At 38.4% G+C, this 72089-nt stretch overlaps 1 protein-coding gene and 1 pseudogene across 1 annotated transcript; one reads left to right on the top strand and one right to left on the bottom strand.

Annotated features, from left to right (window-relative positions):
• Nucleotides 1–6725, bottom strand: part of LOC119877574 — a 7820-nt pseudogene extending 1095 nt beyond the window's left edge.
• Nucleotides 6726–57519: 50794 nt separating this feature from the next.
• On the top strand, nt 57520–71227 carry LOC477518 (oligoadenylate synthetase-like 2). The gene is given in 6 exon segments (NM_001048093.1): nt 57520–57766; nt 65359–65647; nt 66541–66716; nt 67433–67674; nt 68329–68470; nt 70612–71227. Coding segments are annotated over 6 exon segments (1560 nt in total). The 5' UTR covers nt 57520–57568; the 3' UTR covers nt 71125–71227.
• Nucleotides 71228–72089: the final 862 nt, after the last annotated feature.

Raw genomic sequence — 72089 nt, 5'->3', positions numbered from 1 at the left:
AATAAAACACCCTTGCCCAGCATAGACTTAAGTTCTACAGCAACTGGCCCCAAAGAATACTTGTCTGGCATGGAGACACCATCAGGCCGGCCCAGATGGCTCATAAGAACTGACTTGGCTCCATTGTCCAAGCAGAATTTGATACTTGGGGTGGCAGCCTTGATTCTCTGGTTGGTTGTTATCTGGTTGTTCTTCATAGGAACGTTGAAGTCCACTCACATGACGACCCGCTTGCCCTTCACGTCGAGCTTGTCCAGAGTCAGCCTGTTAGAAAGTGATATCTTGGCAATAGAAGGGCTGCGAGGCTGAGAGCTTAAACAGCAGAGAAGAAAGCAAGCTGCGTGTGCTCCAACCTTGTGCAGAATGCCGAGAGCTCCTCTGTTCTTTAAACTTTTTTTTTTTTAATTTTCATTTATTTCTGATAGTCACAGAGAGAGAGAGAGAGAGAGAGGCAGAGACATAGGCAGGGAGAGAAGCAGGCTCCATGCACCAGGAGCCCGACGTGGGATTCGATCCCGGGTCTCCAGGATGATGCCCCGGGCCAAAGGCGGCGCTAAACCGCTGCGCCACCCACGGATCCCCTCCTCTGTTCTTTAAATGGCAGTGTTTTCCCAGGTCTTCTCCAAGCCTGTTAACTTTTTGTTTTTCTTTTTTTTTCTCCATTCTCCTTGGGTGATTCTATTTATATTCATGGCTTCAAGCATAACCTGGAAAGCTATGATATCCAAATATGTATTTTACGTTCTATCTGGATAATAAACCCATAAGATACTATGTTATCAATCATTCAGAAAAAAAGTAAGATATTCGTGGACATTTTAGTTGACTTTTATGGTGTTTAGGAGTTAAGATAGTAGTGATAAGCACAATGATAGTATTGAGAGAGGACTCGTTTTAAGTCTTTTTTTTTTTTTTTTCGTTTTAAGTCTTGAGTCAGTCATGACCTTGAGTAAACTGCTTTAATTATAAGCCTTGTATATACTTCATTTGTTTTTTTTTTTAATTTTTTTTATTTATTTATGATAGTCACAGAGAGAGAGAGAGAGAGGCAGAGACATAGGCAGAGGGAGAAGCAGGCTCCATGCACCAGGAGCCTGATGTGGGATTCGATCTCTAGGGTCTCCAGGATCGTGCCCTGGGCCAAAGGCAGGCGCCAAACCGCTGCGCCACCCAGGGATCCCTATATACTTCATTTGTAGAATGAAGTACGCACTTCATAAGATTTCCATGAGGATGAAGTGAGATCATAATTGTGAAGAGCCTGGCACATAGATAGTTCACAATAAGTAGTAGCCCTTATTGTAATAAAATGATCTATTGAACAAGTTTCACTTCTAATTGTAGAAAGCCAAAGTAGCACTCTGAGCCCAATCAGGAGACAAAAACAAAACAACAACAACAAAAAAAACATGTAGTAGGTTAAAGCAGAACAGTTTAATACAAAGAATTATTGACTCTGACAAACATTATAAGATATAAAGAAATTCTGTGTGGTAAGGCAGAGAGAGAGTACCTAAGAAAGGGTAAACTTGAAAAGGGTATTAACAGATACAGAGATAATCCAGAAATCACAACACTGTGAAAATGTGTTCAAATACTGGAGAAAATGTAGTTTGGCTCCTGGAGAGCAGAGCTGACCACTGGTATGGCCAGGCCAGAACTGCTGTGCAAACAACAGCCACCTCCTGAGGTATAGACAAAGATAAGAAAATGACATGTGACAAGAAAATGGTTGCTGGATCTGCAGTGGGAATCCAGGTGCCAGGAGGGGTGAAAGGTTGTTAGAACTTACTCTTTGAAGAAGGACTGACTTGGTGTGTGACCTTCTGGACACAAGTAGCTTTATGCAGGCTGTGCTAGGCTTGTCAGAGGAGTCCAGGCTGTCTGTAGAAATATCATTGCCAGGATGAGGCTGAAGGGTCAAAGGACCACATCCTAGGCTTGTGACTGCTAAGTAGTAGTTCCTGACCAGATGTCCTTATACCCACACTGCCTATCCTCCTGGATAGTGCTGTGAATTGAAGGAAGTCTCTACCTCCTGCAAAATCTCCCCTGCTGCCCTCTACTGAGAAAGTTAACAATGTGCATTTATTTATTTATTTATTTATTTATTTATTTTTTTTTTTTTTAACAATGTGCATTTAAAAAGAGAAATGCTTAAGCCAATTCTGTTGTTTACCATATTGGAGGTACATTTGGAAATGAAAGGCAATGAATTGATAACTGACACAACAGACAGGCTTAACAAATACAGAGATAATCTAGAAATCACAACACCATAAAAATGTGTTCAAATACTGTGTTTTGCTCTATAGTTCTTTCAGTTGCAAGCTTTTTGATATGAAAAATTGGCGTATATATGTATAAGATAACTTTAGTTCATGATTTAAATATGAATACCCATTAGCATCATGATAGCTATGCATGTGCTAGAAGATAATTTAATGAATTACAATATAGCACATCGAAGAGTTGCTATGGTCTATTGAATCAAAAATCCAGTTCTTGAAAACTGCCTAAACATAATTTACCTATCCAATGTCAGTTTAAAATTTGCACAATAAGCCACAGTGAGTTTTAAAAATCTCATACAAATAATGATCCATTTAATATGTTCCACAAAGAAATATATTTTAAACAGTCTTTTATACATCTTTTATATATTCTAAGAGAGGGCTCATTTTTCCCCCCATTACCTAAAAATGTTTCTCAGAAAAAATAATATAAAAAATTACTATGTTGATCATAATTCCAGGAGAAAACTAAGAATCCTTGAAAATATAAGCTTAGTTGAACTGGTAAGAATTGCTGTTATAGCAAAGTAGCATGGCATTAGAATAACTCCCATCAGTTATCAGGTTATCTTTAATTCACAATTTACAACTAACCATTTTGTAACCTCAAGAGCTGTTCCTTTTCTCTAATTTCTTTATCTCTAATCATAATTTTTACTCACAATTGACCATTTATTATACCTCAGTGATGAGTACTTTTTATTTTTTTATCACACTTCATATTTATATTTAAATTATGTTAGCTAACGTATAGTACATTATTAGTTTCAGCTGTAGTTTTCAATAATTCATCAGTTGCATATAACATTTCTTAATACAGCAACAAGGTCTTATTTTCATCATTGCATCGATTGGAGAAAGTGAGGAGAAATGTTGCATTACCTGTTCAAGAGAATCACTTCAGAAGCAGAAGGGCTGGGATTTGAAGATTTTTTTGTTTGTCTCAAAAGCTCCTACTGATTTTAGGCATGTTTCTAACTCTAGGTCAAAGTGGAGACTTCTATTTTATAATCAGAGGTGTTAGAATTGATGGCACTGCTTCTCAGACTTTCATGTACACATCGATTGCCTGAGGACTTTCATCAAATACAAGCTCTAATTTAGTAGGCCTGGAGTGAGACTTGAGATTCCAAAAAGCTCGTATTTGGTGCCTATGTTACTAGTTCATAAACCATACTTGGCATAGAAAATGTAAGCGGCAATGGGATTGGAACAGACCAAGATATTAGGGACATCTGGATAATCTGAAGATTTCAGCTCCTTGGCATTTATCTGAAGGACCTGAAAACTTATGCTCACACAAAACCCTGCACATAGATGTTTATAGCAGCTTTTGTTCATAGTTGCCAAGACTTGGAAGGAACCAAGAAGTTTTGCAATACGTGTATGTGATAAATACAAACAAATATTATCCAGCACTAAAATAAAAATGAGCCATCAAGCCATAGAAATACATGGAGGAAACTTCAATGCAAAGTACTAAGTGAAAGAAGCCAATGTGAGAAGGTCACATACTATATATAACTTTAACTATATGATGTTCCAGAAAAGAAAAAAAAAACTGTGTTAACGATAAAAAGATGAATAGTTGAAGGGAATATAGGGAGAAGATGAATCATTTTCCTTTGTTTATGTTAGGGCACTGAAAATATGCTATGATATTATAATAGTGAATAGATGTTATTGTAAATTTGTCCAAACCCATAGAATGTAAATATCGAGTGGACCATAATATAATCTATGGACATTGGGTGATTACGATGTGTCACTGTAGGTTTATCCTTGGCAAAAACTGATAAAAATAATCTATATTTATAGTGTAAGTATATAAATAAAAATAAATATATATTTTATATCCATATTAATTTAATAGCAATTATTATTATTTTTATAAATACCTCTTGGTGAATGACTTTGATGATGGGAGAGAAGCTATGCCTGTGTAGAGCATGATGTACATGGAAATCTCAATACTTACCTCTTAATTCTGTTGTGAGCCTAAGACTACTCTAAAACAAAGTCTAAAAGTCAAATAAGAAAAAATGTTGACATGGGCAGCCCAGGTGGCTCAGCGGTTTAGCACCGCCTTCGGCCCAGGGTGTGATCCTGGAGACCCAGGATCGAGTCCCACGTCAGGCTCCCTGCATGGAGCCTGCTTCTCCCTCAGCCTGTGTCTCTGCCTCTCTCTCTGTCAATCGTGAATAAATAAATAAAATCTTTTAAAAACATTTTTTTAAAATTCAGCATCAGTCAATAAATATGCACATGGTATCACATAAGGAATATTTGAATGTGTCAGTGAATGTACAGTTAATACACATGTATGTGCATATGTGCATGTATTTTGAAATGTTGATTAAGATACAATGAATAAAGTAACTATAGCAAAGTCTATAATGTGTCTATGTTTCTATATATGCTGATTAGAAGAGATCAAATATTTTATACATTGGATTTCTGTTAAATTTTTAAACAATAATATTTCCATTTAAAGGTAATTTTATTGACATACACAAAAATATATAGTGTTAACAGTTGTCAAGTAACTACAAATCAAAACAATTAGATACCATTTATTTTTCCTATAAAATTTTCAAAAATTATAATGATCAATATAAAGACTCAGTTCATGAGTCTGGTATACCAGATACTTATACTAACCAGTTTTATGTGGAAAAAATGCTTGCAGAAGCATTTTGGTGTTAGTGACAATTTGGAAACAACCTAAATATTCAACAATAGAAATTATGGCACATCTAGCCATTTAAAAAACTACATTGTTAGAACACTTAAAGACACGAAAATGCTTACAATATGAACTCAAATGAAAAGACACAAAATAAAAAGTACAGGGCAGCCTGGGTGGCTCAGCGGTTTAGCTCCTCCTTCAGCCCGGGGTGTGATCCTCAAGACCTGGGATCAAGTCCCACGTCGGACTCCCTGCATGGAGCCTGCTTCTCCCTCTGCCTGTGTCTCTGCCTCTGTGTGTGTGTGTGTGTGTGTGTGTGTGATGAATAAATAAAAATCTTTTTTAAAAAATAAAAATAAAGCAATAGAACTCTAATTCTGAACACACATGTTCGGTCAATATCCACCAAGTGCCTACCTTTTTTTTGTTTTAGTAAGCACTGTGTAGGTATTTGGATATATTAGCAGAATAGAGGCTCCTGATTCATATACATCTTATGGTTTAGCAGCAAAAAGACAAGAAACAAAAGGATTGAAACTTTTATTTTTTCTTTCTTTTTTTTTTTTTTAATTTTTATTTATTTATGATAGTCACACACAGAGAGAGAGAGAGAGGCAGAGACACAGGCAGAGGGAGAAGCAGGCTCCATGCACCGGGAGCCCGACGTGGGATTCGATCCCGGGTCTCCAGGATCGCGCCCTGGGCCAAAGGCAGGCGCCAAACCTCTGCGCCACCCAGGGGTCCCGAAACTTTTATTTTTTTTAAGGATTTTATTTATTCACGATAGACATAGAGAGAGAGAGAGGCAGAGACACAGGCAGAGGGAGAAGCAGGCTCCATGCCAGGAGCCTGACGTGGGACTTGATCCCGGGACCCCAGGATCACGCCCTGGGCCAAAGGCAGGCGCCAAACCGCTGAGCCACCCAGGGATCCCCAGGATTGAAACTTTTAATAGTAAAATATTGATAGTAAGATTATAGGTGAGCTATATTTTATTTCTTCCATTTCCCCCTTTTCTACTCACCTACATGGAGAATGAGTTACTTTTACTGGAACAAAAATGCAAATATTTAAAAATGCAAAGAATCTATCAGAAAAATTATTATACTACTTAAAATGTTGCTTAACTAGTACTTTAGTACTAGTTAGTACTTGTGCTAACTAATCCTTAGTCTTTTTCGACTATTCGACCATTCCCTCAGGACTCTAACTTTAGACAATACTCATATCATTTTTTAAAACTTTTTCTTCTCTATTCCAAAGAAGCATACTGGTCTCTCTAATTTGTTCTTAAAAAAATCAATGAAAATGTAATTAGTTGCAATTAATATATAAGTATGAATCTTTGGTACTGGAATTGGTTTGCCTGACCCAATTTAGCTCTGTAATTCTATGTGATTATCCATCCATTTAGAGTAGTGCCTTGATAGTGCACATCTTGTTTGAATTCTCTTTGTAACATAACTCAATACTAATTTACCTACGACTATATGACCTGTGATTTTGTCATTTAACCAAATCACTTTTACATTTACATCTGATATTTTTGAAAATATCATGGTTAATGGCTGCATAATGTTATAGTTGTTCAAGTACTAAGTAGGTAATTATTCTCATTTGCACCATGACTACTATTATATTGAAATAAGCTACATTATAAAGCCTATTGATGGATTCCTAACCTACCTTTACCAGGCTATACACTGCTGATTGTCAGATTTTAGCATATCATCCCTTGACATCTCTACGTCAGTGGTCCCAAGCACAAATGTATATACAAAGACTAGCCCACCAACATGAATGAATGGAGAGGGTTGGGAACAAGGGGAACAAGGTCTTTGGAGAACATGGGCCTTGAGTACAAGGGACAGCCAGTATTCAGCTTCAGCTAATTTTGCCAATCAAGAGTATTAGTCTAAATTTTCTGATTTTTGTAAATAAATTAGAAAACTACTTTTATTATTTTATTTATTTTATTTTTTATTTTTATTTTTTATGGGAGTTCAGTTTGCCAACATATAGCATAACACCCAGTGCTCATCCCGCCAAGTGCCCCCCTCAGTGCCCATCACCCAGTCACCCCAACCCCCCGGCCAACTCCCCTTTCATTACCCTTTGTTCGTTTCTCAGAGTTAGGTGTCTCTCGTGTTTTGTCACCACCACTGATATTTTCACTCATTTTCTCTCCTTTCCCTTTATTCCCTTTCACTAATTTTTATATTCCCCAAATGAATGAGACCGTATAAGGATTGTCCTTTTCCGATTGACTTATTTCACTCAGCATAATACCAGAAAACTACTTTTAAATATAAAATTTCCCAATTACATAAAACACCAACCAAACACAACAGTCTAGCCAACTGGATTTGGTTTTCAAATTAGAAGAGTTCAAATTTATGAAACTTGTACATTGTCACTTGTTATAACCATCCTGAGATAGACTTTTTTGTTTCTGTTTCTGATTTTTGTTTTTTAAATATAGCATAGGGAAAAACTTTAAAGAAAGACTTACAATTTCCTTACAATTTAAGTATATAGAAACACCCTCACCCTGAATTGTCAGATTGTCAGATTTATTGATGTTCAATTAGATGATTCTATTTAAAGTTTATTAATTTAGGTGCATCTTGCTTTTTTAAATTGTTAGGCTTTTTAAACTTTCATTTGATAATAAATCAACATAGGTTCATAAATGCCATGTATAATCATGACAAGAATATACGGAAATTAAGTGTATGTGTACAAATCACACATCCAGTCTCTTGCTCCTTAAGCATTGTTTACTCTTAGATCTATAATCTAATTTTTTAAAGAAAATGCAATGTATAATAAATCTTGAGTTTCGAATACTATGTGCAATCACGATGCTCTAGTATCTCAAAAGTAGACAGGGAAAATAAAGAATCAGAACAAAGAGAAACTATTTGTTTCCAAATCAAGAACAAACAATAAACCATGTCTTAGTGGCTATAAACTCATGACGTCAAGCCATAGAAGAGGGTAATTTTTACAAAATAAAGTATAGAATAATCTACCATGCATCAAGCAAACTGTATTGAATCTAATAAATCTAAAACTCTTAATAAAGTGCTTGGCAGGAAATCATCAAGCAGATCCAGTGTTATGAGCTCATGTGCCACAGCTGTCACCAGAGGACCAGGGGTGAAATTCTGAGTAGCTACAAAGGCAAAAACACAGAAAGTAGAGGAAATTTTCATGTCACTAACACTGTGAAGCAGTGTTTGCTCAGCTCAACAGCCTCAATGATTACATTTTGTTTTTCTGCATATCTACATTCTATTCACGTAATACCCATATGGTTCAAGTGGTGTCCCTATTATTAGTCTTCTGACAGGAGTGTCCCTTGCAAAAGACCATTGTTTGCTTTATGGGGAAAGGAGATATTTAGAGAGACGTTTGTCTTGAGGATCCACCCAGCTTTAAGAAAGGGTGATTGATGCCCATGACTGGACAACTTTAATTCAAAAACATTAGTACTATATTTTAGGTAAATGTTTAAGGAAGAGGAAGTATTACTAAGCTCAGATTCCATTCTCCAGATGCTATAAAATGGTGTGTGTTACCAATTTTTGAAAATTCATATAAATTATTATTTTAATAGAACAACAATAGTAGTAACTAATGGTTGGTAAGCAATATGCCAAGAAATATACTGTGTATCTCACATGACTTGATTAATTTATCCTCTGTCACTCTGTGAGGTAGCTACTATTGTTAGATCTATTTTCAGATATGGAAATAGAGTAAGTGGCAGAGCTGGGATTTCAATCTGATCAGTTTGATTCAGGAGGTAGTTTAACCTCTTTGAGTGTCATTATGGTGAGATATTTGCCTGGTAGGCAGTCAAGTATGATTCTAACCCATACTTAGTCCAAGTCTTCAAAATGGAAAGTCTATTCATTTTGCCAACCTGCCTTTGATTCAAATGAGGAATCTGCAGGATGCAGCTGATCACTACAAACCCCGAGAACTCCCTCATTCACTTCAAGACTGGCAGGGTTTATTTACCCTTATTTAATCAAATTGTAACTGAACCAAGTGAGAGTTTGTCCCCTCAATGCACAGAGAGCCAATAAAAACTGACACTGAGCTTTTGCAGTGAAGAAAAATAAGCTGTTAATGGTGTGGTCTCACCCATGAGAACAGGACCTAATGCTCAAAAGTCCTGTACCCCCTCATGGTTTGCAAGTGAGGATTTTTAAGGTCAAAATTTGGAGCAGTGGGCTCCTGAGAAGGTGGACGCTATTGATTGGAGGCCCATGATATCATGCTAGCAGATGCTCCGGTGCCATTTCATTAAGTCCCACAGCAGTCTTCTCCGTCTCAAGAGATTTGGAATCTGAAAAACATCTTGATTCCTTATGTTAAAAATTTCACTAAGTACATCTGGTGATCATATCTATTTGTAAGCTAGTGGGGTTGCATTCTTACAGGTTTCTTGGCTAGTTCAGTTATGCCTGGGGATGATATGACCTCTATTGCTCATTCTTTCATCTGAACTGATAAGATGGAGGCCAGCTTCAAATATGATTGGATTACTTGTGATTTGTTTAATTTATGCTGTAAATCTAAAATCATATTGCTAATTCTTCTTTTTAAAAAAATATTGATTTGTTTGAAAGAGGGAGAGAAAGAGAGAAAGTGGAAGAGAAGGGAAGAGGGGGAGGGAGAGAGAGCCTGACAAGAGGCTTGGTCTCATGACCTGGAGACCATGACCCTGAGATCATGACCTGAGCCAAAAACCAAGAGTCGAGTGCTTAACCAACTGCAGCACCCAGGTGCCCCATATTGCTACTCTTCTAATGTTTGCTTTAGTAGGGAGGGATTTTTTTTTTTTTCTTAACTTACTGGATTCTTTTGGCTGGTCTACTAATTAAATTGGTTAACATCTAATTTTGTACTTATGAGAGACCCACAAAGACATGAAAAGCTTCAAGACAGGCAATAGAGGCTTATATGCCATTCTGAGTTAGGGAGTTAGGGGTAGGGATCTGGGGCTTCAAAAGGAAGGAACACACAGAAAGATGGTAAGAGCAAATAATTGGAAAACAAATGTTTGTCATGACCTGCAGGGACAGTGGGACACAGAGGAAACTGAACAAACGTATCTTGCTGAGTTCCCCTTAGCTTGGCACACCTAGCCTGTACTTTTTGTAGATATTTCTGGTGGTACCTCTCTTCCAGGACCAGACCTCCTCTGAATTATCAGAGACAAATAAGGGGGAGGGGAAAGTTATTGAATCGTTGGATCTTGATTGCCTTCAGCTCAAAACAGTCCACACGACAAAGTGACACATTTTGTGGCAGCCTATTCTGATTCCCTTTAATTTCAAAGGGATTTAATATGCATAAGTGAATAAACCATTACGTTCAGTCTGTATAAAGGGTGTTATCAGTCATCTGCTTTGCATTGGGGAGTTTTCCTCTGAGGGTAAATTCCTCTGAATTATGCTGCCCTATGAAAGGCAGCTATGCTTATCACAACATCACTAGTGCTGCACTCTGCTGCACTATGATATGGCAGAAACACATCCTTTATAGCAGTGCCGAGGAATCAGATCTCCCCACCAAAATGAGCTTTCCAGATAGTTCTGTGTGCCTTAAACATTGAAGAACAGCATTCAAAAGATTTTATTTTATTTTATTTTTAATTTTTTTTGAAGATTTTATTTACTTATTTGAGAGAGAGAGCAAGAATGTGTGCATGAGTGGGGGAGGGGTAGAGAGAGAGGAAAAGAGTGAATCTTAAGCAGACTCAGAGCTGAGAGCAGAGCCTGATTTGGGGCTAATCTCAAGACTCTGAGATTAAAACTAAACTGAAACCAAAAGTTGGATGCTAAACTTACTGAGCCACCCTGATCAGAAACTCTTTCGCTTAACATACAAGTTCATAGCTTTTTTTTTTTCTAAAATTGCCAGATATTATCAGGAGCATAGCCTCCCAAATAATGGAGGAACTTCATCCTAGCCTCATGATGTACCAATTTAGTAATGGAGAATATAGAAGCAGGCAGGGATAGAGGGAGGAAATAATTGAAAGCTATTTGGGCAGCCCTGGTGGCACAGTGGTTTCGCACCGCCTGCAGCCCAGGGTGTGATCCTGGAAACCCCAGATCGAGTCCCGAGTCAGGCTTCCTGCATGGAGCCCGCTTCTCCCTCTGCCTGTGTCTCTGCCTCTCTCTCTCTCTCTCTCTCTCTCTGAATGAATAAATAAATCTTAAAAAAAAAAAGTTTTAAAAATTGAAAGCTATTTGTAGTTTTAAAAAATTCCCAGATTTCACTCTATCATACAATAAGCTTTAAAGAAATTGCTGTTGTATTGAGACCAAACTAATTATAATGAGACAGGTCCAGATAATGATAATGTGCTGTGATTTTAAAAATGAAATTCAGAAAAAAATAAATTAAAAAAAAATTAAAAAAAATAAAATGAAATTCAGGACATAGCTCCAGGGTCTGTTTTTAATGACACCTCCATTGATAAAGGATGTAAAATTTTCCAAGTCTGTTAGCTAGTCATTCAATAGTAAATTTGACCAAGTGTAATGACACCCACATTTTCTTATTAGAGTGCTTATGGTTATCTACATAGCAAATGGCAAATTGGAGATTTATATGCCATTTAAACTAGGTTACATCTAGGAAAATTCATTCTGGGTCATTATGGGAAGACTGCTCTTAAAACAGTCTAGTGGAACAGTTTTAGATGGTTTTCTGTAGTACCAAGAGTCATTAATATAACAAGAGATTCCTTTTTAGCAGAAGAGTTATTTGAATAGACAGCTGGGCATTGTAGTGCAAAACAGGCATCAGCTTAGTTTTGCACTTTGGCCTTATAACATAAAGCCGTCTCATTACGACAAGCCCTATTATGGCAGGAAATCTGTCTAATGTAGCTCATTCTTGCTCTTAGTCCAGGGAGGTTTAATTACCAGAAGAATTAATCTCACCAATAATGGGGGATCCCTGGGTGGCGCAGCGGTTTGGCGCCTGCCTTTGGCCCAGAGCACGATCCTGGGGACCCAGGATCAAGTCCCACGTCGGGCCCCCTGCATGGAGCCTGCTTCTCCCTCTGCCTATGTCTCTGCCTCTCTCTCTCTCTGTGTGACTATCATGAATGAATAAATAAAATCTTTAAAAAAAATCTCACCAATAATAATAAGTAATATTTGTAAGGACTTTGAAGTTTACAAGGATTTTCACATATAGTTCCTGCCCTTGTATCATTGCCCATACTTCCTAACTGTTCTTCCTGATACCAGTTTCAACTCCTTCCAGTACATTCTCTGTATTTATGATCAAAACACAAATTTCATCACATTATTTTCCTGGTTATACATTTGCAGCGTTTCCTTATTGCCTACATGGTAAAGTCTAGGTCATTAGCAAATCATACAGTGTAGTAATATTGCTTGTGTGGAATCAGATTTTCCGTAACACACGCACACACACAAACACACACAAATATACCAAAATGTATTTAAAAAGTAGTGACAACATAGAGAGGAGTAGATGCTGCAAATCTTTGCTAGTCTTGTTTCCTAACATTTTCCATTGTAAAGAGTTCACAGCTTCCAGTGGCATAGATAATACAGGTCAGGGACCAGATAGATCTCAGACAAAATTTTAATAGCTCATATATATTAAACATTTTAGACAACATGGCATAGTACTTAATACATAATAACTGCTCAACAATAATTTTCTAAACTTTATTTCAATGTGGCAAGTACTGCAGTATAATACATCCTCTACTATGGAATTTCCACAGACTGAGGATATTGTAATGGTAAGGTTCCAGTGTATAAATTATGTGAAAATACTGGGCAAAAGGGAAGGAAATATTTTGCCAGCTGATAATATAATGTTGCAAAACTTCTATTCAAGGAGATTTTTAAAAATCTGAGTTTACTATTGTATATTTCACAGTTGAAAATAAGCTCTGGCCCATGAGATTTTTACCTACACATTGGGGACAACATCTTGTTAAAACAAGATTGTGAAGTTTATATAAGAAAGTCTGCCTTTCGATATAGACTTACATTTTTGTTCTTCCTGTTTCTTTTGGAATCTGCATTTTTCGGTGAATGATGAGTATTTCTTGGTCACCAAATCCTCTCTTAGTCTACATTCATTTGGTAGTACACTGGAAAGCTGAAGAAAAGTGAGTAAAGACCAGGAATGTCAATGTTTTTGGCATGAAAATGGATCATATTTGACTTTTTCAAATATATGCTCTTGAAAATTGGCCATTCGTATGTACAGACATTTAAATTTCTAAATATAATAAGCTGTGTAAAAGGAGATATGATTTGAGGAAATGACTATAGTAATGATCATTACGGGAAGGACCAGTGCAAAATTACCAGTTCAAGAACACTTTATGGAACATAATGAATTGTCATAGTTGTTTTTAGAGTTAGAAAGATTCTTTGACTAAATGTTAGAACATCTTTGTTTAACAGCATTCATTCTAAGAAAGACATACAAATACACTGATATAGTGTCACTGATCTCTCTTATATACAAATCATTTAAATTACAAAGAACAAACATTCCCTTCACAAAATCTGAATATACCCTTCCTTAGCTTGAACTTTAATTGAACTTGATAAATGTAATTTGATTTTCAAGGTTGTTCCTATCATATCTTAATGAATTAAAGAAATATAGCAAAGATTCCTTGTGTGTATGTTTTTTGTAATAATGAAAAAAATCACAGTTACACATTACCTATAAAGAAAAAGAAGGAAAAAAAAAGAAAAAGAAGGAATATGATGTAGGTTGAATTGACTTATATACTACATCATTTAATTCCTGCAAGTCTTTTGTTTTGTTTTGTTTTATTTAAAAATTTTTTTTAAATTCCTACAACAGTCTATTGAAAGAGGAATTGCAATCTTCACTTTAGATGTAAAGTACCAGTGCAATACTATCTTATATAGAATAAAATTACAATTGTTTATAATGAATTGAAGATTATTGTTTCACTGTTTAACATTTTCTGGATGATGCTGTTTTAAAAAAAAGTAGTGTAAATGTAAAAATTCAATATATTGGTGGGATCAATAATTGTGATCACATTCAATATTTGTAAATTCATTTTCTCTCTAAATTGAAAAGGACTGCAATTTTTTTTTTAAAGAGTTACTTATTGGGCAGCCCGGGTGGCTCAGCGGTTTAGCGCCGCCTTCAGCCCAGGGCGTGATCCTGGAGACCCGGGCCTGCTTCTCCCTCTGCCTGTGTCTCTACCTCTTTCTCTCAATCCTCTCTGTGTGTTCTCATGAATAAATAAATAAAATCTTAAAAAAAAAAGAGTTACTTATTGATTTATTTATTCATGATAGACAGAGAGAGAGAGAGAGGCAGAGACACAGGCAGAGGGAGAAGCAGGCTCCATGCACCGGGAGCCCGACATGGGACTCGATCCTGGGTCTCCAGGATCGCACCCTGGGCCAAAGGCAGGCGCTAAACCGCTGAGCCACCCAGGGATCCCCAAAAGGACTGCAATTAAAGAAGATACCAGAATTATTTATATCATTAACTTTATTATTTTCAGTGTTCAGAATAAAAGTCAATACCAACTTGTGTAATAACAAGTCTTTTCCAAAAAGTCTATCTCTCACAACTATTTTTAATAAAAGCAAAGATAATAGGAAAGAAGTGTTATCTAGTTATCTAATTATCTATAGATATCTATGTTATCTAGTTTTGTGAAAACACATAATACTGAGAATGTCAGAATTTTTTGTTTAGGAACATGATCTCTTTAAGAGTGTGATGAAAATAATAGATCATCTTCTCAGAAGAAGAACTACATATGCATACACACTAATCCTCCAATCCTCAATCAATTAAAATCCCTTTTATGTATGCAGTAGTATGAAATATAGAACCCACAGATTTATGATGACCCAAGATCCTACAATTATTTACTCCCTGCAATCTTCATGCTTACCCCCAAGGATTTCAAACCCCTATTACCCTCCACTGTTTGTTTTCCCTAGCATTTTCACCATCCGACACATGATGTAATTTACTCATGCATTGAGTGTCCATTGCCTGTTCCACTTTCCAGAATGCAGCTTCCACCAGGGCAATGATCTTTGTCTATTATAGTCAACAGTTCACCTAGAACAGTTTCTGACACAAAACAGTCCCTCATTATTTCCTGAACCAATAAATAGATTTATAGTGACTGTATATGTCGTATTAAGAATATAAGCCTCAAATTTGAATTCAAGAACCTTTTATTGAATTGTTGATCTGCATATCCCTAACTTCATCCTTTTAAAGGTAATAGACCATGCATGTTGTTGTAGTGTTTTTAGGATGAAATAACAAATATATAATCTTATAATAACCATCTATCACTTATATGACTGCACAGATTGTTCCCTGAATTAGCCATAGAATGTGGAGGCCAAAGCCACCACTTCTTATAGGATTATCAAATGTCCATATTAAGTGTCAGTTTTGATTGAAAGTTTCTTTAAGGGTAAACTGATTGTTTACAATGTCTTAATGACCAGAAAATTTTTATCAAAAATAATGGTAATTCAAATATTATCATAGCGAGTAAATTATTAAATTCGGAATTACACCCATACCGACACCCCCCCCACACACACACACAATTAGACATTTTTCCCCAGTGTATTTACCTCAGATGATATTTCTTTGATTCGCTGAATTGGTTTTCATTATTTTTTTTTTCAGCATTGTGTCCTTACTCTCATATTTTTGGGCCATTCTTCAAATAGAATATCCAGGTTTCATTACCAATGGTAAGATGAAACCATGAACTTAAAAAGTCACCTTAATAACCAAATGTATCATGAAATGCACAAGTAGAAAAAAAGTCTATGGCATCGCTAGCCAATATATCTTTATCACAGCTACTATTGAGAAGACAGACTGATAAAATGTGGGAAGATAATTCAGATTTTGTGAGGAAGGAAAACATGTTCTTACACTTAGGGACTATTCATTACATTTTAGTACAAAGGAAATTTTTTATATAGCTGAGTTATCAGCCAGTGAATGAAAACTGAAGGATGAACAGTTCTATATAATTGTTGTAGAATACTCGCCAAGTCTTGTGAGATTCAGCCTGAGGATAAGTGGGGAAGAAAGAATAAAGGGAGCTCATCAAACAGTTGATATTCTTTGTAGGGAGAGCCTCTTGGTTGTTGGATAGGAGGAAGCAGGCAGATGTCAAAACTATGTTCATAGCTCCTTCCTCTACAATGACACAGGTTCTGTTAGATACTTCTCACACTGAAATAAACGACTCTGTTCACACACCTGTGTGCAAGATTAGAATATTTATTCTCCATGATATGACTACTCCTTAAAACCCAGGTCATCTGGCAAACTATGCGTGAATGAATGAATGAATGAATGAATGAGATCTATGAGTCACCTGCCACAGAGAATGAGAGTTTATTGTGTTTGTCTAGATAAGGAACATACTGGGGTGTAAGTTTTGTTGTTGTTGTTGTTCTTTTACCTAAACTTATCAATTATACTCCTTCTTACCATTATTCAGTTTTATCCTAAATTTCATTATTATCTTCTTAAATAATTTGTGCTATAAACAGCCAGCAAGTCCCCTTGTTCCTGTGTTTTCTCATACTGCTGTGATACCATTTTTTTGTTGGATTAGTCTGTATGTCACACACGTAAGAACACAGCAATTGAGATATTAACAATGTAGGGGATCCCTGAGTGGCTCAGTGGTTTCACGCCTGCCTTTGGCCCAGGGTGCGATCCTCGATCCTGGAGTCCCGGGATCGAGTCCCGCATCGGCTCCCGGCATGGAGCCTGCTTCTCCCTCTGCCTGTGTCTCTGCCTCTCTCTCACTCTCTCTATGTCTATCATAAATAAATAAAAAAATAAATCTAAAAAAAAGAGATATTAACAATGTTAAACAATTTTATTAATAGAATATATCTCTCCATTTCTTCAGGTCTTCTTTAATATCCCTTCATTGGGTTTCACAATTTGCTACATAAAATCTGTAAATATTCTGCACTTAACAACTATATATTTTGTAGCATTTTCTTTCTTGTGAATGGTAGCATATATTTGGCTATATTTTCTAACTTGTTATTGCTATGTAGAGAAATGTGCTGATTTTAGTTTACAGAAGTTCTAGAAATGCTGATAATAATAACTGGAACTTCAGAAATCTGGATTAAAACATAGAGAAAAAGAGAAAAATAGTAAACTAGATAATGAATTTGATGAAATCACTCAGAATGAAGTGCAGAGAAATAAAGATAAGAATAGAAGAAGAAGAAGAAGAAGAAGAAGAAGAAGAAGAAGAAGAAGAAGAAGAAGAAGAAGAAGAAGAAGAAGAGAGGTGCCTGGGTGGCTCAGTCGGTTAAGTGTCTGCCTTCAGCTCAGGTCATGATCCCAGGGTCCTGGCATGGAGCCCTTCATTGGGCTCCATGCTCAGAGGAGAGCCTGCTTCTCCCTCTTCTCCCCATTTATGCTCTCTGTTGCTATCTCTCTCTCAAATGAATAAATAAAATCTAAAAAAAGAGAGAGAGAGAATATAAGAAGAAGAGATTGGGATAACTGAAGGAGAAAGTGAGGAGACCCAGTCTATAGTAACAAGTTCTAGAAGGGGATACCGTAGATATTGGAGGGAGAACTGTATCAAAACTTGGCCCAGGAAAGCTCAGGACTGTTCTGGTGGCCTTGGAGAAGCCCACTAGGGCATGATGCATCATGGTTAATGACATGGACTTTAGGTTTAAATTAGTATCGGTTAAAGTCACAGCTCCAACATTTACGAAAAGTGTGAGTGGCCTTGTATAAAACATGTGGTTTTTTTTTGTTTTCTAAAGCTCAATTTCCTCATCATCCTAATGGGCATCACGTGAGCTCCTACTTTATCATATTGTCAGTGAGACAATACAAGGGCACTGTTCAGTATTGTACCTGACACATAACACCCAGAGAGTGTTACCTCTTATAGGATTCTAAAAGTGTAATGCTACTCATATTAATAGAATAAACTGATGAATGATAAATCAATGTATTAATATATTGTATAGAATTATTTAATTATTAATGTATTAATAATAAAGTAATGATTGATATATTGCTATATTATATTAATATTAATTATATGGAGGTGTAGAGGTGCTAAATAATATCTTTAAGACCTAGCTATCATGGGATTAAATACATTGTTCCTTAGAGATGAAAACACTTGTCATGCATATCTAGCGCTGCAATCATTCCAATAGTAGTATAATTTTATTCTCATTTGTCAGCTCAAAATATTCCAGTTTGGCGGGATTAGGAACTAAGAATTGTGGGGAGCTAAATTTTGGGCTAGGGGGCACTTTAGATAAAACAAAATACTAAAGCTTGGATCATTTGTCAAAATGACACACCTGAGTAGTGATGAAGCCAGGATTCAAATCCATGTGCACCCCTGTGCAAATTTCTTTCTAATAAGCCACTATGAGAGGAACCGAGTCATTGAAATGCAGAGTAAGTGATAGGGGAAGCATTCACATTATGTTTACCAATAATGTAGCGAAGGAAGGAAGGAAGGAAGGAAGGAAGGAAGGAAGGAAGGAAGGAAGGAAAGAAGGAAGGAAAGGAGGGAGGGAGGGAGGGAGGGAGGGAGGATATACTATGAATACATTTTAAATAGGATACAAATTTGTACAGAGCTTGTAACAAAAAAAAGACTTTTTTTAATAGAAGTTTAAAAAGGTCTGGGAAGGAATTAAACAAAAGATTTGTATTTGTTACCTCTTAAAAAAACTCCTTATTGCTTTCCATACTTTTCTACCTTGAAAACTTTATTACTTTTTAATAATTTTATTTAAAAATGACTTTTTAAAACAAAATATAGTCTCAAGAAAGGCAAGAAACCACATTTGGCGTTACGAGTTTGAAGGGAAGCAGTAGTTTCTATTTATAATGAATTCAGAATATAAAAAAGTAGTAAAGGACAGGCTTCCACCTCCTCTCCTTCCTCTCCTCCCTCTCATATTGCCCTCACTCATTTTCCCTTTGATTTTTCCAACATTTATGGTAGTTCAGGGTGCATATTGCATGAGAGATCCAGTCTAACAGGATGAAGGAGGGCTTTAGTCCAGTGCTAAGATACCACTGCATCCACCAGAAGAAGAGAGATTTCTTCTTTCTTACTTGATAACCTTTCCACTCCTATTTTTGCATGTCTGTGCTGTGATCAAAGCACAGGCCTTAGTTGTGAGGCTCTTGATATTGAGGGCAGAGTGGGGGACTTTGGGGGCATACACCTGAACAGTCAGCTGTTCACCTAAGCCAAGTGGAGCTGAAATCCTGCATATGTGCCAGAATGCCATTTTTTTCTTTCTCCTTTTCTCTGTTGCTTATCATACCCTGGACTATTCAGGACAATTAGCAATCGGACAGAATACTCAAGGAGGGGGATATTAAGCTCTACTTTTTTTTTTTAAGATTTTATTTATTTCTTTGAGAGAGAGAGAGATCACCAGCATGAGCAGGGGCAGGGGGAGGTCAGAGGAAGAGAGAAGCAGAGTCTCCCCGCTGAACAGGACCCCAACTCAGGGCTGCATCCCAGGACCCCAGGATCATGATCTGAACCGAAGGCAGACACATAAACAACTGAGCCACCAGGTGCCCCTGAGCTCCACTTTTGAAGGGAAGAGTAACAAATAATTTTTAGACACATTTTAAAATGAAAACTGTTTTTATATTGTTTGCATAAAAATGCCAAGAAGAATTACAGTGTTACGTATACAGAGATAATTTAACAAAGAATCTCACACTCTAGTTTTTGAATACAAGAGAACAACACTATAATTTGTACTGGTTATTTCAGAAAAATGTATATATGCTAATTTTAAGACAACTTCTCAAATTTAGAATATCTTAACCAACTCTTCCAATTTATAATTTGGGTTAAATATTGCTATGCTACATTCAGTATTTAACTCAAAAATATTTCTGTACTCAGAACTCTGTAGAATACCAGATTGTTATAGATTGTGAACAAATCTATATGAAAAAATACATCCCAGGGTTCCTTGGGTGGCTCAGTGTTTAGCGCCTGCCTTCGGCCCAGGGCATGAACCTGGAGTCCCAGGATCGAGTCCCATATTGGGCTTCCTGCATACAGCCTGCTTCTCCCTCTGCCTGTGTCTCCGCCTCTGTGTGTGTGTGTGTGTGTGTGTGTGTGTGTCTCATGAATAAATAAAATCTTTAAAAAGAAAGAAAAAGAAAAAGTACATCCCAGACTGAGTTCAGGTATCATTACTATTGTAGCAAACCATATTCTATATTTAAATAGTTTCTAATTTGGTAAGCAAATATAGAAAATTTGGAGTGGATTTAATTCAAAAATGAATTATATTATAAAGCAACAAAATACGCTTCTGTAAAATCTGATTTCTAAGGAAGTTAATTGAGATTTTCTTAGAACAGTAAAATCCTGAAGTTCTGAGTATATAATCATTTTCAGGAAAAATATCTTTAATCTTGATACATGGCTTTTGTGCACAAACTTTATATGAATAGGAGGGATGATGTAAAATATAAGATGATGGGATACCTGGGTGGCTCAGCAGTTTAGTGCCTGCCCTTGGCCCAGGGCATGTTCCTGGAGTCCCAGGATCGAGTCCCACATGGGACTCCGGCGTGGAGCCTGCTTCTCCCTCTGCCTGTGTCTTTGCCTCTCTCCCTCCCTCCCTCTCTCTCTCTCTCTCTCTCTCTCTCTGTCTCTCATGAATGAATAAATAAAATCTTTAATAAAAAATATATATATATAAGATGCTGACAGGGGTTCCTGAGTGGCTCAATCGGTTAAGTGACCAGCTCTTGATTTCAGCTTGGGTCAGGGTCTCTGTCTCAGATCTTAACCAAGCCCTGCCTCTCTTCTCAGAGTCCGCTGGAAATTCTCTCTCTCTCTCTCTCTCTCTCTCTCCCCCCTCCCCCGCTCTGCCTGTCCTCCTGCTCATATGCACTCTCTCTGTCAAATAAATAAATCTTTCTTAAAAAAGATATAACAATCAATAGATTAAAAATATTAGTTATGCTAACAAGGAAAATTAGAACAATCTTTTATCAACACTGCAAATTTAGTATTTGGCATATTTTTTTAAAGATTTATTTATTTGGGAACCCTGGGTGGCGCAGCGGTTTAGCGCCTGCCTTTGGCCCAGGGCGCGATCCTGGAGACCAGGGATCGAATCCCACATCGGGCTCCCGGTGCATGGAGCCTGCTTCTCCCTCTGCCTGTGTCTCTGCCTCTCTCTCTCTCTCTCTATGTGTGACTATCATAAATAAATAAAAATTTTAAAAAAGATTTATTTATTTATTTATTTATTTATTCATGATAAATAGGCAGGCACTAAACTGTTGAGCCACCCATGATAGACATAGAGAGAAAGAGAGAGAGAGAGGCAGAGACACAGGAAGAGGGAGAAGCAGGCTCCATGCCGGGAGCCCCACGCGGGACTCGATCCCGGGACCCCAGGATCGTGCCCTGGGCCAAAGGCAGGCACTAAACCACCGAGCCACCCAGGGATCCCCAGTATTTGGCACATTATTTTCTATTTAACATTCTGATATTTCCCTGTTTTGCTGCCAATTTTTTCACATATCTCTTTATCTTCCGATCTATTCCTGTCCACTTTTACTACTGAACTGAAACTACTTTCTCCATTATCATCTATGACACATCATTCTATTTTCTATTTTTCACAGATCATTGATCTTTTCATTTTTCCTATTTCTTGACTTTCTGTACTGTTGAATTTCTCTAGTTTTATAAGATTCTTTCACACGCTAATTTTTGCACCTCTACAGTATTTTTGTTTTCCAATAATTCTTTAAGGATGCACATTTCTGTAATTATCAGGTCAAACAATATAAAATATTGTTAAATCAGTACAATTAATATGCCATTATCAACTAGTGATAGCATTTATAGTTTTCTTTAAAGGTATGGTTTTTTTTTCCTTTCTTACTCTAATAGGCTGGAAACCTGCAATGGGGGTGGTTACATGTGTTTGCCTTTGTCCACTTCTTTGCTTTTAACTATGATTTTGATTCTCCTCCTTGTTTTCCTCCCCTCTCCATGTTAGAGTTACAGAGATGTTTAAGGGCCTATTCCCTCTCTCTTATTATTTCCCTTAGTTTCTCAGACACTGGGAGTTTCCCACCTACAGTTTCTTTGACACAAGCCAATGTATCTTCATTCCTGCTCATTACATCTTTCTCAGTCTCAAAGCCTTCTTTCTCTGACCCATCCAGTTTCTTCATCGTGGAATAGTCTTGCCAAAACAATAGACCCCAATTTTATTAATGATAAAGTTTATATACTTACTTGTGTGATTTGTAAATAAAATCATACATATAATTTGTACTTCTAAAGACATTTTAAATTGAGGGCAGATTGTCTTTTATATTTCTTTTTTTTAATAAATTTATTTTTTGCTGGTGTTCAATTTACCAACATACAGAATAACACTCAGTGCTCATCCCGTCAAGTGCCCTCCTCAATGCCTGTCACCCATTCACCCCCACCCCCTGCCCTCCTCCCCTTCCACCACCCCTAGTTCGTTTCCCAGAGTTAGGAGTCTTTATGTTCTGTCTCCCTTTCTGATATTTCCCACACATTTCTTCTCCCTTCCCTTATATTCCCTTTCACTATTATTTATATTCCCCAAATGAATGAGAACATACACTGTTTGTCCTTCTCCGATTGACTTACTTCACTCAGCATAATACCCTCCAGTTCCATCCACGTTGAAGCAAATGGTGGATATTTGTCGTTTCTAATGGCTGAGGAATATTCCATTGTATACATAGACCACAGCTTCTTTATCCATTCATCTTTCGATGGACACGAAGGCTCCTTCCACAGTTTGGCTATTGTGGACATTGCTGCTAGAAACATCAGGGTGCAGGTGTCCCGGCGTTTCATTGCATCTGAATCTTTGGGGTAAATCCCCAACAGTGCAATTGCTGGGTCGTAGGGCAGGTCTATTTTTAACTCTTTGAGGAACCTCCACACAGTTTTCCAGAGTGGCTGCACCAGTTCACATTCCCACCAACAGTGTAAGAGGGTTCCCTTTCTCCACATTCTCTCCAACATTTGTGGTTTCCTGCCTTGTTAATTTTCCCCATTCTCACTGGTGTGAGGTGGTATCTCATTGTGGTTTTGATTTGTATTTCCCTGATGGCAAGTGATGCAGAGCATTTTCTCATGTGCATGTTGGCCATGTCTATGTCTTCCTCTGTGAGATTTCTCTTCATGTCTTTTGCCCATTCATGATTGGATTGTTTGTTTCTTTGGTGTTGAGTTTAATAATTTCTTTATAGATCTTGGAAACTAGCCCTTTATCTGATACGTCATTTGCAAATATCTTCTCCCATTCTGTAGGTTGTCTTTTAGTTTTGTTGACTGTATCCTTTGCTGTGCAAATGCTTCTTATCTTGATGAAGTCCCAATAGTTCATTTTTGCTTTTGTTTCTTTTGCCTTCGTGGATGTATCTTGCAAGAAGTTACTGTGGCCAAGTTCAAAAAGGGTGTTGCCTGTGTTCTCCTCTAGTATTTTGATGGAATCTTGTCTCACATTTAGATCTTTCATCCATTTTGAGTTTATCTTTGTGTATGGTGAAAAAGAGTGGTCTAGTTTCATTCTTCTGCATGTGGATGTCCAATTTTCCCAGCACCATTTATTGAAGAGACTGTCTTTCTTCCAATGGATAGTCTTTCCTCCTTTATCGAATATTAGTTGACCATAAAGTTCATGGTCCACTTCTGGGTTCTCTATTCTGTTCCATTGATCTATGTGTCTGTTTTTGTGCCAGTACCACACTGTCTTGATGACCACAGCTTTGTAGTACAACCTGAAATCAGGCATTGTGATGCCCTCAGATATGGTTTTCTTTTTTAAAATTCCCCTAGCTATTCGGGGTCTTTTCTGATTCCACACAAATCTTAAAATAATTTGTTCCAACTCTCTGAAGAAAGTCCATGGTATTTTGATAGGGATTGCATTAAACGTGTATATTGCTCTGGGTAGCACGGACATTTTCACAATATTAATTCTGCCAATCCATGAGCATGGAATATTTTTCCATCTCTTTGTGTCTTCCTCAATTTCTTTCAGAAGTGTTCTGTAGTTTTTAGGGTATAGATCCTTTACCTCTTTGGTTAGGTTTATTCCTAGGTATCTTATGCTTTTGGGTGCAATTGTAAATGGGATTGACTCCTTAATTTCACTTTCTTCAGTCTCATTGTTAGTGTATAGAAATGCCATTGATTTCTGGGCATTGATTTTTTATCCTGCCATGCTACCAAATTGCTGTATGAGTTCTAGCAATCTTGGGGTGGAGACTTTTGGGTTTTCTATGTAGAGTATCATGTCATCGGTGAAGAGGGAGAGTTTGACTTCTTCTTTGCCAATTTGAATGCCTTTAATGTCTTTTTGTTGTCTGATTGCTGAGGCTAGGACTTCCAGTACTATGTTGAATAGCAGTGGTGAGAGTGGACATCCCTGTCTTGTTCCTGATCTTAGGGGAAAGGCTCCCAGTGCTTCCCCATTGAGAATGATATTTGCTGTGGGCTTTTCGTAGATGGCTTTTAAGATGTTGAGGAATACTCCCTCTATCCCTACACTCTGAAGAGTTTTGATCAGGAATGGATGCTGGGGATCCCTGGGTGGCGCAGCGGTTTGGCGCCTGCCTTTGGCCCAGGGCGCGATCCTGGAGACCTGGGATCGAATCCCACGTCGGGCTCCCGGTGCATGGAGCCTGCTTCTCCCTCTGCCTGTGTCTCTGCCTCTCTCTCTCTATCTGTGTGTGACTATCATAAATAAATAAAAATTAAAAAAAAAAAAAAGGAATGGATGCTGTATTTTGTCAAATGCTTTCTCTGCATCTAATGAGAGGATCATATGGTTCTTGGTTTTTCTCTTGCTGATATGATGAATCACACTGATTGTTTTACGAGTGTTGAACCAGCCTTGTGTCCCAGGGTTAAATCCTACTTGGTCATGGTGAATAATTTTCTTAATGTACTCTTGGATGGTATTGGCTAGTATCTTGTTGAGAATTTTTGCATCCATGTTCATCAGGGATATTAATCTGTAATTCTCCTTTTTGGTGGGGTCTTTGTCTGGTTTTGGAATTAAGGTGATGCTGGCCTCATAGAACAAATTCGGAAGTACTCCATCTCTTTCTATCTTTCCGAACAGCTTTAGTAGAATAGGTATGGTTTCTTCTTTAAACATTTGATAGAGGGATCCCTGGGTGGCGCAGCGGTTTGGCGCCTGCCTTTGGCCCAGGGCGCGATCCTGGAGACCTAGGATCGAATCCCACATCGGGCTCCCAGTGCATGGAGCCTGCTTCTCCCTCTGCCTATGTCTCTGCCTCTCTCTCTCTCTCTCTCTCTCTCTCTCTATGTGACTATCATAAATAAATAAAAAATTTTTTAAAAAAGTAAACGTTTGATAGAATTCCCCTGGAAAGCCATCTGGCCCTGGACTTTTGTGTCTTGGGAGGTTTTTGATGACTGCTTCAGTTTCCTCCCTGGTTATTGGCCTGTTCAGGTTTTCTATTTCTTCCTGTTCCAGTTTTGGTAGTTTGTGGCTTTCCAGGAATGCGTCCATTTCTTCTAGATTGCCTAATTTATTGGCGTATAGCTGTTCATAATATGTTTTTAAAATCCTTTGTATTTCCTTGGTGTTGGTAGTGATCTCTCCTTTCTCATTCATGATTTTATTTTATTTTTTATTTTTTTTAAAGATTTTATTTGTTTATTCATGATAGTCACAGAGAGAGAGAGAGAGAGGCAGAGACACAGGCAGAGGGAGAAGCAGGCTCCATGCACCGGGAGCCCGATGTGGGATTCGATCCCGGGTCTCCAGGATCGCACCCTGGGCCAAAGGCAGGCGCCAAACCGCTGCGCCACCCAGGGATCCCTGATTTTATTAATTTGAGTCTTCTCTCTCTTCTTTTTAATAAGGCTGGCTAATGGTTTATCTATCTTATTAATTCTTTCAAAGAACCAACTCCTGGTTTTGTTGATCTGTTCCACAGTTCTTCTGGTCTCGATTTCGTTGAGTTCTGCTCGAGTCTTTATTAACTCTCTTCTTCTGCTGTGTGTAGGATCTATTTGCTGTTTTTTCTCTAGCTCCTTTATGTGTAAGGTTAGCTTTTGTATTTGAGTTCTTTCCAGTTTTTGAATGGATGCTTGTATTGCGATGTATTTCCCCCTTAGGACTGCTTTTGCTGCATCCCAAAGATTTTGAACGGTTGTATCTTCATTCTCATTAGTTTCCATGAATCTTTTTAATTCTTCCTTAATTTCCTGGTTGACCCTTTCATCTTTTATCAGGATGGTCCTTAACCTCCACGTGTTTGAGGTCCTTCCAAACTTCTTGTTGTGATTTAGTTCTAATTTCAAGGCATTATGGTCTGAGAATATGCAGGGGACGAATCCCAGTCTTTTGGTATCGGTTCAGACCCGATTTGTGACCCAGTATGTGGTCTATTCTGGAGAAAGTTCCATGTGCACTTGAGAAGAATGTGTATTCAGTTGAGTTTGGATGTAAAGTTCTGTAGATATCTGTGAAATCCATCTGGTCCAGTGTATCATTTAAAGCTCTCGTTTCTTTGGAGATGTGCTTAGAAGACCTATCGAGGGTAGAAAGAGCTAGATTGAAGTCACCAAGTATAAGTGTATTATTATCTAAGTATTTCTTCACTTTGGTTAATTGATTTAAATATTTGGCAGCTCCCACATTCGGGGCATATATATTGAGGATTGTTAAGTCCTCTTGTTGGATAGATCCTTTAAGTATGATATAGTGTCCCTCTTCATCTCTCACTACAGTTTTCGGGGTAAATTTTAGTTTATCTGATATAAGGATGGCTACCCCTGCTTTCTTTTGAGGACCATTTGAATGGTAAATGGTTCTCCAACCTTTTATTTTCAGGTTGTAGGTGTCCTTCTGTCTAAAATGAGACTCTTGTAGACAGCAAATAGATGGGTCCTGCTTTTTTATCTAGTCTGAAACCCTGCGCCTTTTGATGGGGTCATTAAGCCCGTTCACGTTCAGAGTTACTATTGAAAGATATGAGTTTAGTGTCATGATGATATCTATTCAGTCCTTGTTTTTGTGGATTGTTCCACTGAACTTCTTCTTAAAGGGGAATTTTAAGAGTCCCCCTTAAAATTTCTTGCAGAGCTGGTTTGGAGGTCACATATTCTTTCAGTTCCTGCCTGTCTTGGAAGCTCTTTATCTCTCCTATTCTGAATGAGAGCCTTGCTGGATAAAGTATTCTTGGTTGCATGTTTTTCTCATTTAGGACCCTGAATATATCCTGCCAGCCCTTTCTGGCCTGCCAGGTCTCTGTGGCGAGGTCTGCTGTTACCCTAATACTCCTCCCCATAAAAGTCAGGGATTTCTTGTCTCTTGCTGCTTTAAGGATCTTCTCTTTATCTTTGGAATTTGCAAGCTTAACTATTAAATGTCGAGGTGTTGAACGGTTTTTATTGATTTTAGGGGGGGGGAATCTCTCTATTTCCTGGATCTGAATGCCTGTTTCCCTTCCCAGATTAGGAAAGTTTTCAGCTATGATTTGTTCAAATACATATTCTGGCCCTCTGGCCCTTTCGGCGCCCTCGGGAACCCCAATTAAACGTAGGTTTTTCTTCCTCAGGCTGTCGTTTATTTCCCTTAATCTATCTTCATGGTCTTTTAATTGTTTGTCTCTTTTTTCCTTCAGTTTCCCTCTTTGCCATCAACTTGTCTTCTATGTCACTCACTCGTTCTTCTACCTCGTTAACCCTCATCGTTAGGACTTCTAGTTTGGATTGCATCTCATTCAATTGATTTTTAATTTCTGCCTGATTGGATCTAAATTTTGCAGTCATAAAGTCTCTTGAGTCCTTTATGCTTTTTTCTAGAGCCACCAGTAGCTGTATAATAGTGCTTCTGAATTGGCTTTCTGACATTGAATTGTAATCCAGATTTTGTAACTCTTGATAGAAGCGCGAACTCTTCTCACTGTAGCGTTCCAGCTGTTCTCTCTTTAAATCTCAGGCCGAATTCGTAGATTTTCAGGATGATTTGAAGGTTATCTAGGTAATTTGGTGGGGACAGGTGATTTGGGGACCCTACACTTCAGCCATCTTGCCCCTCCTCCTCTTTTATATTTCTTTGTACTCAAATATTTAGAATGAATTTGAGCTAATAATAATTCAATGTATTATCTAATTCATATAGGTAATTCTAGTAGGCTATTTAGATACTGGTTTAAAGAATATGAACTGGTACATACATTTTGCTAGTCTTAGAAAAATGAGCCTACTATCACAAATGATTTATGAGGTGATGTTTTAAAAATATTTCTGTGTATTAACAATTACAGCTAACCCTTCTAAAATAAAAAAAACAATGAGGTTCTTTATAAAGTGAACAATGGAAAAATATAGTATCATCCTTCCAAGGACCAGTAAGGAAATACAAAAGGTACTTCTGAATACTCTATTGAATATATAAAGATATTTACATATAATGCATATGTAACATGCAGAACACTCAGATAATTATTCTATTGGCATACTGTTTATTTTATATAATGTCTCTGCTCAAAAAATATTCACTAAAGAAATCTTTAATATTTCCTATTTTTTAACTCATCATTATGACTCAAACATTAGAATAAACACCATCTAACTTAATACCTATTTAACTTAAGTGTAATGATAAAGAATGTTCACATACATGTTCCTTTGCCCATGAACAAGTACAAGTACTATGGTTATTCTTAATTTTATATATATATATATATATATATATATATTTTTTTTTTTTTTTACTAAAACACAAACTTTTCCAAAGGATGTGTATGCTCATGGGATAATGAACACTCCAAAGAGAAAAATTATTTGCCCTGGGTGGGAATAGGAATAGTGTTTTGCATTAATTCCATTATATAGCGCATCTGAGAACTGACAAAACACTTTAACACTGGTATCTAAGGAATTGTATCTAATTCATTTATCTTTAAATGCTTGTCTTTTATCATTTTGTTCTATTTTATTAAGTTCCTCCTTTGTGTTCTAAAATAATCTGTACTAAACTGACAGTTCTAATGCAACAGAGATACTATAGAATTGTAATAACTGCATTATTAACTACTATCCATTGCTCATATACAGATACTACAGTGCTATCCTGCACTACTATGCCAATAGATAGCCAAGACTTCAAACACCTTTACTAAGGCTGCAGGAGTCTTAAGCAGGAGATACCTTCCTTGGGTAATGAAAAGGGTATGGTAGTCATGAAGGATGTCACTTGTCCTGCATAGTTAGATGGGGTGGGAAGGTTGCTGTGCTATGTTGAGGAAGGGATAAATTGTCTTGGTGATAATTGCATGCCTTCAAAAAAGGCTAATGATCAGATGGAAAAATGACTAAGCTTCCTCAATGACCTTAACTTTGGCTCTCCCCTAGTTTTAGTTTCAGGACAGAGGGTCCTCTAACTTCTTAGGACAATTATCTCAGCTTTTGGGAATGCTCCCTGGGAATGTCCTATGCTCAATCTCTTAGTATTTGTCGTCTACTTTCTTATAATCTGGAATGACTCCCTCCCACGTTCTCAACATTTCCCTCAGAGGTACTCCCTCTTGCCTCAAAACCCACTCATCATGTTGTCTCACAGGAGTCTTTAATGGACTATTAAAATCCAAGCAAGAACAACAAAATATGTTTCTCTTTCCTTGTGGAGAAAGATTGTTCAATATTCAAACCTTTGCAGAAGTGAATACAGATATAACACTAGATACACATGCATGTGTAAATATACATATTTGTATTCCTTGCCCCTTTTGCAATGGAGAAAAAGGAAGCTAATATTTCTCTGTAGTTATATCAACATCATTGTCACAGCTGATATTTGGTGAGTACTTACTATGAGCCAGAACTTTTCTGCACACTTTGCATACATTTTATCAGTTAAGCCTTGTAAATATCTGTAAATATCTTGTAAATATCTGTTGGAAAAGCGCATGCATTGCTAAGCTAATATTGAAGTTATATATGTTATACATAGTTATAGTTACACAACAGATTTACATAGATCGTAACCATGAGATGTGTTGATAGTCCTAAAATCCATCGCTACGGGTCACTCCAACTTTCCTAGGGTTCATGCTGCATCAAACTAATAGGGTGAGAGAGTTTGTGTTTGAAACTCAGCTGTGCCTTTTACTTTGTTATCTTGGGCACATTTATTACCTTTCTAGTTAGTTTTCTTATCTACGCGATAAGGGTGACCAGAATACCTGTTAGGACTGCTCTAGGGATTAAATGAGATGAATTTACAGCATTAGCATACTTCCTGCGATGCCTGGGTAGCTCAGCTGTTGAGCGTCTGCCTTGGGCTCAGGGAGTGATCCTGGGGTCCTGGGATCCAGTCCCACATCAGGATCCCCCAGAGGAGCCTGTTTTTCACTCTGCCTGTCTCTGCCTCTCTCCCTCATGAATAAATAAATAAAATCTTAAAAAAAAAAAAAAAACAGACTTCCTGACACAGTATATATTCAATAAATGCTATCATTATTTTTACCTAGGACCAACCAACCAAGATGATAGTAGACATATAATGAATGTGTAATTACATGTACATGATGCCCCCCAAAATGTAAATATGTGCATTGTAATGCCAATTGCAAGAATACTCATAATGATTAAATATCATGTAGAGACTGTAATGTAATGTTTCATACATGGCACAGCCTCTGAAGCTAGGATCTGTGTTTAAAAAATAAATAAAAGAAAGTATTGTAAAGAACAGCTCAGTTCATCTCTAAAGATACAGTTGTAAGAACCAAATGAGTTAATAATACAAAAATACCTGGCCCAGTACCTGACATATGGTATGTATTCAATAAATGTTATCTCTTAATATTATCCTACCCTGGTATATAAATTAATTGGATTCTGAATGTAATTAAGCTTGGGTTGAATTTTGACTCTACAAGTCACTAGCAGTAAGACATTTTGGGGTTTATTCAATCAACTGTTAGCTTCCAATGTCTTTTCTGAAAATGTGGAAAATAATCACTAATCACGAACTTTTGTGAGTATCAATGTAGAACACACAATGTAGAGTTTAGAAATCTTAGCACTGTGCTATTTATTATCCATTGCTGATTAACTATGATTTTCCTAAAGCCACCAAACTATGTTTAAATTTATCTATTATTATTTAACATTTTCTATAATTATTTAAAATGATTTCACAACCTTTAGGTTACCAAATCATTTCAAAATTCTGATTCCTTCCACTTCCTCCAAAATATTGAACTCCCTTGCAAAAGTGAGCCACGAGGAGATAACACAGTCAAATTCCTTTTAGCATCACAGAAAAAGGGATCCCTGGGTGGCGCAGCGGTTTGGCGCCTGCCTTTGGCCCAGGGCACGATCCTGGAGACCCGGGATTGAATCCCACATCGGGCTCCCGGTGCATGGAGCCTGCTTCTCCCTCTGCCTGTGTCTCTGCCTCTCTCTCTCTCACTGTGTGCCTATCATAAATAAATAAAAATTTAAAAAAATAAAAAAATAGCATCACAGAAAAAATCAACATCTGAAATGCTGATTCCATGAATTTCTCCAAATGCCGAGTCACATATCTGATAAATGCATTCATTAATAGCATTAGTTAATTTATAGAAATACTAATTCAAGTACAACTTCTCAAGTCTTCTGCAGTACTTTGGCAGCCTTGTAGACTTATAAAAGGTGTAGGATATTAGAATTTCAGAATTACCAAAATTGCAATTTTGCTGAGGTATGCTTACTTTGCTCAGCATAAATTCTTTCTGAATTGCTATCCCCGCATAGACAAGTAGTACAAATGAAAGGAGTATATCTGATCAAATCTATTTACTAGAATCTTATCTATGAAATAAAATTTCTTGAAATGCATCAATGAAAAAATTCTAACATAGTACCAGTGTCAAGGACAGTTTAATGACTGATGCTTCACTACAAATCTCTTCCCTAAAAATAGTTATCTTATCTACATCATGTTAAAATTTATTTTCTCTCCTTTAATTGTGTCCCAATACTCAGTATTCTTGCCTGAGTCAGGCCATGTAAATGAATTTTTTAAAGTAGGTTAAAGTTAGGGGAAGCCATTTTTCTGCTTTGGCTTTCTAATAGGCCTACAATCCCCTCTCTGGCTTGGCTTTCCCTTTGAAGACCAACTAGCCAAGTGTGTCGAATATCACTTCTGGAATTCCTGAATTTATTCACAGGTCATGACTTATGTCTGAGGGTCTAACTTATCTACTCACTATAACAATGCCCAAAATACAAACAAGAATGTTCTTTGGATTTACTGTTATTATTTAAATATTCACATTCAGATATAGACAAGCATTTTCGATATAACTAGAAATTTCTTTGTGTACTTTTTATGTTAAAATTCTGTTATTTAGGTAAAATTGTCAATATTTAATTTAATATTGCAAATATGCAACATAGTGTCTGTTGGAGCAATCTAGCATCTGATAGTGCCACAAGAAATTATTGTTCCTACTTTAAAATGTCAAACCTTAAATCTTGACTTTAAATCTTTAATAATAAAATGATAATAACAATGAAAAAATTTTAAATATGTATCTAAGGAGTTCATTCTACAATGATGATACTTTGCTTCAGCCAAATGTAGGTTCTAACACTTAACCCTTTAACATCTACCCCAAATTTATTTTGATGCATCTCTTGATAAGAAAGGAGGGACCAGATCATATATAATTTCTTGATTGACTTATTGAAGTAGAAGTATTTAGATCACAGTAGATTCTTGAGGAGGGCTTCTTCTTTAGCGAGCATTAGCATGAAGTAGATCTTTTGAAGTCAATTTCTCAATCCTGGTTCCTGCAGGGAAAATAAAAGCAGAACACAATAGAGAATAAATAGCAGGTCCACAAGGTTAATCCATGTGCACTGGAATTTGTAAAAACAATGCACAGGAGAGAAATCTGTGAAAGTCTAAGGAACAGTATCTACCAACTCAGGAACAAGGAGACCTGGACTAGTGACCAATAACTGGAGTGAAATACAATGGATTGAGAATCAAAGACTCAGAAAGCAGTGAAGTTAGCTCAGGGACTTTGACCAAGAAGATCTGAGCATTAATTGTTGAAGATTTTACTCCACACACGGATTTCAATGGGCAGAATAAGAATAATAAATTAAAAAAATTTTTTTTTAATTTTTTTATTTACTTATGATAGTCACACAGAGAGACACAGGCAGAGGGAGAAGCAGGCTCCATGCACCGGGAGCCCGACGTGGGATTCGATCCGGGTCTCCAGGATCGCGCCCTGGGCCAAAGGCAGGCGCCAAACCGCTGCGCCACCCAGGGATCCCAAGAATAATAAATTTTAATGTGAACATTCAACTCTCAGAGATCGTAATATTTTGCCCTCCACTAACATTTCACCAGAAGGATATTAGAAACATTTTATTTCACTCCTCAAGTGGTTCTTTTAGTACCAGAATCACTTTTACATGTGATAATTCCTCCTAAGAGTTAAATATCATTTCTTTGGCAGATAAGCTACGTTAACATAACGTTTCTTTCAATTATATTAGAAAACAGAATAATTTGATACACAGACCTTTGAGAAAAACATATCCTTAAAAACAACACCACTCATTAAGGCATTGACATAATAGTTTCAATCTATTATGGTTTGTCTTTTCTATTAATTTAAATTGTAATACATTACACAGTGGAGCACCTGCCTATATACCAGTGATTCATAGTTTTCAAAAGGGTTTACAAAGGTTACTAATGTCTTCACTGATGTGAAAGATTAAATCTTCAGTTTATTCTTTTGTTCATATAGAGAAGAATCTACCTAAAAGTAAACAAATTCAAGGGCTTAATAAATATGTGTTAATTAGTTACCACTGCATCAAAATATTAAAACTTGCAAAGCTAACTATTAAATATGATCACATATGATGCTAACTAAATGGCACAATTTAAAGATGGTAATATTAACCAATATCATATTGTATTATTATTAGATCAAATATCTTAATTTAAGGTGTATAACAAACTATGGAGTATTATACAGCCTTTAAAATCATGATAGATAATATTTATATCGATGGAAAGTTATATATGCTCCATTGATTTAAACAGATAAGACAAAGATAAATATAAGATTGTAGTATGATAACCACGTTTGCATATGCGTGCGTGCACACCCACTTGTAGCATGTGCGTGTGCATATGGGTGTGCATATATTTGAAACTGTTAAATGTTTCTCCACAAGAAACAAAGGAGACAATAAAAATTCTCTACTTGTTTGTCATCACTGCTTTAAAGAGTTCAACTTGGAGTAATTAATCTTAAATCACAATAGTTTGATGTGAGCTGAGTAATGATAACGTTATTTCAGAGGAATGTTGTAGTCAAAATTGTTTGTCAAATTATGTGTATGATAATTACTCGTACAATGAAGATTTTTCTATAATATTGAATCACTATTTGACATTTTGTGATTCTTGAATTAAAATGCGATGCCAGTAGTGACAGAAAATATTTTTGTTTATGCTTTTCTAGGTCTCAGCGTGGTGAACTTTTTCTCTGAATTCCTAACCTGTGAGCTTATGGTAAGATTATAATTAATACGGTCAATTTTAGAGTTTTTTCCCCTTTACTATCCTTGCTTGATTATATCCAATAAATATAAAGGTAATTTGCACAGTTCCCTTGATACTTTACCATACTTTTACATAAATGTTGAAGAAACTGTGTGATGTTTTCTATCAAATGTTCATGTTCTTGGGTGGATTATAATAATAGAGTTATTTGAAACAGTCTTTGATAGTTTCTAAGTGAATTTGGAGGTGTTGTTCAGAATGGTAAGATTTATACCACTGAAAAAAAGTTCTTTGGACATGAATGACAATTTTATATATTAAAAATTTTTGTAGTGAGGTCCATTTGATGGCAATGAATAGAGCTGATGAGTTATTGAAAGGAAAACTTACTTTATCACCTGTCAAGATTTATCAAAATTGGATTCCTCTATGAAAGCTCGATATTGGAGCTTTTAGAAAGGTGAAGGTAAAATATGTAACTATGGAAATAGAAATGATAAGAAGTAATCAGTGACTTCTAAGGTGATCTTATGGGCCCTATTAATTTGTCAATTTCCTTGGTTCATGTATGCAATAACATTTGTTAAAAATGTGAATCTGGGTTCCACTTATAATTGATTAGTACAGAATGTAAATAAACAATTTCATTTGTGTTATTTTAGTAAGATAATTTTTAGTTTATCTCTTCTTTAATAGTAGGCATAATAAAGATTTAGCTTGTAACTGGTATATAAAATGCAGATAACATGGATATTTGTGTTATATAATTTCTATTTTTGGGTAAATTATATCTTAAGAAACACAAAGATGATCAAGTAAACTTGTTGGTTTGGTGATGTAGCATTATTGAAAGGTATCTTGAAAAAAAATTTTAAGGACTATAGGAAGGAACCACCTCTGGGCATTATAAGATGTATGCCTTGATTACATTTTTTGAGATGCTCAATATATGGTCGTTAAAGACAAGTGTCACATAGAAACAAGGGGAAATTCCAACCAGACTCTTGATAATGGAAGAAATTTTTTATGAAACACATTATTTGAATATGCATAGAGCAACAATTTTATTCCCAATAAGCATTGTTAAGTTGTAACTTATATTTTACAAATATATGTAAATGAAGTTTTCTCACAAGTTGATTCAACTTCTAAAGTATGCCAAAATATTTTTTAATTACATTTATCATTATTTATCAACTCATATCCTGCCATACCTTTTAGGTATATAAGCTCAGTGATTTGTAACAAAATGAACACACCCATATAACCAGCTCTTACACTAAAATATATATATATATATATATGACATTACACTACCAATAACCCATTGCATAGTGCTCTTCTGGTAATATATCCATGGAACATAAGCACTATATTGACTTCCAGAAGGATAAATTACTTTCCGTTTTACATTCTATAAATGAAATTATATAGAATTACTACTTTGCCTCTTTTGCTTAGCATTACATTTGTAAGATTATATGCAATGAAAAATCACTCATTTTCATTGTTGTGTAGTATTTAACTGTGTGGATGTACCAAATTATGATCCTTTATCCCATTTATATGCATTTAAATAGTTCTAGACTTTGATTTGTATGAATGGTAGTTATATGGACATCTGGAACATGTCTTTTAGGAAACCCATGCATGTATTCTGTTAGATATTTGGGCTATGCGTATGTTCTGCTTTAGGAGATACTGATAGTTTGCCAAAGTGGTTCTATCGATTTTTGAAAGCAGGATGTGAGAGTTCAGTTGGTCCATATTCTCACTAACATTTAAATTTTTTTATCCTTCTATTTTAGCCATTCTGGTGTGTTTATAGAAATATTTTAATTTGAATATCTTGAAGTTTGATGGCATTAAACACTTTTTGATGATTATTTGTCATATTTGTGATGATTATTTGTCATATGAATATTCTCCTTTTTGAAGTGTTAAGACTTGCCCTTTTTCTACTGTACTACGTGTCCTTTTTTTTATTTATTTTATTTTTTTTAAAGATTTTATTAATTTATGATAGTCACACAGAGAGAGAGGCAGAGACATAGGCAGAGGGAGAAGCAGGCTCCATGCAGGGAGCCCGATGTGGGATTCGATCCCGGGTCTCCAGGATCGCGCCCTGGGCCAAAGGCAGGTGCCAAACCGCTGCGCCACCCAGGGATCCCTGTCCTTTTTCATTTTATATATACAATGAGTATCAAATCCTCTGTGATGGAGCTGGCTGATTCACAAGAGCCAACTGTTAAAGTGTCAGGAATTTTGAGAGCTGCTTGGTAGTTTGAAAATATGTCTTGGTAGAAGGTTTTACACCACATACACACTGGGAAACACTAAAACAAACAAAGAGACAAAAAAAAAAAAAACAGGAAAGTTAGTTGCTAAACATTTTCTGGCACACCACTGGATATTTCTGCTATATATTAAAACATGTGTTGGATTTTTCTTTAGTACTCTCCTAGAGGTGTCTTTGGATAGATATTCAAATTCTCAATTAGGTTTATTTCTTGTCTGATTAGGGCTTCTTGTGTCCTATTCCTATTTAAGAAATATTTAAAAAAGAGAGAAATCTTTGCCTTTGCCATGGTTGCTAAGATATTTTCCTATGGTTTCTCTAAAAGCTTTGTTGCTTAACCTTTTATACTTATTCTTCTTCAGGTTTTAAGGATATCATTCTATTGTTAAATTGTAAGGATATTGTTATTACCTTGTATTTAAGAGAGTTTGCTGGATAGCTTTTCATTAGAATAGTAATTTAATTACTCTGTGTATGTTTTAACTGTATCATAAAATTCATAAATAAATATGAAGAGACTGATGTTTGTTTAATAGTTTAATGTGGCTACTTATAAGCAATTTGTAGGATTTTATAAAATTTAGATACGTATTTATGTATTGTCTACTCTGTGTCACACACCACCATCAGTTATGTGGCCATCAGTTACAATTTTGAAATGAACATTCAGCAGCATAACAAGATCAAAATTTGACTTTAACTCTTAATGTATTCTGATAATTTATTTCCAGCATATATTAAGTGAAGCCTGCAAAATAAATAATCTACAGAATCATTAAAAAAAACTCAGAATTTAGTCTTAGCATTCAAATAAAATTAATAAAATGTACTTAGTTGTCTCCAAAATGTCATGTTTAATAAATTGCATAAACACATAACAGCCATGATAAAATATAGTCTAAAGGATTAACTACAGAATATTATGTACTACATTGAGATTTTATTTGCCTTGAGATTTATGTATAGACATGTATATGTATAAAGTTTTCCATGACACAGAAGTTCATCGCATACCTGTTTTGTGCTTGATAGGAATAATAGTGTAAAAATCAGTATTAAGTCTTCCTTAAGATTCGGAGTCAATTATGCAAATGTGTATATGCTTGCCACAGACTGTTTTGTTCTATTGTGCATGGTTTGAATTGCATGTTTTCTATTATGCATGGTTTGAATTGCATGTGAAGAAGTATTCATCTTGATTTAAATACCTTCAACTGTCTCCAGAATAGTTGAAATACTTAAGAAACGTAATGAAACATAATTGGATAATCACTTAAAATGGAAAGTTCGATAATTTCATATTCACGTACCCAATTTTGACCATTTAAAAAAAAAATCTCTAGGTCCATAATACAAGCCATCATTAACTTCGGAGTAACTCCTAAGCAATGGAAGTATGAAAGAAACCATATATATAATAGGTTGTTTTTAATAATTAGCAATCATTTAAAAATCTTTATAATAGTGAAAAATCTGATGAGAAAAATATAGGGCTTATTGGTTAAAATCCTTAAGGCTAAAAATGGTATTTTATTTACTTTCATATATTTGGAGAGTGTGGTGTTTGTATCTGTTTTTTTTAAGAAAGAGCTTTTTTTTTTTCTTCTTTTAGATCTGCTTGTCTATTTTAGATAGCCAAAGATGATGAAATATGGAGTGTGTGCTAATTAAAAGCTAATTAGGTGATTTTCACTTTTACTAAGTTACTGATCTATGTCGGGTAATTAGAGCAGGGGGAGCAGTGGTGAAACCAGAAAGGTATCTTGATGATTGGTACAAAGACTGTATGTAGCATTGATAGGTTTGATCCTCCACTAGCCATTTCAAATAGTTAAATAACAAGTTTATTAATGTTTACCTGTGAAATACAGCATGATTTACACAAATACTTCAGGATTTGATTTATGAAGGTATCCCTGAAGGTAAATGATAGTTAAAGGGAACAATGCGGTTGAGACATATCACAGACACAAGTAATTGATGCCAGTTAAATACTGGCACTTGACTTGTTTTTCACAGAGATTTCAGCGCTTGGGGGCAAAAGAGTTCAAAGATGTGTAATTAACATGCTACATGAAGGAAAGTGGTATAAACTAAAGAATTATACACATGTACATTGTTTTATTATGCATAGTCTGAACTCAAAATTAAAAGATTGAATAATACAATAAAATTATAATCTGAGAGCACGAACACCCTTTAAAAAGACCAAAAAGAGATAAAGTCTGAAAAAAATATATAACAAAAAAGCTTTGGTACATAGATGAAGAATGGACTTCAGGATAAAATGATTGGACACACGAAATAGTCTATTTTTTCTTTTATTTCTGTTGACCTATTCAGTGGTATATTTACTTCACTGAACTCTTAAAGTAACGTTAGAGTTCCCCTATGAAAAACAGAAATATTTTCTAGTTCCTGGCACAACATCTGGCAGTAGCAGATACCTGTAAATTTTTGCTATCTAGAAAAACAATTGTATATGAGCTAGACAGATTACTGGGTTTCTTTTGCTAAATCAAACATTTGTTTATCAAACACATTCCTTTTCCAACCATCTCTCTCTCCATCCTTTCTTTTCTCTCTCTTTCCTTCTTTCCATTAAAAAATTTAGGAAGAATTCACTCTGTGCTAAGAAAATGTCTAACTTATCTCACAATGGCAGAGCTGACAAAGTTTTTATCTTACTTATTTCACAGTTTAATGGGGAAAAAAGAATTAAACGTGCAAAATAAATCTCACCTTTGAAAAATGTCATGAAGGAAAATATTCTCAAATGTAGAATAATGAATACAGAAACTGATAATTAATCTAATAACTTTACATGAAAGATGAGTTCACTACATGAAGAAATGGAGATAGAAAGACAGTATAATGGGACTTCTAGATTCTGAATTAAGGAGGAGCTTGGAATGTCCAAAGAAATAAAAGAATGTTAGTGTAGCAGGGGCATAGTACGTAAAAAGGAGAGGGGCTTGAAATGAAGTAAGCTTTGTAGTCCATAACAAGTGTATTGGATTTCATTGTAAATGCCATTGGAAGCCACTGGATGCTTTTAAGCAAAAGTGTATGGTAATTGCATTTATGTTTTAAGATAAGTGCTTTATGGAGAATGAATTAGTGGGAAGTAAGACTAGAAGTGGAAAGAGCATTTAGGAGGAGACACTTGAAGATTTCCAAGAGAGAAAGATATGATGTCCTAGACCAGGATGGGACCACTGACGTGGATTTGCAATCTATTGGAGGCAGAATCAAAAGGACTTAATAATTGATTGAATGTAGAGGGTGAGAGAAAAAGAGACAACAAGCATGAGTCCTAGATTAGAGCAATTGATTATATAGCAAAAACATTCACAACTGAGTTGGTCAAGATGAAACTGGGAGACAGGCGCTAGTAAAAGAATCAATAACTCGGGACGCTTGGGTGGCTCAGTGGTTGAGCGTCTGCCTTTGGCTCAAGGCATTATCCCAGGACTCTGGGATCGAGTCCCACATTAGGCTTCCTGCATGAAACCTGCTTCTCCCTCTGTGTCTCTGCCTCTCTCTCTCTCTCTCTCTCTCTCATGAATAAATAAATAAAATGTTTTTTAAAGATTTATTTATTAAAAAAAAAGATTTATTTATTTATTTATTCATTCATTCATTCATTCATTCATGAGAGACAGAGAGAGAGAGGCAGAGACACAGGCAGAGGGAGAAGCAGGCTCCATGGCTGGCACCCAACGCGGGACTCGATCCTGGGACTCCAGGATCATGCCCTGGGCCAAAGGCAGGCACCAAACCGCTGATCCACCCAGGGATCCCCTAAATAAAATATTTTTTAAAAAAGAATCAATAACTGCATTTGGGATTGAGAATGTATTGTTTTACTTTCTTCTACTCAGGGTATGAATTTGGAGTTATTACTTTAGATAAAAACCAAATTAGAAGTGGGGAAGAAAGATTAAATACTAGACATTCCAGGGATTCATTCAAGCCAATGATCTAACAACCCAATTGTAGCTAATTGTTCTAGGTTGATATGTGTAAATACATGTATGAATTGACACTGCAAAGACATATGGTAACCATTGAGACCTCTGCATTCTACGGGTTGAGATTAAATCTATTTTTAATACAACAGACTTCAACAGTATTTGGGATTATAAAATGAGTCTACAGTGTGATCAGGGCAGTGACAAATGGAAAGGAGTAGCAATGGCTGGTATTCTTAAAGAAACAATTGGGGAAAAATAGGAAAAGTTTATTTTATTGAGCAAATAATTTCTAACCTTCACATGACCTTTCACAGTTGAACATAAGCACAAGTAAGAACAATATAGAAGGAGGAATTTACTAGAATAAGTGAAAATTGAAAGAGTTCTATAAACTTCTGTCATTACCATCATCGTCTCTAGAAAACCACATCTCAAAACGAGAGAATCTGATAGAAGAGAAATGAAAATGGACCATTTTTCCTCATTAACTTGCAAGGAAGTTTCTATACATTTGTATCTTCCTTTTTTGGCAAGGTTGAAAACATCGGCAATCAAAAATTTCCTGTCATTCCTCAAATCTGTTTGTGAAGGTGGGACAGCTGATTGCCTTGCAGTTGTGTTTGTAGCATGTCGTCCCTGATGCCTCATTTCATTTATTTAATAGCATAATTATATCATAATTTATATCTATCTGCACTATCATAAACTGACGTGTATTCTCACACATTCTATCTGAAATTTTGCCCATAAGAATTGTTTGCATTTACTTCAGACCATCCCACTCCATTTTTGTCCAGCATATCCCTAATTATAATCTTGAGAACAGCATATGAGATTAGCCATGATTAATAAATACAGAAAAACTTGGAATTTAATCAAATGGCTTCTCATTCAAAGATCTCCTTTTTTTTTACCCATAATAACCATAATTTGTGTCTGCAACAGAAGAATATGGTAATATTAAAACCCTAATTATCTCAGAATTCATTATATGCATATGATACCCTACGCGCAATCGTGTGAACGCTATACACATTGAATAAAAACCATACTTCAAATTTTGAATTTGAATCTTTCCCCAGGCTGATAATATGTAGCACAGTCCTCTCCCCTAATGCCAGGGAGTAGCAGTGAGCCACAGCTCCTGGTCTGTAATGCCAACACAAGAGTAAACAACTGATACACTGACAACCATTCTTAAGCCGCATGGCCAATCTATTTCACTTTCAGTACAGTATTCAATAAATTACATGAGACAATCAACATTATTAAAGGATTTTATCCAACTATAGACTAACGTAAGTGGTCTGGGCACATTTAAGTTGGGCTAAAACTAAGCTATAGTGGTCAGTAGGTTAGGTGTACAAGTGCGTTTCAACTTATGACATTTTTAATTTATGATAGGTTAATCAGGATATAACCCCATCATAAATCAAGGAAGTCTGTCTCGAAATTTTGATTTCAGAGTCAAATAAATAAGCTAAGCATGCTTATTTGAAATGTATTGTTACTTGTTATAATCATTCACTGATTAGTGAGTTTATTTCAATGTATAATTATTACAAAATTCAAATATACTATATTTAATAGAATGCACCCCAGAATATGAATTCATTTCAACTACGTCATCTTATTCCAATCTGGTGCGCTACAAAGAAAGATAATGTCATTATGAATACCTTGTTATCTCAAAATAAACTTAAGAGTAAGAGGTGCTTTATTTCTTCTGCTGTATTCAAAGAGGTCAATCTATTTTTAAGTTAAATCAATAAGTCTCCATTGTGTGCTTAGAGTAAGATCACGAGCATTTTGCTCATAAGTAAAGTGTCAAAAGAAACCACAATGTTATCATTAAGAATTTGACTTAGAAATTCTTCTGGTTTCCTACATTCTTGCTAAGTACTCTGGAATGGACAATAATCTGCACTATTGTAAAATGAATGGAATAAGATGGAGGATGGTGAAAGTCTGAGGAGACTGAGGAAAACCTATTATTATTCCAAAATATATAGCAACTTTAAAAGATACGGTAATTATTATTCTGTTGATACTCCTATTGTGCTGGATATTTATACTTATAGGAGATAATTGTGTGTGTGTGTGTGTCTGTGAGAGAGAGAGAAAGGGGGGGGAGAGAAATTACGAATGCTCTAAATATTTTGAAGCAGCATAAATGAGATCCACCTTCCCGTTACCCTTTCTGCCAACTTGAAAACGCCATTTCATAATATCTGAATCAATGAAGAAATCACAAGCTATGAACATCTATAATTTAGGAGTAATGCTAATTTTCTTTTTTGAGTGTAGATCTTTAAAATGAGCTTTTTTGCCCCTGCTGTAAAATCTGTAAAGTGCATTTACCTAAGGTAGACTATCCCTGAAAGTATTATATGAAAAATTTTAGCTAAGAGGGGCTTTTTATTTTGATAAGTCTCTGAAGCCAAGAAGTCGAGTTTCCTCTATTATAAGTGATAATACTTATAATCAACTAATATCTAATTCAAACAAAAATCTTTGTGAGGTTTGTTTCTAACCTGAAGAGGTTCTAACGTGTCTCTCTTTTTTAAATTTTTATTTATTTATGATAGTCACACAGAAAGAGAGAGAGGCAGAGACACAAGCAGGCTCCATGCACCAGGAGCCCGACGTGGGACCCGATCCGGGTCTCCAGGATCGCGCCCTGGGCCAAAGGCAGGCGCTAAACCGCTGCGCCTCCCAGGGATCCCCCTAGTGTGTCTCTTATTAATAGAATTGGGTTCCTGTGTTCATAGGATCTGTATGACTACCCAGATAGAAGTCTGTGATAGAGATGGGTTTCCTACAGCATAATAATTTTACAGTAAGTCTTTTCCAATAGCAGAGTAAACATGTTTATCCTTGTGAATATTGATTTTTTTCACATCATAGATTATTTTCAAAATTGATAATTATAACAGCATGTTTTATTATATTTAAGTATGCATTTATCTATTAACTGAATCATTAAAGTAAGATTCTTTACCTTAAATTATTCTAAAATAGAATTTTATTCATGGGATCCCTGGGTGGCACAGCGGTTTAGCGCCTGCCCTTGGCCCAGGGCGCGATCCTGGAGACTCGGGATCGAATTCCACGTCGGGCTCCCGGTGCATGGAGCCTGCATCTCCCTCTGCCTGTGTCTCTGCCCCTCTCTCTCTCTCTGTGACGTATCATTAAAAAAAAAAAAAAAAAAAATCTCTGCTAGCAGGAGCATATATTAAAAAAAAAAATAGCTGGAGGCTGGAACCTAATTCCACATTTAAAAAAAAAAAGAATTTTATTCATGAATTTTCATAGTTCCTTAAAGATATCATTAAGTAAGGAAGTCAATTATTCTTCTAATGTAAATTTCAATCATGACAGGTAAAATGTTCTAGAAAAAGCTTGCCATGCAAAATTGTTTTGAATACTATGGCTAGAGCATTTGCCCATGCATGAAATAGAGATATAACTTCAATACTTTCAGGTCAAACCACAGCATCAGGAAAAGGTTGAATATAAATTAAGGATAAAATCCAATATATTTGGGTGGGACTACATTTTCTTCTTGAGAAATCATAGAAGGACACATTAATTATACTTGGTATGAAATTTCTCAAGTAAAACAGAAAATCCTGACTTTGCTAAGGACACACATAACCAAAGCACTGGCTTGTTCTATGTTTTATTTTAAACTTTTGGAAATAATTTTGATTAAGGGATTAAATAGCATTGTGCCTATTCTGAAGGATATATGATGGAGAAAGGATTTTATGAGGGACCAGGTATGTAAGAATATTCATTCTTCAAAAAAAAAAGTAAAACAAAACAAAACAAACAAAAAATTCATTCTTTAACATGTTCAATGCAGACTTCTTGAAGGTAAAGTGTGCACCACCCAGTGCCAATCACTGGGCTGCTGACCAAATAAGAGCTCATTTTGGGATCCCTGGGTGGCGCAGCGGTTTGGCGCCTGCCTTTGGCCCAGGGCACGATCCTGGAGACCCAGGATCGAATCCCACGTCGGGCTCCCGGTGCATGGAGCCTGCCTGTGTCTCTGCCTCTCTTTCTCTCTCTCTCTCTCTCTCTCTCTCTGAGTGACTATCATAAATAAATTTTTTTAAAAATTTAAAAATTAAAAAAAATAAAAAAAAAAAAGAGCTCATTTTGGAACTCCCCAATTAGTGAAAGGGAAGGACATGTGGATACGTAAATTAGCCCGACAACACTAAGATTTGTTGAGCATGCATGATGTACCAGGAAATGTGCTAAATCCTTTACAATGATTATTTCTTTTAATCCTTACAGTATCCCCGAGAGAGGGACTGTTGCTTATTGCAGTAAAATTGAGATTAAGATATGAAACTTGCTCAAGGTTTCACAGCCAGAGAGGTGTACCAGAGACCATAGATCGTATTAGAAGGATATGAAACAAATGTTATAGGAGAGGCCAGGGTAATAATAAGTGGGAGTCAATGGGAGTGTCCTACCTCACAGATATAAAATTTGAGCTAGATCTTAAAGAGAGAATACGAGGTTTGCTAGTAGTGAAGACAGATAAGGGGAATGTTTCCATCTAATAAGATTTTCTAGAAGTATAGCCTTCTGGTCTTCATTTTATCATTTATAATATGTGATAGTGGAATAATCTGATTTCTAAGTTTTTTTGAGTTCTGGAATTTTAGGATGATGTTTTGTTTACATAAAAATAAAAGAGCCTTCTGAGTAAATGCTGAAACATCTGAGACTTTTGACAATATATCACTTACTCTCCAGAAAGAAGAAAGATTTCTTTTATCCTGCACATGGATAAAACATCATCTGTTTTCTTCAAAGATAGCTAGTTACATGTGGAACTTCTCCTCCCTTAAAAGAGATGGGAGAAAGTATGATATGACATATGGGGGGACAGCCTAGCCAGTCTGTAGTAGCTGATAATTAGGGTTCTGTATTCCATAAACCCAATTGCTTCTGGATAGGGCTCTCTTATCTTTTTTTTCTAGTTACTTTGGGAAAACTTAAGGTTTTAGACCTCAAAGGATTTCCTTTTGTTGTATGAGGAAAGCCAGGATATTCATAGCCCCTCTCCCTTCATAGAGAGGTGTTGCACAGTGCTGGGGGGTGACAGCCACTTAAACTCCCAGGAAAAGCCAATGGAGATGGGAAGATAGCAAAGGAAACACATACAAAATGGCCTTGATTGTACATAGTTTCTGAGAAGGGGAAACTGGACAGTCAAAAGGTAATACTTCTTTTTTTCATAGTCAGCATCAGTGACTTTAACTGAAACAAAAATGATTTTAAAATATTGCTAGCCAAGTGTGTTTCACTCATTCATTTGAAGCCCTGTGATCTTCCTAGAGAAAATAATCATGTAACTGAAGACACACACAATATTCTGATATAATTTTTAAAAGTTATCCTATGGAACTATACTCAACATACCCATGTGTTTTCATACACCAATAATTGAATTTGTGGTTTGAAATGACAAACCACATGTCATGCTGTCTTACTTCTACTATATTAAGCAGTTTTATTTCATCTATAAAAAAACAAGCAGTGGGATCCCTAGGTGGCGCAGCGGTTTGGCGCCTGCCTTCGGCCTAGGGCGCGATCCTGGAGACCCGGGATCGAATCCCACATCGGGCTCCCAGTGCATGGAGCCTGCTTCTCCCTCTGCCTGTGTCTCTGCCTCTCTCTCTCTCTCTCTCTGTGACTATCATAAATAAATAAAAAAAAATTAAAAAAAAAAAAAAAAAAAAAAAAAACAAGCAGTGAGAAATATTCAGGAAGCTCTTTTACAAATTTAAAGAAATAAAAATATTTATTGTCACGTTTTCATTTAAATGCTCAAATTTTCAGAGAAGAGTGACAAAATTGTCTTCTTACCCATAAACGCTGTCCTTTCTGATTTCTGTACTATATTACGATATTTTTCTTCTAAAATTAGGATATAGGAGGGAAAGAAAAGATGAATAAGCAATACATTTATTAGTATTTAGTAACATGTAATACAAGGAATCCAGAATGACGATCAAAAATCACAAAAGGAAGAGTCAGCCACAGGTTTCTGGTGAGTTATTCAAGTGAGTGCAGTACTCCCACAATCATCTCTGTCCAGGTTGAACTGTTGTGAAGGGCAATTAATTCCATTTCCCACTTTTAGTTTTTCTTATGTTAAATTTAGAAGGCAGCCTGCCAGCTATGATTAAGATTTTCTCAGAAAATAGTTTCTAGAACCTAATATAAGACTGTTAAAACCACTGTGTAAGCATAATGGTTTAGATCAGTTGTATGCAACTTCTGTGTGCACATTTCCCAAAGCAAGCTTATGAAAGCACACATTTCCAGGTACCCATACCATCCAAGGTGTCCGATTTGGTAAGATCTAGAGTAAAGCCTCGGAAGTGAAATTTTCATCAAGCGTCCCAAGAGGATTCTGACACAGATTTGCTTTTAGGACACCGTTTGGGAAATTGTTTTGGAGCAGAATGAAGAACAAAGTGTATTTTTATATGTAAGCACAATGGGAAGGAAACAAGGAATTTAAAACGTGAAGGAGGAAAAGGGGACTCTCATATTGTACATAGTTAAAAGTCTGTGATTCTCAGATAATCATAACTTTTCCATATGTTACCAGCATGATAGCCTCCAAAGCTTATGCTGTCTTCACTATACCAAATGAAGCTTAAGGAGTGAGTGAGACGGGGAAAAAAGAAATTATTTAAGCAATAGCTCAGGGAGAAGCTAACGAGTTTTTGTTAGCTTCCAAAAAGGCAAGTGCCCATAGTATGGTCAGGAATAAGAAACGGGGGGGCGGGGGGGGAGAATAGACAAGAAAAAAGAAAAAGAATGTAATTGTTCGTGTAACCCATTGTGTGCATGTGTACACACACGTACCACAACATGCCACCTACCACAACATACCACTTACCACAGCACACTACAACCCTTCACCACCTGGAAGCTGATGGCTACAGTACAGTCTTCATTATGTCATGCTCCCAGAGGTTTTCCTAAATCCAATGTTATGTACTTTCTCTTTAACACTTTGCACGCATAATGCCAACAAATTCGGCTCCTTAGGAAGTGCTCACCTTGATCTTCAGAATATTTTATACAAAAAACACTTTTATTTATTTTTTTAAGACACTTTTATTTTGACCAAAGTTTCCATTTATATTCACATGGTGAGTTACATGTTGAGCTACTTAGCCAATGATCATGAGTCAATTATGGTTTATGGAAATTCACTTGGAATTGTCTATCTGAGAATTATGAAACTTTAAAAATTGTCACTTCCAATTGCCTGAATTTAGAATGGGGAAAACTGAGGCTTCTACTATTCTACTTCTCTTCTACTCGTCTTTTGAACTTGTAAACCTCTTCTTTGTAGAAATTTATTAACAAGTACCATTATATAATGCTTTCTCCAATAAATGAGAAACACACACACATACACTCACACACACCTTTTCATTTCTATTATCCATGGCAAAATTTTATCTTGGGTAGTATACTTACTTCCTGGTATCCTCTTTCCCCACATCCTCCTCTCTGCACTCTTATCTAGTAGTAGGTGTTAGAATATTGCTACTTGATGATTAATATTTTCTTTTTTTAATTTTTATTTATTTATGATAGTCACAGAGAGAGAGAGAGGCAGAGACATAGGCAGAGGGAGAAGCAGGCTCCATGCACCGGGAGCCCGACGTGGGATTCGATCCTGGGTCTCCAGGATCACGCCCTGGGCCAAAGGCAGGCACTAAACCGCTGCGCCACCCAGGGATCCCCCGATGATTAATATTTTCAATGAAAGAGATTAAAGTTGGAAATCTTGCAGAGCATTTGTATTTATATTTCTATTCTGAGATTTTGGAAATAGACACAAATTCTCAAGTTTCATTTGAAAAACGTTTTAATCATGGAATAAAGACAAGTGTATCTGAGATTATGGTCTTACTATTCAGTAATAAGAATACTCTTAACTATCTGATGGATGAAAACTAGTATTCTAACTCAACATATTTATAGTACAGAGTTTTACTTATTTCTTTACTGATCGCTATGCCAAATCCTGAACTCTGTTCCAGTTGTTTTACTCTGTAATGACTCTTAATCTTTCTACTAATTGGATTGGCTCATATGCCTTTTAGCCTGTCTTCCCTCAGATCCTCATAGCACACTTTTGGAAGCCTGACACTAACAGAGGTCATGTAAAATATTTTAGGTAACTGGTGGTGATATAATCCTGCATAGCCAAATTGAACAACACATAGAAAAAATGGAATTTACCTTCAATTACCATTTATGAAAATCTGGTTCATTGATGTTTACTTATAAAATACCTCCTCCAAATCCTTTATTTTTTTTTATTTATTTATGATAGTCACACAGAGAGAGAGGCAGAGACACAGGCAGAGGGAGAAGCAGGCTCCATGCACCAGGAGCCCGATGTGGGATTCGATCCCAGGTCTCCAGGATCGCGCCCTGGGCCAAAGGCAGGCGCCAAACTGCTGCACCACCCAGGGATCCCTCCAAATCCTTTAGTCTGAATACGGACAATCACCTTTTTACACCTTTCAATAGATTCTTCCTATCTGGATAGTTCACACCTAATTCTGATTAAATAAATTATCCATCTGTGAATTCTACGGGCTTAACTTTTAATACTTACCCTATATTCTTTCCAGCAGTCTCCTCCCTGCTCCCAACATGTCAGAAACAAGTAATTTAGTTGCTATGACTTTTCCATTTGTCTAAAGGCAAACCTATCAACCTCTATAAACATGTGTGTTTTATCTTGCTCCCTGTTTGGTATACCATGGATATGTGGGAGAATCAAGATTAGACTTTTGTTGATCTGACTTCTTGATAATAAGGTGTTAGGAAAGCAATAAATGTATTGGAAAAAAAGAGCTTTAAATCATATTTAAGCTTACTAAAGCCTTTCAACAGAACATATTTAATTCTGGTAGTAATAAAATGGATGGGATTTCATTGTAAAGCGGAGCAGAATTCAGCATATACTATGTCAGCTTTACATGACAGATTATTAATAAACTGCCACTGTTACCACTTGATGCCAGTCTTTGGTGTTGGCATTTTTTTAAACTTGAAACTCAAATGTATTTTTTTAAAGTAATCTTATTTTGTGAACCAGTTTCTTCTTTTCAATACATTTTTTTCTCTTCTCTGTAGAATTATTGTGTGATTCAATTAATGGTTCCAATTTCATTATACTTATATGTTCTAAAAAACCCTAAGGCATTGTATGACTTCACATGGATCAACTTTGGTTATTTGTTTGTTTGTTTGTTTGTTTTCATTTGATGAAGGTGAAGACAAGGCAGAGTAAGAATTAAGAAAGAGGATGTACTTTCAACTTGGTACCTAACAAAAATGAGACATTTGGTAGAATTCATTTTCTCAACTAACTTTCCCCAGTATGTTTGCCTTTTTCTCTCTTTTCTTCTCCTATCCCTGTTCTAGATACACTTTTTTTAAATATTTTATTCATTTATTCATGAGAGACACAGAGAGAGAGGCAGAGACACAGGCAGAGGGAGAAGCAGGCTCCATGCAGGGAGCCCGACGCGGGACTCTATCCCGGGTCTCCGGGATGACGCCCTGGGCTGAAGGCGGCGCTAAACCGCTGAACCACCCAGGGATCCCCGATACACATTTTATATTGTCCATTAATTCAACAAAACACTTAAATATTTGTATGAAATAGTCATTTTGCTAGTGTTGGAAAAATAATAAGTAGTGGGCAAAGCCTACAGGAAATAGACAGTTCAAGAGAGCTTATAGGGTCTAAGGTTATCCTTTAGATACAGAGGGCCATTACCTGGAAAATTTTTTATGCTTTACAACTCCTTGTCACTCCATCAAAACTTTAGCTATCTATCAGAGAGAAGTTAAGAGTTACTTTAAAATAAGTTGCAATCAGTGGGTTAAAGGACATAGCATCTGATGATGGGGTAAAAAGTGTGTATAATGTCATAGAGAGGGCAAAGTGAATAGCAAAACATGCAGGTGATGCACTGAGTTTTATCTAAGTAGTGTATATTATCCTCATTGTCTTAATTGGACGGTTAATGTCAAACCTTTGGACAAAGCTAAAACTAAAGATTCATACCTAGTAAGGTACCCACTGGTATTTACTGGAAATAAAGGAATAAAGACCAGAAGAACAATAAAAAATGATCAATCAATGAAACTAAGAGCTGGTTTTTCAAAAAGATAAAACAGGCGTGTGTGGCTGGTTCCATCAGTAAAGCATATGACTATTAATCTTGGGGTCATGAGTTTGAGTCCCACATTGGGCATACAGATTACATACATAAATAAACATATATATATATATATATATCAGGGCACCTGGGTAGTATAGTCAGTTAAGCCTTTGACTCTTGGTTTCAGCTCAGGTCATGATCTCAAGGTCATGAGTGCAGAGTCTGCTTGAGATTCTCTCTCCTCCCACCTGTGGGCTCTCTCTCTTTCTCTCTCAAAACAAATCTTTAAAATGTACATGTATTTTTGAAAGATAAAACTCTCAAACCTTTAGCTACACTAAACAAGACAAAGAGATTTCAATAAATAAAATTAGAAACTAAAGGAGCCATTACAACTGACACTACAGGAATGCATGTGATCAGAAAATAACTTCCATATACAATTATATGCCACTAAATTGGATAACCTATAAGAAATGAATACATTTCTAGAAGCATACAACCTACCAAGAATGAATCAAAATGAATAAATAATATGAATAGGCACCAATGTGTTACACATTAATACTCCATAATGAACAGTGGGCACTGGCTCAAATGTCCCATACTGGTTTTTGCCTTTGAGTCATTCTACATGGTGTTCCTTCTGCCTTATAGGGTTTACCACTTCCCAGCAGTAGGCCTGGGCAAGTTTCTCAGGCTCATTGACCTCAACTATCTCCCATAGAGAATGGGAAACACATTGGTTGTGATGCTTACCTCATAAGGACATCAAGAGGATCAGATGATGTGTGAAAGCACTTTACAAACTGCCAAGTCCTCTGCCCATATGAGCTAATAGAATATAAAACAATGGATGCCAAGGAGTTAAGACAGGGAGGGAACTTATAAGATAGAAATAACTGCTGTGTGGAAATGGTAGACGTGATTTTTGCTCAACATTCTGGCAAGAGAAGCTTTATAAAAGTACAAATTAATTAATAGAGCAAATTGGGGTAAGGGATAGGGAAGAAGATAATTGAGAAGGGGAGGCCTGGATGTATTTGGATCCTCTGAAGTCTAGAGAGCGGAAAGTGTTTGTTTGTTATCCAGCAGACAATTCCTGCAAGCAAGCTGGAGCAATTTTTGCCTGACCCAGACAGATTCAAATCTGGCCTGTGCCATTTTGACATTAAGATTCAGTTTCCTCACCTGTAAAGTGGACATAATAATGGTACCAGCCTCAGAGCATTGTGGAGATGCTTTAATTCATTTATTTTTTTTGTCACTCAAAAAGATTTCTTAATAATACGGCATTGGACTATAACCAAAATATGAAATAAATATACACAGGTTTATATTGATATAAACAAATGAACAAATAGGGGAGAAAAGGCTAATTTTGCTTTAATAGAATTCCAGATAGGGGCACCTGGGTGGCTCAGTGGTTGAGTAACTGCCTTTGGCTCAGGTTGTGATCCTGGGGTCCTGGGATTGAGTTCTGCATCAGGCTCCCTAAGGGGAACTTGCTTCTCCCTCTGCATATGTTTCTGTATCTCTCATGAATAAATAAATAAAATCTTAAAAAAGAAAAAAAAAGAATTCCTAATAATAAACTCCTCACTTCAGGAGGTGAAGGAAAATCCTCCCCACCCCCTACCCCAAAGGTGGGGTAGATTTAGAGCACACTTCCAAACAACAGAGTGTAGAGAGGGAAACAGTGACTTGGGGCAGCAGACTGGCACACACAACTTTAACTGAGTGACAAGTCACTCAGTGATGAAAGTCAGCAGTAATGCTGTGTGAATCTCATGCACACCCAACTGAGATGGGATGGGAAGGCACAGAAGCGCTTCACCGCTGTGGTATTCTTTCCATAATTCCATATTCCCAGCCTACTCATCACAAAAATATCAGACAAACCCAAATTGAGGCTCCTGCAACAAAATAGCTGACCAGCACATCCCTTCAAAACTGTCAATCAAGGTCACGGAAAACAAGAATGAGAAGCTGTCCCAGACGAGAGGACATTGGGTAAGCCGGACAACTAAATGCAACATGGTGTCCTAGGTTGGATCTGCACAGGGAAAGGACATTAAAGGGGAAACTGGCAAAATCAAGTCTGGGGTTTAGCTAACGGAACTAAAACGACATTGTCTTCTTCATAACCACAGTCACGTGAGGTGATCACAATAGAACCTAAGTAGGGGGTATTACTGGAGCTGCCTGTGCCACCTCTGCAACTCTTCTGCAATTTTAAATTTATTTCAAAACAGTTTATTTGAAAGAAAATAAAAATAATCTTTCTTGGGAGCATCTGTTTATGGCTGTGATGGTACCGGGACTGGGGACCCAACAATAAGACAGATATGGTCCCTCATCTTGAATCTACAATGAGAAACGATCCAGAAACAGAAAAGAAACTGATATATAAAAAGGAATATTGGGGAGTCTAGGTGGCTCATTCAGTTAAGCACCTGACTTTGGCTCAGGTCATGATCTCAGGGTCCTGGGATCAAGCCCCACATTGGGCTCCCTGCTCAGTGGGGAATCTGCTGCTCCCTCTCCTTCTGCTCCTCCCCCCTACTCGTTTTCTCTCTCTCTCTCTCTCAAATAAATAAATAAATCTTTTTTAAAAATAAAATAGACTATTATTCAGCCATATGAGAAAAGGAAATCCTGCTATTTGCGACAACATGCATCAAGCTCAAAGGCATTATGCTAAGTGACAAAAGTCAGAGAAAGACAAATACCGTGTGATCTCATTTACATGTGGAATCATAAACAAAACAGCAACAAAAAAGAACTCCTTGAAACAGAGTGCATTGGTGTACTAGGAGTGGGGGGTGTACCAAGAGTACTAAGGGTGGGGGGAAGGGGAATGGGTGAAGGTAGTCAAAGAGTACAAACTTCTAGTTATAAGATGAATGGACTCTGGAAATCTCAAGTACAGCATGATGACTGTTGTTAACAATACAGCTGACCCTTGAACAACATGGGTTTGGACTGCAAGCATCCACCTATATGCAGGGTTTTTTTCTTTTTTTTTTTCTTTTTTTTTTTTTAATTTATTTATTTCTTTATTTATGATAGTCACAGAGAAAGAGAGAGAGAGAGGCAGAGACACAGACATAGAGGGAGAAGCAGGCTCCATGCACCGGGAGCCCGACGTGGGATTCGATCCCGGGTCTCCAGGATCGCGCCCCGGGCCAAAGGCAGGCGCTAAACCGCTGCGCCACCCAGGGATCCCGGTTTTTTTCTTAATAAATACAGTACAGGACTGTAAGTGTATTTTCTCTTCCTTATGATTTTCTTAGTAACATTTCTTTTCTCTAGCTTACTTTATTGTAAGGATACAGTATGTAATATACAAAATGTGTGTTTGGTTGACAGTTTATGTCATCAGTAAGGCTTCAGATCAATAGTAGATTGTTAGTGGTTTCCAAAGAGTCAAAAGTTTTAACTAACCTTACTAGAATAATCATTCTACAATAAGTAGGTAGATCAAATCGTTGCTTTGTACATCTTAAACTTATGCACTGTTATATGTCAATTATATTTTAATAAAGCTAGGAGAAGATAGGCTGGAAGACAACCTCCAAAGAAAAGAAAATATACAGATGGTGAATAAGCATCTGAAAAGAGGCTCACCATCACATCCTGGTGGGAATACAAAATGGTGCACTTTGAAAGACATTATGGCAGTTTGTTACAAGACTAAACATTCTCTTACTGTATGATTCAGCAGTCATGCTCCTTTGTATCTATCCAAGTGAGCTGAAAACTTATGTCCACACCAAACCTGTACAGGAATGTTTACCGCAGCTTTATTCACAATTACCAAAACATGGAAGCAACCACGATGTCCTTTAATAGGTGAATGGATAAACAAACCCTGGTATACCCATACAATGGAATATTATTTAGCAAGATATGAAGCCATGAATAGACATGGGGGGAAATTCAAACACATACTGCTAAGTGAAAGAAGCCAGTCTGAATAGACTTCTTCAACTGTATGATTCCAATTATGGGACATTCTGGAAAAGGAAACCTATGGAGACAATAGAAGGATGAGTGGTTGCCAGGGGTTTAGGGAGAGGGAGGAAGGGATGAGCAAGTGGAGCACAGGGAATTTTTAAGGCAGAGAGACTATCCGGTCTGATACTGTAATGGTGGATACATGTCACCGTGCCTTCCGCAAAACCCACAGACCGTACAGTGCATTGAGTGAATCCTAATGTAAATTATGAACTTTAGTTAATAATAATGCTTCAATATCAATTCACCAGTTATAACAAGTGTGCCACACAAATGAAAAATATTAATTATAGGTCTATCTGTGTGTGGGAAGTGAGGAAGATGAGGTACATGGGAACTCCATTTATTTAACAATTTTTCTATAAGCCTAAACTGCTCTTAAAGAGTCTATTAATTTAAAAAATTCAAAGATGAGAAAAAGATATACCATGAAAACAGAAAAAAAAAATGAACATAAGAAAAAAAATAACTAGGGAATACTCTGATGCTCTGAGAGAAGCAAGACAGGCAAACACTATCCCTGTCTTCATGTATCATTCATTCATCACCACTGTCTGCTCCAGGAACTGGACCTGAACTTGAGCTTACTGCCTGCAGGGATGAGGAAGGTTTCATGGAGGATCCCAAAGGACAAGTGGGATTCGGCAGATTAGGGGGTAGGTGCATAGTAGTAAATTCATCACAAGAAGGTCTGAAGGCTGGGAAGTTTCAGGAAGTGAGAACAGGAAGGAGTGTAGTGAGAGATGAGGCCGCTGAAATCAGAGACACCTTGATCTACAACCACATGAAGAAGCCTGAAATTTAACCACAGACAGGAGGAAGGAAGCCACCACAGGATTTCAAAAGAAGAATGATGTGTCCGTGATGAACCTTTTTTTTTTTTTTTTAAGATTTTATTTCCAAGTAATCTCTATACCCAGTTTGGGGCTCAAACTCACAATCCCAAAATCAAGAGTCTCATGCTCTAACAGTTGAGCCAGCCAAGTGCCCCGTAAGGTGCTTTTTTCGATCTAGAACTAATTTATATCTTTCCCTAACCCTTTCACAGTTGGCTTTTAATTTGTAGGACTGAAATATTGATGAGGATGTGACTTAAGGTCTAAATAACTTTCAACTCGTAAGACTCCATTATGCATAAATTGGACATAGCAAAATTAAAAATTTTTGTGATTCCAAATTGAACACCAATAAAAAATAGATTTATTATTTAAAAAAATTTTGTGATTCAAAGGGCATGATTTAAAAAGTAAAAAGATAACCCACAATGTAGAGAAAAAATTAGAAAATCATGTATCTGATAAGAAACATGTATCTAGAATATATAAAGAACTACTACAACTCAATTATAGAAAAGACTTCAATTAAAAAAAAAAAAAATCACAATCCAAGCTAGCAGAGATGATGACAACAAAGTGACCTGTAAATAAGAAAAGACATTTCAAGTTCAGACCCAGCATGATAACACAAGGAATGTAGGAAAGTGAGTAAACGGATTGAGGAGGATAAATAAGGGGAATGGGAGGAGTTCTATGTAAAAGGCATCTTTGGAAAACAAATAAAACCCAGCGTTTCTGAAGGGGCAAATGAACTGTTCTATTTTCTTATTTTCTCAAAGATGCAATAATAGACCTCAAGGGACACCTGGGTGGCTCAGTGGTTAAGCGTCTGCCTTTGGGTCAGGGTGTGATCCCAGGGTTCCAGAATCGAATTCCACATGGCGCTCCCAATGCGAGGAGCCTGCTTCTCCCTCTGCCTAGTCTCTGCCTCTCTCTGTGGTGTCTCATGAATAAATAAATTTTAAAAAAGAAAAGAAGAAAGAGCTCAGTTCATCCTGGGCCTGGCCCCAGGACCTCCTCAGGCTCAGCCCAAGCCCCGCACCCCCCACCCAGGCATCAGCACCTCCTGACCCCCCGGGTAGACACAATCCTGCTCCCGCGGCGGGGGTGGGGGTGGGGGTGGGGGTGGGGTGGGGGTGGGGGGCGAGGTCTCCTCTCCAGGCTGCAGGAGATGGGCGTGGAGGCGGGGAGGCCGGCTCCGGGACGCCGGGAAACGATCGCCCGGAGATTCCGCGGGTGACCTCCAGAGGGCGCTTGGCTCCACGCTGAGCTGCACCCCCCAAACTACCCCCGAGTCTAAACCCGGAAAGGAAATTACAGTTTCGGTTTCCAAATGACGGCAGCCGCAACGACTCCCTGAAAAAAGCAGATTTGAGGACCAAAGGCAGCATGAGGAGACCTAGAAAGTGCGCCCCGGCCCCCGGAGAAAGGCTAGTGTAGCCCCCTTAAAAGGCAGGGACAGAAGCCGAGAGAATTTACGCCGAGGGGCCGCGGGCAGGGGGAGATGGCGCTCGTGCAGAAGTTGTATGAAACCCCCGCAGAGCGGCTGCTTGCCTTCGTGGAGCGGAGCCTCCAGCCCGAGGGGGACTGGAAGGAGGAAGTGAAGGATGCCTGGCAGAGAATCGAGCGTTTCTTCCGGGACCAGTGCTTCCGTGATGAGCTGGTTCTAGACCAGGAAGTGAGGGTGCTGAAGGTGGTGAAGGTGAGCAGGGACGGGGTGGGGTGGGGTGGGGTGGGGTGGGGGTGCATCCCGGCCCTGTGGCCTAGAGACCTTGTGACCCCGGAGGAGAGGTCATTGCATCTCTGGATCCCCCTCCATCACCCAGACTCGGGGTTTTTTGGTTTATTTTTATTTTTTTTATTGGAGTTCGATTTGCCAGCATATAGCATAGCACCCAGTGCTCATCCCGCCAAGTGCCCCCATCAGTGCCCATCACCCGGTCGCCCCAACCGCCCACCTCCCCTTCCACTACCCCCTGTTCAGTTCCCAGAGTTCGGTGTGTCTCCTATTTTGTCACCCTCACTGATATTTTCCCTCCTTTTCTCCATTCCCTTTATTCCCTTTCACCAGTTTTTATATTCCCCAAATGAATAAGACCATATCGAGTTTGTCCTTTTCCGATGGACTTATTTCACTCAGCATAATACCCTCCAGGTCCATCCACGTGGAAGCAAATGGTGGGTATTTGTCGTCGCTCATGGCTGAGGAATATTCCATTGTAGCCGTGGACCACATCTTCTTTATCCATTCATCTCTCGATGGACCCCGAGGCTCCTTCCACAGTTTGGCTATGGTGGACGTTGCTGCCATAAACATCGGGGTGCAGGTGTCCCCGCATTTCACTGCATCCGTATCTTACCAAGACTCGTTTTAAGGAATAAATGAGATAAATTGTGGGAAGGTGCTTTTATTTTTTTCTCAAACATTTTTTTATTTATTTATGCAAGTTAATCTTTTTTATTTTATTTTATTTTAATTTATGATAGTCACCCACAGAGAGAGAGAGGCAGAGACCCAGGCAGAGGGGGTCTCTTTAATGCCTGGGTCTGCCTGGGTTACTTTTCTGCTTTTATTTTTTTTTTTTTAATTTTTATTTATTTATGATAGTCACACAGAGAGAGAGAGGCAGAGACACAGGCAGAGGGAGAAGCAGGCTCCATGCACCGGGAGCCCGACGCGGGACTCGATCCCGGGTCTCCAGGATCGCGCCCTGGGCCAAAGGCAGGCGCCAAACCGCTGCGCCACCCAGGGATCCCAAGTTAATCTTTAAAAAAAAAAAAAAATCTATGATTATTATTTTTTTAAGATTTTACTTATTTATTCATGAGAAACACACAGAGAGAGAGAGAGAGAGAGGCAGAGACACAGGCAGAGGGAGAAGCAGCCTCCACGCAGGGAGCCCAGGGAGCCCGACTCGGGACCCATCCCTGGTCTCCAGGATCAGTCCCGGGCCGCAGGCGGTGCTAAACCGCTGGGCCACCCAGGCTGCCCGGGAAGGTGCTTTTAAATTGTAAATTATCCTACCAATCCGAAGGAGGAGGATGATCAGGATGATGATAATTTGGGATCCAGCTGATTGCCAGGGTGGCAGATGGAATATTTATAACAAGCTTCTCCAAAATGTATGCTTTTGTTCCTTTTTTTAAGAAAACCGGTAAGGGCACCTGCGTATCTTATTTGGTTAAGCATGGGACGCTTTGTTTCCACTCAGGTCATGATCTCAGGGTCGGGAGGTGAAGAGATAGAGCCCTACTGGGGCTCCAGGCTCAGCTCCAAGTCCTCCATCTCTCTACCTCTCTGCCCCTCACTCCACTTGTGCTCTTTCTCATGCCTCTTGCTCTCACTCTAAAAAAATCTTTAAAAAAAGAAAACCTGGGCACCTGAGTGGCTCAGTCAGTTAGGCGTCCGCCTTGGGCTCAGGTCATGATCCCAGGGTCCTGGGATCAAGTCTGGCATCAGACTCCACGCTCAGTGGGAAGCCTGTTTCTCCCTCTCCTGCTCCCCCTGCTTGTGCTCCCTCTCTGTCAGGTAATTAAAATATTTTTTAAAAGAAAAAAGAAAACTGGGACACTTGGGTGGCCCAGCAATTGGGCATTTGCCTTCATCTCAGGGTGTGATCCTTCAGTCCCAGGATCGAGTTCTGCACTGGGCTCCCTGCATGGAGCCTGCTTCTCCCTCTGCCTGTGTCTCTGCCTTTTTCTCTGTGTCTCTTATGAATAAGTAAGTAAAATCTTTAAAGAAGAAAAAAAAGAAAGAAAGAAAGAAAGAAAGAAAGAAAGAGAAAGAAAAGAAAAAAGAAAACCTGCACTCTCATAGTCATAATCTATATTTTTCTTCTAAAATGGCACTATATTTAGTTGTATTAGAATGTACCTAGCAATTATGAGTACTTCATGGGTTAATGGATTTTTAGGGGCTGCCCATGTAATTCAACACTCACTTATAGCCTTAGAACTAGGACAGCTAAGGCAAAACCACACTAGCGACCTGTTTTACACCTTAGCACCATCCTGTCTAGCAGTCTCTGCGGGGATTTTTCCTGGAAAGTACTACATTGTAACTCAACTTTTAACATATCACCCTAAATCAGGTGTCTTGATCATCATCGGTCTAGGTTTTGCCAATTTTTGCTAGATGAAAGATATCTGTTAACCTAAAAAAAAAAAAAAAAAAAACAGCCAGTTATTTTACCAGCAAAATGAGTTTAATAGGAATAACAAAGAATGGTAACTCAGCACAGGCCAGCTATGGCAAGACCATAGGGAAGTCCAATACACAAAAGAGGAATTTAGGAAGAAGGAAGAGGAAGTTGGAGAGGTTATTTTGAAGGGAAGCCTATTCAGAGTGATGAGACTTTCTCATTGGCTGAATTGCTGGGGTAGTCAATTTCTTATAGAAAATGCAATGTACATCTTTTCATGTTAGGGCCTGTATTTTTTTTTTAAGATTTTATTTATTCATGAGAGACACAGAGAGAGAAGCAGAGACATAGGCAGAGGGAGAAACGGGCTCCACATGGGGAGCCCAATGTGGGACTTCCATCCTGGGACCCCTGGATCATGACCTGAGCCAAAGGCAGATGCTCAACCACTGAGCCACCCAGGCACCCTGGAGCCTATAATTGATGTTTCTTTCCTATTTATAGTTCTGTTGGGGAGTCTGTAATTGATGGTTCCTATATTTGGCATTCAGTTCCACTACTCTTCCTGAGGGCCTCGCCCTCTGGCCTCAGACTCTGTTTTGTGAGGCTTCCCTTAATTTTCATACATCTAATTATTAAGTAAATAAAGCCTAATGGAGGGGGGTGGTATTGTTAGGAACTAATTGGACATTTAGGTAGTCAGCGCCAGGGTACCCCACAAGAAAACAGGGAACCAGGACAGCTAATACAAAACCACACTAGCATCCTGTTTTACATCTTAGCACCACAGTAGCATCCCGTCTAGCAGTCTCTGCAGGAGTGACTTTTACAAAACATCCTGAAACAAAACAACCATAAACCATTGGTCGTTATCACAAGTTGAGACAGTTGGTGTCCAAATGTCCAAAAGACAATCAACACATGAACAATAACCCAATAGGTATACAGGTGCGTGATCAAAGCCCTGAGTGGCACACCTGAGTGGCCAATCCACAAAGGGCCCACACTCAGGATGCTCAAGATTGTTCTGCAAAAGAGCTTATAAAAATCTGTAGATTTGAATGCCAAAATGGCAACCTCTTGGGTCCCCTCCCTCTCCATGAGCTTTGCACTATTGTTCAATAAACTTTGCTTTGCTGCCCACCATTCTTTGTCTGGTCTACCTCTTCATTCTTCAAAATGGTGTGACCAAGAACCCCTGGCCTGAGGGGACACAAATCCTGTAACATTGTGGCTGCCAAAGAAAGGATATGCAGCTTTAAAGAATTGCAAAAGAAAAAAAAAGAATTGCAAGAGAATACCAAGCAAATTCCTTTTTGAGCGCAGAGCTCAACACAGGGCTCGATCCCATGACCCCGAGATCATGCTCTGAACCAAAATCAACAGTAGGTCACCCAACTGATTGAGCCACCCTGGCACCCCAAAGAATCTTTAAATAAAAGATTCAGGTGTCATCAGCAAAGCATGAGCTTCCAAATGGAATTTCAAGAAATACAAACTATTGTAGTTGCTTTAAAAGATACAAACTCTGTGCTTCTGGGCTCTGGCTTTTCCACATATCTGAACTTCCTGGAGTAATTGAAATGTATGCTACTATAGAGCTCCATGAGTATCTTTGCTTTCAGGACCTAAAACCATATAAGGAAGTCCCCATCAGACTCAGAAATGGGATGCATAGTCTCTAAAGGACGAGTTTGAAAGTGTTCAAGTGTTTTAACATATGTTCCAAATAAAGCTCTTCTATGGATTTGAAGATGCTGTGTTTCCATTGGAGACCTGCCATTTATGTTACTTCAAATACTCATGTCTTGAAGTTCCCATTCTCACCTTTATGGGTGTATGTCAAGTGGTGACTATTTGGAGAAGGGAAAAAAATCACTTTCCTTTTCCTCTTGTTCTTTCAATGATCTTTATTTCTAGAAGTTTAAATACTCCTACAATAACTATGTCCAACTATTATCAAAAATGCCTGGAGCCAGCACTGGATGTTATACTATGTGCTGGCGGATTGAATTTAAATTTTTAAAAAATGCCTAGAGCCAAATATTTATGGAGTTAAACACCCTATAAACATTGGTAAACCAGCAATAGCAAAAGGACACATATTTGTAACAAATGTTTCTGTTTCTATATGAAGTGGAAGGAAGAGGTTACATAATTCAACAGTTCTTTGTCTTTCTGGAACTGGTTGAGCACTAGATTTTCTTAATTGCATCTACTATTTCAGGTCTCATCTCTATTATGGTGAGGGTGCTATAATTTTCTTGAGTTTGATGTACTGACTTCATTGGATTTCCTACTATGAGTGGCCTGGAGAGTCTTCTAGGACCAGAAGTAACTTTTTCAAAGACGTCTCTTGCTGGGCCTGATCACTGCCACCCACTAACATCCATATTCTTCCTTTTTTTTCTGCTATTCTGTTTCATTGGGTGAAGGAAGCTGGTGCCAAATTAAGGTTACATAGGAATCTGAAGTCAAAAATCCCTCATGATTTTCAAAAACTAATGCTAGTAATTTCTGGTGCCAGCCAAGATGAAGTAAGGAGTACAAACTCTCTCACACACAAATTGCAGCTGAAACTCTGGACAGACACCAAAAAGCAAGAATCTGAGAACTCTGAAAAGTAAACAGTAAGCAGACAAATTGGGGACTGAAGTCAAAACTCGAGGGACAACCTATAAGAAAGGTGATTACAGTAGAGCAAACTAGTAATATGTGGAACAGCATGGATGTCGAAAGCACTGTACTAGGGGCGCCTGGGTGGCCCAGGTCAGTTTAGTTAACTGCCTTTTGATCTCAGCTCAGGTCCTGATCTCAGGGTTGTGAGTTCAAGCCTTATGTTGGGCTCCACTTAAAAAGGGGGGGAGGGGCTGTGCTAAATGAAAAGAGACAAGCCAGCTTCAAAAAGTCACATACATGGGGATCCCTTGGTGGCTCAGCAGTTTAGTGCCAGCCTTCGACCCAGGACGTGATCCTAGAGTCCCAGGATCGAGTCCCGCGTCGGGCTCCCCGCATGAAGCCTGCTTCTCCCTCTGCCTGTGTCTCTGCCTCTGTGTGTGTGTGTTTCTCATGAATAAATAAATAAAATCTTAAAAAAAAAAAAAACTCACATAGACTGTGATTGCATCTGTATCATTCTCAGGATGACAGGATTATGGAAATAGAAAAGAGATTAGTGGTTTCTAGGGTTTGGGGATGGTCCAGGGAGGGAAGTGGGTGTGGTTCTAAAGGAGTTAAAGGAGGAAGTAGAGTGGAATTGTCCTGTATCTTGATTTCAGTGGCGATTACAGGAATCTACACATGTGATGAAATGTCTTAGCACTACATGCAGTGTATCGGTGTTGATTTGCTGGCTATATTTACATAAGACATGACCATTGGGAGGAAACTGGGTGAAGAGCACAGCCGACCTCTCTAAACTATCTTTCTGCAAATCTATAATTATTTCCAAATAAAATCAACTTATTGTATGTGGGACAGAGAAGGGCCACCCCCCTTCTTTGCCTACTGAAGGAGCCCTCCAGGTCTCCTTCCTCAGAGGACATGTTCATTTCAGGTTGTTTAGACAAGGAGCAGAGACCACCCCTCAGAACTGCCGGGATTTAGAGGTTCAAGGTGCTATGGCAGGCATAGCAATAACCACTGAAATGTGGGTGGGAGTCTTTAAAAAAACACTCCCCAGGACATTGGTTGCCTTTGTTTTTTTCTTTTAAAGATTTTATGTATTTATTTGAGAGAAAGAGATTGAGAGCACAAGCAGGGGGAGAAAAAGGGGGAGAAGCAGGGTCCCCAGTGAGCAGAGAGCCCGATGTGGAACTCAATCCCAGGACCCCGGGGTCATGTCCTGAGCTGAAGGCAGATGCCCAACCGACTGAGCCACCCAGACACCCCCAGTGGTTGCCTTTCTACACTTCAATCTCTGCTTTTCTTGTTGAGATTTCTTTTGACCAAATACTAGGCACATGTGGTTTTCTGGTTCATTCTCTGCCAAGTGCATCAGCACTAAGTGGCAGAAAGGACCTGGCAAGAGGACAATGGCTTGCAAATGAATTAAGGGCAGGTAGGACTTTCCATCCTCTGTCCCACTCTGGTGGGGGAACCCCATCATCCAGGGAGGGATGGATTTGGATGCTTGTCCATAACATTCAGATTCCTTTTCCTGCTTATTTCTTATCCAAGAGGAAAGATTTATTTTTTTTTTTTTCAAGAGGAAAGATTTATGATGCACCTTTCAAGGCTACACCTGGGCCTCATTCTCTGAACATGCCTGCTGCCGATGCACTAGGGTTTCCAGCATCCCTGCATAAACACACATGCGCACACATGAAGTCTGAAAAATATATTTGTGCATACACACTAAATGTATGTACAAAATTTATATGTAAAAATATGCTTGCCAGAGCTGCCCGGTAGAACTTTCCTAGTGATGGAAATGTTCTATACATGCTCTTCCCATCACTCTCTGTGGGTGGCTGTTGAGCAGTTGAAGTGAGTCTAGTATGGCTGAAAAACTGAATTTTTATTTTTTTATTTTTTATATAAAGGGTTTTTTAAGTATTTATTTATTCATGAGAGACAGAATAGAGAGAGAGAGAGAGAGAGAGGCAGAGACACAGGCAGAGGGAGAAGCAGGCTCTATGCAGGGAGCCTGATGTGGGACTCAATCCCAGGTCTCCAAAATCAGGGCCTGGGTTCAAGGTGGCGCTAAACTGCTGAGCCACCTGGGCTGCCCAAAACTGAATTTTTATTTTTATTTTTATTTATTTATTTTTTCAAAACTGAATTTTTAAATTTCATTCCACTTAAATGGAAATAGCCACATGTGGCTCTTGGCTACCATATTGGATACCATGTGTTTAGGCATCAAGCATCTCTGGGATGATCTATAAGAAGCTGATAACTATTGGTGCCTGAGGTGCCCGTGGTACTTTACATTTCATTTATATCCTTTGAATAGTTTATTATGTACTTAATTTTTCTAACTCAACTAAAAGATGTGGTCAGCAAAGTCCCCACCAGTAGGGAGGAGGAGACCAAAGGCTCCTTTTGGCACCCGTATAAACAGCCTAACATGGTTGCTGCTGGCTTCACCCCGACCTCAAAGCTCCAGGCCCTGAGGGAGGTGGAGCTTCAACATCAATGTCCTCCACAGGGTGGCTCTTCTGGGAAGGGGACAACGTTGAACTACAGCTCTGATGTGGACTTGGTTTTATTCCTGAGCTGCTTCTCTAGCTTCCAAGACCAAGCAGCACACCGCAGATCAATCATCAGCTTCATCAAGAAAAGGCTGATTCAGCATAGCAAGAACCTGGCCTACAGCATCACCATCGTCCCTCAGAAAGAGACAACCAGGGTCCCCCGCTCCCTGTCCTTCCAGGTCCAAGCCAGAAAGACCAGTGAAGTCATTGGAGTGGATGTGCTCCCAGCTTATGATGCTCTGGGTAAAGACAATGATGGTTTGAGGCCAGGGAAGCTAGTCAGGGACCCTTCACTGATCTGGCCTTGGGGAGGTTTAGAAAAGTAGAAACCAGGGGGGAGAAAGCAGAGTTTGCTTTTTTTCTAGGGGGCTGCAACTAGAGCTGTACCTGGGAGTTCAGTCCTTCCATAAATGCATGTGCTACCATATCCCATGTTGGGGAGAGAGTTCAGTCCTTCCATAAATGCATGTGCTACCATATCCCATGTTGGGGAGAGAGTTCAGTCCTTCCATAAATGCATGTGCTACCATATCCCATGTTGGGGAGAATCCACATCTGGATTCCCACCCAACCCAAGGAGGAGTCTCTTCTCTGACCCTCTGGGAAACACCAGGACAAGTGAGCACGTCGAGGTCTTTGGAGTTAGATGGCAATCATTTAAAAAACAGGACCCTTAATATTTTTAAATTTTGGCTTGATTTACTAACTGATCTTGGACAAGATCTAACACCTCCAAGATTCAATGTACCAACCTGTTAAGTGGGATAATATTAGGCTGAACCATAGGAAATTGACAATATTTGACCGTGTTTGATCCACAAACACTGGCACTCCCTGTGGTTCCTCTTAATTTTACCTACTTCATGGAGCTGTTCTAAGGATTCCATGAGCTTAGCCCAGTGTCTGACACATGGTAAGTCTTTGGCCACTGTGAATTATTTAAAATCTCTGTGACTTCTGAGGGCGTTCCCAAACCCTGTAAGCTTCCACTTGTTTTATGGTAAAGTGGGGAAAAGAATGCGGTAGAAAGGACTGTGTGAGATAATTTATGAACACTCTATACCTAGCAGTTTTTTTCCCCATATTCCTCTCCTCAAAGGATGGATTTTCTTGAACCAGGTCCTTTTCTCTCCCAGGACATTTTTCCTCCGACTTTAAACCATCACCAGAAATCTATGAAGATTTAATAACCAGTGGTGGCCCCCCAGGGGAGTTCTCGCCAAGCTTCACAGAGTTGCAGAGGCACTTTGTGAAAAGTTGCCCTGTTAAGCTGAAGAACCTCCTACGGATGGTGAAGCACTGGTATCTGCAGGTACAGGGCTGGGTGCAGGGGCAAGAGGGAGGGCGTGCACATACTAACATTTTTTTTTAAGAGAAAAAGATGGGGGCCCCCAGGTGGCTCAAACGATTAAATGTCTGCCTTTGGCTCGGGTCATGATCCTGGGACCCAGTCCCTTGTGGGGCTCCCTGCTAGGTGGGGGGTCTGCTTCTCCCACTGCCCCTCCCCCTCTCCCTGCTTGTGTGCTCTCTCCCTTGCTCTCTCTCTCAAGTAAATAAATCTTTGAAAATAAAAGAAAACCCACATAGGTTGATGAGGCCCAGAAGGTCCATGAGAGGCTCCAATTTTCTCTTTCATTGAAATTTTGATGGCTGCAGGATGTAATCCATCCAGGACATAATCTATCTAGAGACCAGGCTGCTGGGCCCATTTCAAATTTCATGGATGTGGTATATAATCCAAATGTAAAGTAGAGTTGACAAAGTAGTTCTTTTCTTTACTATTTTTGTTTGTTTTTATGCAAGCTCTACACCTAACGTGGGGCTTGAACTCAAACCCTGAGATCAAGAGTCCCATGTTCTATCACCTGAGCCAGCCAGATGTTCCTGAAATTGACAAAGTATTACTGGGACCTGGAAATAGAGAGACATGTAAATTCTCAATTCCCAGGATAGCATCTCATATTCATTCTCTCTCTCTCCCTCCCTCCCTCCTTCTTTCCTTCTCTCCCTCTCTCCCCAACCTTGAAGTGCTTGAAACCTAAATATCGAAACGCAGCATTGCCCTCCAAATATGCATTTGAGCTATTGACTATCTACGCCTGGGAAATAGGTACAGACAAAAGCGACAACTTCAACCTGGATGAAGGGTTTAGAGCTGTGATGGAACTCCTCCTAGATTATGAAGACATCTGCATATATTGGACCAAGTACTATGATTTCCAAAATGAGACTGTCAGAATCCATATCAAACAACAGTTGAAAGAATGCAGGTGAGTGTGTTGGTTGCATTAATTTCGGCTGCCAGGAATGGAAAAACCCAACTCATACAGTTTTTAAATTAAGGATAATTTATTGGCTTTTGTAACTGAGAAGTCCAAGGATAAATGAAGCTTCAGGTATAGTGTGATACAAATGGTCACTATTTCATCAGGGTCCCATTCTGTGAAATCAATCAGCCTGTCCCTCCCCTGGGTTTTGCCTTTGAATTCAGGCTAACATAACGACATCAGTTCCAGTCTTGTCATCTGGACTCCTCCTTTGCACTCCAAAGGAGGGAAAGCACCTTTGCCCTAGAATTCTTTTTTCTTCTTTTTAAGATTTTATTTATTCATGAGAGACTGTGAGAGAGGCAGAGATACAGGCAGAGGGAGAAGCAGTCTCCCTATAGGGAGCCCACAATATGGGACTCGATCCTAGGACCTGGGATCAGGACCTGAGCCAAAGACGCTCCACCACTGAGTCACTCAGGCACCCCTGCCCTAGCATTCTAAGCAGAATCCATGAGATTCACTCTGATTGGGCCAACTTAGCTTACACTTCTAATCATGAACCAAGAGCTTTAGCTGCAGGAAGTCCCACAGACTTGAGTTACAGAGGCCAGAGTCCTAAGTGTGATGGAGATCCACTCCTTTTCTTCCTCCCAGACCAGTTATCTTGGACCCAGCCGATCCTACCAACAACCTGGGAAGTGAAAAGAGATGGGATCTGGTGGCCAAAGAGGCTGCTCGCTGCCTAAGACAGGCCTGCTGCAGGACCGAAGACCCCAGCCAGGGCTGGCACGTACAGGTACCATCACCCCCACCCCTCAGTCATGACTCAGTGATGACCTCCCTTCAGCCCCTCCCCCCATGAATCCCCTCAACTTCTACCATAGTGCCTCTAAGACCTCAGGACAGGTCACCCCCCCCCTCCGCCCATGGAGATGTCCCAGCCAACCAGCTGTGCAAGTTTTCCCCTTCTGCTCCAAGTCCCTGGGCCTCAGTTCTTTCATCTGTGAAATGGGCAGCTGGTTTCTGCCCTACTCTGTAGCCATTTGAGAGATAACCAAAAGAATTTATCACATACATACATACCCCTGTGGGGTAACATATTCCCTATTATGGGTTGTTGAAAGCTCAACTTCTTGCTGTCAAAAAAAGAGATTTAAGGGGTGCCAAGCTGGCTCAATCAAAGAGCATGTGACTCTTGCTCTCAGTGTTGTGTTCAAGCTCAATGTTGGGTGTAGAGATTACTATGAAATAAATAAACTTATTTAAAAAGAGAGAGAGATTTGGGGCACCTGGTTTGGGCATCTTCTGCCTTTGGCTCTGGTCATGATCTCAGGATCCTGCTCAGTGGGGATCTGCTTCTCCCTCTGCCCTTCTCCCCTGGTTGTGTGCATTCTCTATCTCTCTCTCTCTCCCCCCCTCTCTCTCTCTTTCTCTCTCTCAAATAAATAAATAAAATCTTTATTTAAAAAAAAGAGAGAGGAATGCCTGGGTGGCTCAGTGGTTGAGCGCTCATCTGCCTTCGGCCTAGAGCATCATCATCCCAAGGTCCTGGGATTGAGTTAAGCAACCACTCCCTGCAGGGAGCTTGCTTCTCCCTCTGCCTGTGTCTCTGCCTCTCTTTGTGTGTCTCTCATGAATAAACAATAAAACCTTAAAAGAGAGAGAGAGAGAGATTTAATGATGTATCCAGAAGCAATCGGGAAGGAGCATAGGATTCCACTGCAGACAGCAATGCCAGTCCCGCAGCTACCTTGTGCATGGCTTTTCCCACACTGTCACAGCAGTCCTGGGTCTGAACACCACATAGGAATCCAGGGTTCAGAGACCAGGACATTGCTATCAGCTCAAATCGTTGCCAGTCCCACATTTCATAGCCTGCAGGGAAATTCTGAAGCTGGCTTCAAGGCAAATCAAAGGCAAATCTGTAGCAGCTCCCACATGGTGGATGAGAAGGACCCACCACCCAGCCCAGGCCCATTGGCTGTCATGTCCAACAGACTGGGAGCTCCACTCCCCCCAATCCCACCTCTTTCCCCACTCCGCCCCACTGTGAGGCAAGATTCATGAACAGTCTTCCAACTCTTGCTAAGAACCCTCACCATAATCTTTTAAATATTATTGTTTTGTGAAAAAAGTAGCACACATTTTTAGCAAAGAAAATATCAAACCTTCAAAAAGAACACACAAAGTCAGTTTCTGGGATGCCTGGGTGGCTCAATCAGTTAAATGTCTGCCTTCGGCTCTGGTCATGATCCCAGGGTCCTGGAATGGAGCCCCACATCAGGCTCCCTGCTCAGCAGCAAGGCTGCTTCTCCCTCTTCCTCTACCTCTGTGATATCTCACACTCTCTCTCAAATAAATAAATAAAATCTTTTACAATAAATCAATGAAGTAAGCAAGTGAGTAAATAAGTTTCCCTCCCATCTCAAGCCTCTCCCCAACATCCACTGATCAATGTCTTGCGTCTCTTCCCATGGATAGATACGCCACCTGCACACTAGCACATTCTAACTGTAATCTTACTTTTTTTTTTTTTTTTGCCTTTTTACTTTTATTTACTTAAACTATTAGGTGATTTGGTTCCTCAATTATCAGAAAGACAATTCTGTATCCACACCTATAGACCTAAAAGGGTATGACCATATAACAGAAAGTCCAAACCAGGATATTTTTGAGTATGAAATGTTGTGATGCTGCTTATGCCAGAACAAGGGACACACACCTGGACTGCCCTAGACCAGTGGGAACATCAGGCCACCCTGGATTAATAGCTATATTTTGATCCAATGGAGGAAAGTAGGAAAATACCTTCTCTTTTATGACCATTGCCCCACTGAAAGAATTTTAGACTGCTCCAGACTTTGGATCTTACAATGAATATCCTTGACCATACATCCCAGTGCCTGACATCCTTATCTGCTTCTCCTTCCCTACTAGCCAGCAAGAAATGTCCAGGTGCTGGTGAAAAAGGCAGGAGAGGAGCCCCAGACATTCTCAGTGGACCCTCACAGTCCCATCTGGAAGATGAAAGCAGAGATCAAGAGGACGTTTGGCTTCTACGGGCAGCAGCGTCTCTCTTTCCAGGAGCCAGGAGGGGAACGGCAACTGCTCAGCAGCCAGCAGACACTTGCACATTATGGGATCTTCTCTAAAGTGAACATCCGGGTATTAGAGACCTTCCCTTCTGAGATCCAGGTCTTCGTGAAGGACTCTAGTGGCCAGAGCAAACCTTATGCCATCTACCCTGAGGACTCCATCCGTGACTTGAAAGAGAAGATTGAGGAAGCCGGAGGACCTTACGTGGAGGATCAGATACTAAAGTTCCAGAATCGGAGACTGTGGAATCACCGCAGCCTCTCAGACCTACAGATCAAAGACTGTGACACAATCACACTCATTAGGAGAAGCCACAGGTCCCCAGGACTACCCATGATCAGACTTTTTACATGATGTAGACTTCTATGGCGCTGTTCTCTCACCTACCCCTTTCTACCCAGACGACTGTGATTTTTGGAAGCATAAATATGAATCTATCCTTCCCTGCATGATGTCCTCCAATGGCTCCTATTACCTATAGAATAAAGTTCCAGTTCTTTTGCTGGGCATTCAAGGTCCTTGACAATTTTGCCCTTGCTTGCTTCTCAATCTCTCCTCTTCACAAAACACACCAGAGGTGCCCATACTCATGCAGCTCCAGAGTACTAAATGCCTGATCGTGACACAGTGACCGACTCAACCATCCCTTTCTCTTGTGCTTCTATCTTTCAAAACTCAAAGCTCTAAGTCATCATTCTCCAAGCATAAACCCCAGACCAGCAGAATCAGCATATCACCTGGGGACATCTTAGAAATGAAAATTCTCAGCAACTATCCCAGATTCACCTGAGTGAATCAGCAATCTGATTCACTGATCAGCAATCTTAACAAGCCTTCCAAGTAATTCTAGTGCATGCTCAAGTTTGAGAACCATTGCTAGAAGCCCCATATAGCCAACCGCATCACTTCCTGCTCCTACACCCGATTCGGACTTCTGTGAAAGCACTTGGGACCCTCATTGTGTTCCTTTGTTGGGTCATCAGTCTACCTGGTCTAATGAGACTTGACAAGTACCTTATTCCTGTGTCCCCATAGTCTAGAATGCTGCTTGCCTGGTGCATGTGTTCTGCACATGCTAGCTGAATAAATGAACCAACCAAAGAATGACTTTGAATTCTTCCCTATTGTCTTTGTGAGGGTCTCAGTCCAATGCCATTTTGGAGACCACACGGTTTGGGATACTCCCTGCTATGTCTCATTCTTTGAAATTGCCCACGTTCGCCGGGGTCCTCCTACCCAATAGCTTCATTCATGTGTCCAAACCTAAATGGACCGAGAGTGATCAGCTGACCTAGCATAGAATCCATCTCCTGGTTTTA

Source organism: Canis lupus, chromosome 26 (assembly GCF_011100685.1).
Source record: "Canis lupus familiaris isolate Mischka breed German Shepherd chromosome 26, alternate assembly UU_Cfam_GSD_1.0, whole genome shotgun sequence".
Lineage (NCBI taxonomy): Eukaryota > Metazoa > Chordata > Mammalia > Carnivora > Canidae > Canis > Canis lupus.
This window is presented reverse-complemented; position numbering and strand designations above follow the sequence as displayed.